Source organism: Pelodiscus sinensis, chromosome 2 (genome assembly GCF_052426305.1).
Source record: "Pelodiscus sinensis isolate ZL-2025 chromosome 2, ASM5242630v1, whole genome shotgun sequence".
Taxonomy (NCBI): domain Eukaryota; kingdom Metazoa; phylum Chordata; order Testudines; family Trionychidae; genus Pelodiscus; species Pelodiscus sinensis.
Window position 1 is genome coordinate 40,947,848 of NC_143053.1, and position 72,089 is coordinate 41,019,936.

Genomic DNA, 72,089 nt, shown 5'->3' on the forward strand with positions numbered 1-72,089 from the left:
ACATCATGCTGGTCAGTCCTGTTAACTAAAGAACTGTGACAGTTTACAAAAGACAGCCCCACGCGTCCTCATTTCAGCAATGCTGATTGGAGGCCACACAGGCATGATGGGGGACGTTGCAGCTATGAGAGAAATAGTTGCACTCTTAATATTGCATAAAGCAAGGCACCTCCAGACACAACTTGGGATGCCAGGAGCAATCTGGGGTTCAGATCTTACTCTTAAACAGTGAACTACATTGACAAAGAATGGACCAATCTCCTCAGTCACTTGCCAGCACACTTTCTAGATGCTTCTCCCAGTCAGCCTGCATCACATTCCTCCTATTTAGCTTAACCTCTTGTCAGCCCACTCTCACCAAACTCCCTACCTCAGGCAGGCCATGAGAAAACAAAAGGTGCCACATCAACAAGGTGCAACAAAAGTGAGATATTGTTTGCTAGGTCATCCCCTTATTGCTGGCATCACAGATTTAAACCATGTTGCTGTCTTCTCTGGCAGCCTTGCATACACATTAAACAGAAGGGCTTCACGATAGAGAAACCTGCAGAACCCTAGAACACAGAGCTCTCACATGACAAATAATTGCCTGGCACTGCAGGATACCTCTGTGACTGAAGATGAAAATGTGACATCTTTCCAGCTGGCAAGCTCGTTGCAGGAGTCTGGAGATACTGCCAAAACTGTCACATTTTCATCTTCTCAACAGCATTGCCCCAAAAGATCGGGATCATACTAACGATAGCCAAGACAGGGTGATAGGTGGGGATATGCTCAACATCAAGAGATAGGTTCTGAGTGAGGGCCTAACAACTACTCATTTGCACCATCTTTTGCACTGCTCATTTGCACCATTTTTATTCATGTCTCACGCTAGTCTTACAGAAGGCTTTAAACTCCTTCTGTCCACAAGATGGCGCTATAAGCCCACCTGCCTAAGCCTCCAGCTGTGCTGCAGTGCCAAGCAGAAATGTAGCCTGACAGGTGTTACATAATAAAATAAAAAAGTAATACGATATCCAGGTGCAAAGCACTTTGCACCTCCTTTTGAACTTAGCGCTCTAGTAATAAAATGAACCCAGGGTTCATTTATTTCTGCCCAGAGATCTCATGATGAATAAATATTCTGACATCAACCTGGGCCAGAGTTTAAAATGTCAGCAGCTCCAGGCTCTGGTGGTAAAGCAGAGAGCAGAAGACCTAGTGGCAATAAAGCACAAGAACTTTAAATGAGCAGACTAGCAGATTTTAGTTGGACATTTACTATCAGGCACCGCACACTCTGGCTCTAAATAAAGAGCTGTGCAGTACAGCCCTGTTTTGTCAGTGAAAAAAACAGGCTGAGATGCCACTGTGGGACCTCCAGGAAAAGTTGTCTCCAAGAGTTTCCCAGCTTCCAGCACAATAAGGCCAGTGAGTGTTGGCTGACTGGCAGGTAGGGGCAAAGGGTGATTCCTTTCTGGAGGTGCACAGAGGAAGCCTGCATGCAGCAGATCCAATACAAGAAGAGAAGGAGGCTTTCACCCCTCACCACTTAATCCTAGAATCAAGAGGAAGGCAATGTTTGGGCCTAAATAAAAACCTGTGCTCCTACCATGTGTCACAAGTATTCCACACATTCTGGACTAGTGCCTGCTGTGTAAGGCCAGGTTTACACTAAATGGGAAGGTCGAATTAAGATACACAAAACAAAGCTGGAGTCCACATACCTTAATTCAAGTTTCCCTGCCAACCTCTCAGCAGGAGGCTGATGGGAACAAACACTCTCATTAGCTACCCTTACTCCTTGCAGGAGTAGGAGTACGGGCTGCCAACAGGGATGCCTTCTGAGTTGATTTAGTAAGCCTTTACTAGACCTGCTAAATCAAACACCAGAAGATCTATCACAGCAGCATTGATATTCTCCCTAGTGAAGACCTGCCCTAAGTAAAAAATACAAATTGGGGTCCAGAGCCTCCCTAGTGGAATTGACGGAACTCCACTGAAGTCAATGAAGCTTTACTGATTTACACCAGTAGAGGATCTGATTCCCTACTTTTAAAAGAATGTATTTCCCCAGAATGGTTCATTTATTTCATAGATATTTTTTCTCTAAGATCCTGCTGTTTGATTTTGCAAATGCTTTGACTAAGGCACAAAAAGGCTAAATGATTTGCCTGCTGTCACACTGTGACTTAGTACTAGCTTGGAATAAAAGAAAAATCTCTCCCAGTTCCTAGTCCTTTGCATTCACGTCTAGATCACACTGCCTTCATTCAGGCCTCTGGTTTTAGTCCCACTGTTAACTGATTTTATTATGGTGTATATTTCTCCTCCTAGGTTTTCTTTTTGGATAATTCTATTTTGTGCTGAGGTTTTCTGAATTCTAACCAATGGCTCATTCCATGGCACTGGTAGTATATTTGGCACATTGTTCACCAACAACTCAAGTTTTTTCCATAAAAGATTAAAATTACAACAAGCTTGTTGCTCATGTTTCTCCATTTGCCTGCTTGGAAACACACCAACTTCCAAAGGTGCAGAACATTGGTCCACTTCAGTTAAGCTCCCAAAAGCCAAGTCCTGACTCTATTTCTCAGTAGTTTGGCCAATGCTCCTCTCTCTGGCTGGGTTCAGGCCTGTATTCCGACTCCAGCTGATAGTGAGAGGGGTCTGTCTAGCCTGAAGATACCCCTCTTCCAAGGCAAATGAGGTAGGAAGAAGGGCTCTCACTTTCTAACCACCATCTGCTAGGCTGTGTCTACATTGGCATGATTTTGCACAAAAGCACCCGCTTTTATGCAAAAACATGCTGCCTGTCTACACTGGCGGGGAGTTCTTGTGCAAGAACACTGATGTTCTAATGTGTGAAATCAGTGCTTCTTGCACAAGAACTATGATGCTCCCGCTCAGGAAAAAGCCCTCTTGTGCAACTGTTCTTGCGCAAGAGGCCAGTGTAAACAGGCAACATGAATTTTTTGCGCAAGAAAGCCCAATGGCTAAAATGGCCATCAGAGCTTTCTTGCACAAGAGAGCGTCTACACTGGCACGGATGCTTTTACGCAAAACCACATCTCTTGAGCAAAAGCACATGCCAGTATAGACGCTCTCTTGCGCAAAAACTTTAACGCAAAAACTCTTGCGTTAAAAGTATTTGTGCAAAATCTTGCCAATGTAGACGTTCTTGCTAATGTTTATGTTGGACTCTGACTGGGCCCATCATCTCTGTGTCTCTCTAAAGTAGCTTCCATACAGTTTTCTTGGGAGACACAAAAAGGCCAAGATAGCCTGCCTCATGGATTGGTGGTGGGGGAAATCAGATGAATTAACATCTTTACCTGCTTCTGAACCTTGCAAGTCACCCTCACAAAGCATCTCAGTAGCTACTTCCCACCTGTTACCATGTTATCTTTATCATCCTCAGGATGACTGGGGCAGATACTGAATTCTCCAGGTGAGACTCAGAGACTTCCATGACTCTCAGAACTCAGGCCTAATGGTTTATCCAGAACCTTTTTTCTGAAAATTGGCCTGGAAATCTTGTGAAGACAGATTGTTTTGTCACACTTCCAGTTTATACATGGGCTGAGTATACAGCAAGACTAGCCTTTCTAGATGTACCTGAGCAGTTTTCCTTCAGGTTTAATCTGGAATAAGTAAATGTAATAATAATCAACGAAATATTAAATTAATTTAAAAAAATGTTGAAAATGTTTCCAGGAAAGTTTTGAACAAAGGTTCAAATTGGTTCTTATTTGAACAGGGCTAGGAAATAACAAGTGGCAACAAAATGAGGCAGAAGATTAGTTTGGAGCTCACGCAGGCAAACCTATAGATGTTAAAGAATGGGTTATATTCTGGTACTTGAGTACTACGTTATTCCACACGCGCTCCCCTTCATTTCAGAGGATGAAATGCACCTGGAAAACAGGGGGTGCTGAACACTCAGTCACCGCATGACCCTGGACCCTTCTGCCATGCCCAGACCTCTTCCCCCTTTCCTCTCATTTCTTTGTTTTCTATCACCTTTTCCCTGGAAATGGGGGTTGCCAAATACTCGGTCACCAAATTGCAAGCTCAAGCCCCAGCCTGTCCCTTACCATGCCTGCCACCAAACTGAGTCCAGCTGTTCCCCTAAGATCTCTGTGATGTACCTGCTGCATAGTGGGCACTTAAAAGCATAACTGTGGACATGCATATAACACATCCCTGTTGCCTTTAGACAGACCTTCCTTTATGCTGAGAGATTAGGTTTTACGCTTAACAATTTATCTCCTGTAAAGTCTGCCCTTTGCTTTTTGTTAAGTGAGTGCATCAGTGAGCATGCAGAAAATAGCTTCTCTAGCTGGGAACTCATGTTCATGGAGCAAATGCAATTCGCCCATCTGGACAGAGGACAATTAAGTGAGTGGAGAATATGCTGCTGGGAGACATGCAAGCAAAGCCTGAGGACAGGAGAGCATGCAGGGAACTCGAAGTAAAGAACCAGGAGAGAGTCTTGGCCAGTGTTTCTTAAACTTTTTAAGACCAAGGAACACCAAACAATTTTTTTTATCAGGAACACCAAGGTTTTTTTGTTGAGGAAAAAAAAAGTTCCGGGGGAAAGTTATTGAGCAAACATAAAGGTTGCCTGACCCTTTAAGTGTAGCCATTTTGAACTCTGTTGTGCTCCGTGACACACCTCCAACTGCCTCGTGGCACACCAGTGTGCCCTGGAACACAGTTTAAGAAACACTGGTTTTGGTAGTCATGGTGATGACCCACATGGCAGCATTCCAGGACAGCCATATGCTCAGGCACCCCCTCCAGCCCCTGCACCCCAACATTCCCTCCTCACCAAATTCCATAGCCTCCTCTCCCATGAGCCCTAGAACACGGAGGGGGAGGGGAGTCAACAGGAATCTCACACTCAACCCCCAGGAATGCATCCTAGAGCAAAAGGCTGTTCTTCTCATACCTGTGATTGCTCCCCAAGGGGATAATATGCTACTTTCATTTCTCTCATCCCCCCCCCCACCCCAAAGCTCCCACCGTGAACTCCTTTTCTGTCCCTACTTCCCTGTGTTCCCTAAATAAAAATGCCTGATTTCAGAATAGCAGTCTTTTTATTGCTTGTGTTGAGGGGGAGCGGGAGTTTACAGTCATCTCATTAAGAGCAACATGCATGACTATCATATCGCTGTCTGGCCATTTATAAAGCTGTTTTTCAAAGCCTTTCTGATTTCCAGTGCTTCTCACCGTGATATCCTTATTGCCCTGGAGTCTAGTTGCTGATAATTACTGGCTAGGGGCTGTGCCTCAGCCCCCTACCCTGGCATAAAACTTTCCTCCTTATTTTCACAGACACAGCAGGGTGCCACAACAATGGGAATGTTGCTTTTGCTGAGATCTAACCTAGTCAATAGACTGTGAAACCTTCTCTTTAAATATCCAAAAGCACATTTTACTACCATTCTGTGCTTGCACAGCTTGTAATTGAACTGTTCTTTACTGTGGTTCAGGCTGCCTGTGTACAGCTTCATGAGCCATGGACAGGGGCGGCCCGTGAGCCTAGGTGAACTAGGCAGTTGCCTACAGTGTTGCTGGCCTGGGCGCCTGATGATGACATCACCACGGGGCGCCGGGGTGCCCCATGATGATGTCACGGCCATTGACGGCCATGCGGGGAGGGGAGGGGGCAGCTGCCGCAGCCGGCCTCAGGCCACTCCTGGCCATGGAAGAAAGGGTTAGGCTGAGTCTCCAAGGGTCACAATTGGCCCTTCCCAGTTTTGGGAAGAAAGTTCCAGCTTGCACCTTTCTGAAGAGACAGGAGTTCCTAATGATGCATGTATCATGAACCTTTCCCGATCATCCCAGCTTGATGTTATGATCCACCAGCACCTGCAGTACCATCAAGAGGTACCCCATTGTGTGGTTTATGTACTCTTTGGCAAAGTGGTCAAGTGATGTACATTCCGTCTATCCTTCATAGTAGAAGGGTATTGATTCCCTTGGCTACTTGGATTACAACAGTCCCCACTGTAGATTTCCCCACTTCAAATTGATTCCCAACTGATCGGTTGCTGTCTGGTGTTGCAAACTTTCACAGGGCTACTGCCACTTCCTTTTCAACTATCAGAGCAGGTCTCATTCTGGTATTGCTGTGCTTCAGAATGGGGGATAGCAATTTGTAAACTTCCATGAAAGTGGCTTTATGCATGCAGAATTTCAGCATCCACTGCTGATCATTCCATAGCTGAATAACTATACAGTCCCACTAGCCTGTGCTAGTCTCACAGCACCAGAACCAACGTTCCACTGTGTCAAGAGGATTGAATGCTGGCAACATTTGCCAGCCACTCAGCTCAAGTATTTTGCAGATGAGTATGTTCATGGCCTCCCAAAATTCTTCCTTGTGCTGGTGGACTCTGGGTACATTCCGGATATACTCCAGCATAAGGTGCACAGTGGTTAATATAGTGATAGAAATGTAGCCGTGTTAGTCTGGGGTAGTTGAAGCAAAATGCAGGACAATGTAGCACTTTAAAGACTAACAAGATGGTTTATTAGATGATGAGCTTTCGTGGGCCAGACCCACTTCGGGTCTGGCCCACGAAAGCTCATCATCTAATAAACCATCTTGTTAGTCTTTAAAGTGCTACATTGTCCTGCATAGTGGTTAATATGATTGCCATAGTACTTTGCTGCTGAACAGGTTTCATGCTGGGTTCCACACTTACCCTGCTATGATATCTACATATATAACCAGGGGGAAAAGGGTGTGAAAAGACTGCTGTTGCTTTCATGCAGGGGGAGAGGGAGGAGATGAGTGCATTATGGGATGCTGATGACATATACCCAGAACCACCTGCTGCACAGATTTGGTCCCAGTGTGTTAGAATATGTTAGAATGCAAAAGGGCAGCAGGAACTGTGAGATAGCTACCCACAGTGCATCACTCTCAAAGTCAATGGTAGCCACCCTACTGGGGATGAACTATGTCAAACTACGTCAAATTCTTGCACACAATGGGGACACACACCTTCGACTTTACAAAATCAGGTGCTAGAAAATAGATCTTAATAAATCTACTCGGGTACGTCTACACTACAGCGCTAGTTCGAACTAACTTAGTTCGAATTAGTTAATTCGAACTAAGCTAATTCGAACTAACGCGTCTAGAACTAAAAACTAGTTTGAATTAGCGTTTTGCTAATTCGAACTAGCAAGTCCACATTGAGTGGACTCTGAACAGGGCTTAAGGATGGCCGGAAGCAGTGCCGGCAGGGCATAAAAGGAGGACTTAGAGCATGGAGATGCTGTCTCAGGCTAGCCGAGGGCTGTGCTTAAAGGGTCCCGACCCCCACCCCAGACACACAGTTCTAAGGGGTGCCCTGCTTGCAAAGAAGTTCTGGCTTGGAGTGCCCGGAGTACCCACACTGGGCACATCACACCACTCGGCCATCAGCCCGGCTGCACTTGCCGCAGGCTGCCATCTGGGGAGAGGGGTCAATTGGGGGGCTGCAGGAGAGCTTCCACCCCCAGAAGCCCGCAGAGCCAGCCCAGTCGTCCCCATCGGGGGCTCGTACCCCATTCCTCCCTCACCTCCTTCCACTTACCCTTCCCTAGCCCCCCTTCTTATTGATGTACAAAATAAAGATAACGTTTCTTCCAACATTGACTCTGTCTTTATTGAAAAAAACTGGGGGAGACTGGGAAAAGGAGGTGGGAGAGGGGAAGAGAAAGGCTGGGAGAAGGGAGGGCAACTAACATGATCAGGGGTTGGGAACAGGTCCCAGATGAAGAAAGGCTACAGAGACTGGGACTGTTCAGCTTAGAAAAGAGGAGACGGAGAGGGGACAGGATAGAGGTCTCTAAAAGCAGGGGTTGGGTGGAGAGGGTGCATTCAGAAAAGTTCTTCCTGAGTTCCCATAAAGAAGGACTAGAGGACACCAAAGGAAAGGAATGGGTATCAGGCTTCAAACTAGTAAGAGAAAGTTGTTCTTGACAAAGCAAATAGTTAACCTGCGGAACTCCTTGCTGCAGGAGGCTGTGAAGGCTACAATTAGAACAGAGTTTAAAGGGAAGTGAGATCAAGTCATGGAGGTTGGGTCCATGGAGTGGTATTAGCCAGGGGGTAGGAGTGGTGTCCCTGCCCAAAGTTTGTGGAAGGCTGGAGAGGGATGGCACGAGACAAATGGCTTGGTCACTGTCTTCGGTCCATCCCCTCCAGGGTCCCTAGGGTTGGCCGCTGTCGGCAGACAGGCTACTGGGCTAGATGGACCTTTGGTCTGACCCAGTACGGCCATTGTAAGCTCAGGGTCGGGGGTCTCAGTGGACCCCCTTGATTTTCATGCACACCTGCTCCTGGGTGGCCAGGCTGGCAGCTATCCTGCCCTAGCCGGCCACTTTCCTGTGCCTAGTGCAGAGATCGTGGACGAGGTCCACGATGTCCGCACTAGCCCAGGAAGGTGCCCGCCTCTTGCGGTCCAGGGCAAGCTCCCGGGAGCCGCCAGCCTGATCCCGGCAAGAGGGGGTGGGCTGGGGGGCATCGGGTGGGTGGCTCTGTGCCGTGCCAGGTGCAGGGTCTGCTAGCTGGGTGCTGGCAGGCTTGCACCTGGCACGGGCACCGTAGCCAGCCCGTGCCCCTTTAAGGGGTCCGGGGCCGGGAGGGGGGCATAGAGTTTCCCTGGTGTTGGCCAGAGTGGCCACCAGGGAAACCTGGGGAGGGCTAGCCTCCCACTAGTTCGAACTAAAGAGCTACACAGCCCTTAGTTCGAACTAGCTAGTTCGAACTAGGCGTTAGTCCTCGTAAAATGAGGTTTACCTAGTTCGAACTAAGCGCTCCGTTAGTTCTAATTAAGTTCGAACTAACGGAGCGCTAGTGTAGCACCTAGGAAAGTTAGTTCGAACTAACGTCCGTTAGTTCGAACTAACTTTGTAGTGTAGACATACCCCTCTATTTTTCAGTATAGAACAGTCCGTAGAGGAAAATGAAGTACATTTTCTTTTTTCTTTTTCCTTCAAGGAAATAAAAATTTAACAAAAAGGAAATATGGAAAATCCCCTCTGATTGCATCTTGCTGGTATAGTGAGACAATGTAGAGATCTCCAGTTGTCATGACTACTTCATGTAGTTTAATATGCGGTCATATTATTTTCAATTCAGTTTTCTTTCCAACAATTAGTTAATAACATACCTTGCAGACAGCTTTTTCTTATGCCTTGTCTGCACTTACTGAAGGATTAATGCTCCAGTGATCAGTCTTCTGGGATTCAATTTAGTGGGTCTACTAAAGACCCACTAAATCTAATCCTGAGGGTACCCCCATTGACTGCAGTACTCCCTGAAGTCTCCAGGAGTAAGAAAAGTCAGCAGAATGTTGACCTACTGCTGTTGAGCCGTCCCAGAAAATCGATGCAAGATATGTCAACTCCAGCTATGTAATTCACGTTGCCGGAGTTGTGTGTCTTGCATCAATTTTCTCTGCCAGTGTAGCATCACCTGGTCTTAGAGAAAGACTGTTCTTTTAAAAAGAGAAGCTTGTACAGCTTTATAGATGAACAGTTTAACATATGGATAAGCCATTGCCTATGTGATCCATTGGTATGTGAGAGAGTTAGTCTACAACCATCATTCCCATTAATATTAGTGAGAGTTACACTTGTGTATTTCCCACATTTGAAGAGGAAACAGTAGCTAAAGAAAGCCACTCATTTCTGATAACCACATTGTAACATTGCAGTAAAAGACCTTCTGTAAAACGCACTGAAGACTGCCATTGACCTTGATTGGCTTTGAATTCAGGCCTCAAATGTCTAGACTTCTCTGCGCTTCTGAAATCCAGAGGCAAGCCAAGGGGTTTCACATTTATTTTCTATTCAATTCACAACAAATAATGGAGTTTATCAGCATTGCTATCTTAAAATTGGTCTTCATAATGATTCTTTTAATGCTAAATGTATTTATGAAAGTCAAGCGGCTTTAACAAAGAAACTTTTGGAACAATAATAAACACGAATGGCATTTTTCTTTTAGTCATCCTCTGTATTTGCACATTTACCTAATCTGTGTTTGTATGTGGAAGCAGGGATGTACATAAGAGAGTGTTATATGCATGCACTCATAGATAGGCATCTGTGAAAATGCAGATTTCACATGGGCAAGTGAGTCTCTCTTTTGTATTAAGACAGTTAATGTTGAAATACATTTCAGAAAGAGAGCAAAATAGAGAGTGCGTGCCTTAGAAATTATTTTGGGGTGTTAGTGTAGTCATGCAGTTTCTATGAAAAATAATGGTGTTACTTTGCTAATTATAAAGCAATGAATGTTAATTTAAGTTAAACTGATCTGGTTGTGTAAAAGAGAGCTGGTAAACATTTTAGTCAGCTCGCACATTTCTCAGACAGTGTTTAAGGAAACATTAGTCTGTTACCATACTTACAGAAGTAAGCTGTATACTCACTATGGCAGTATTTACAGTAATGAATCCATGTAATGTGAAGCCTCTAATGAGACCATTTTACTTTCTGCTTAAACATCTACAACATAGCAAAATAACCCAATTAGCTTCAGAACAAAAAAGGATTTCTTGAAAAACACATCCTGAATCAGGATTTGTTATTTAACACTTTTACTCAATAATCTACCTACCTACCTATCACAGAATGAGATATGGGGCAAGGAGAAGAGGTTTGGTTTTGCAGAACCAGATCCAGTAACACTTTGGAGCATAGGTAAAGGAGAAGAAAGAAAATGATGGAATTTTATTCATGATCTACATTCCATGCCCTCTCTTCTGGTGGCTTCTCCCCTTAAACCTTTCTCACTTTTTCCATGGGCTGCCACTCCTCTCATTTCCTTGTTTTCTATCCCCCTTTCCATGTAGCTCACTTTGAGAGATCTGGGGGAACTAGAAGTACATTATGAAATTCTGAAAAAATTAGCTGGGGAAAATCAAAGGAAAACTTCCCAGATATGTTCTGGCTCTAATTCTATACTTTCAAATCTCCCTCAAGAAAAAAACAGATTTGATTCAGCTAACATAATCTCTTTCAAAGGAGTTAGCAATGTCTTCTGTTAAACTGTCATCGTTAGTCTTCATGGGTAACAACCCCCAGAGATGGATGCTGCAGTTCATAACTCTCCAAGCTATTGTTTCAAGCTGCCTTCTGACACACTGTGATGAATAACTACTAATAACAGTAAGTAATACTGTTAACGATGGAGACAGCACTGTATGTGTTCAGATGTGGAAGATTCCTTTGCAACCATAAGGACTTTTGTCTTTAAAAAAAAAGTTGAGATTGTGTGTGAACTGATGAAGCCAGGGAAATGTCGGAATGGCATTCCAGCCTGTGCTTATCCACTGGGCCTGAGGCCAACCTTGCTGCATCTGTGATCACTTTTATACGGTGGGCCAAGCTGGCACCTGCAGAGCCTGCAAGATAGGAAGCAGTAAGGTAGCTTAAAGGGCAAGCACAGGAACATTGGGTATGTAAACCTCATTTCACGAGGCATACAACAAAGGCTTCCGTTGTCAACCGTGGAGCATCCAGACTGCCCCACTGTGCCGCCAAACAGCTGATGGGCACAGCACGGTGGCCATTTTGATGTAAACAAAGCAGAGATTATTTAAATCACCACTTCATTTTCCTATGTCTGGTAAACTCATCTACATGGCTCCATCAACGGAGCCATCTAGTCTAGACATACCCATTGAATGGCTACGTCTACACTGGCATGATTTTCCGGAAATGCTTTTAACGGAAAAGTTTTCCGTTAAAAGCATTTTTGGAAAAGCACATCTAGATACGCAGGATGCATTTTTCACCTGGGCTGGGAAAAATCGGCAAACATAGAATTGCCAGATTTCTACTGAATCAATAGTCTGCAGTCACTTAAACAAAAAACAGTAACCCAAAAGTAGCCCAATATATTTATTACCACATTGGTCTATACCTTTAAAAAGAACCACTAACAAGAGTATAATTAAATGATGAATGTTAGCAGCACAAATCGATAGCAAACAAATTTTGTCAGCCAAAGGTTGGCTTGGGTTTATTTATGTGCACTGAATGGTTTATGCAAATAGTTATGAATAAATACAAAGAATTGGAAGGAGGTTCCTAGTGTGTTGCTCTAAGAATCTGAGAATATAAAAAGATCAGCTCCAAGATGAAGGTACTCAAGTTTGTGAGACTCTGCCAGCCTCAGAAATATTAGAGTAAGTAAATAGGAGCTAAGAGAAAAGTTGGAATAGAAGGACATACAGTACAGCAGACACACAGTTATAAAATGGCTGGCTGCTTAGGGCAGCATTTGTTTGTATGTACATGTGTAAGCAGCTCTTTAAAAGGTGTTCTGGGAAAAAGTCCTAGAATTAAAAATTGCATTTATCACCAGCTGAAGAATTAACATTTGTGTACAACAGTCTGTATGAGCCCCACCTGGTAACCTAACTCAAAGCCTATTGTAGTCAAAGGAAAGACTCTCTCAGACCAGTGGGACTAAATAGAGGAATAGATGACTATCCTGACGCGTTGCCATTCCGCCCAAAATCAGAGAGCTGAAAAAAATGGGGAAGTTGTAAGTGTAATTTAAGTAATGCTTGTGGTGTGACACTTCATGTCAGTTTCCTGACAGCAGGGAAAGATCCCAGGCATGGAGGGCGGGTAATGTAGGGAAGGAAAGGCATTGCCTTCCCAAAACTGTCTACACTGCCCAGCCACCCAGGAGGGGCTGGGGCTGCATAGCTCTCTGGCAGCCAGAGAAGGCCGGGTAGTGTTGCATGGCAGCCTAATTCCCCAGCGGCCGGGGAAGGCTGGGGATGCACCACGCAGCAGCCCAGCAGCTGGGGAAAGCTGGGGCCATGCCACATGGCAGCCTAGTGGCCAGAGAAGGCTAGGTCCATGCTGTGAATCAGCCCGGTGGTGGGGGGCCACAGCACACGGCAACCCTGGGGTTGGGCGAAGCTTGGCTGGAGGGGGAGGTTGTTGAAGGGGCATCATCTGGGGAAGGGGTATGGCTTCAGATAGAAGGGGCAGGTCTTTGGCTCACCTCCCCCAGCTGGGCCTTCACCCGCTGCTCATGGTGGTCATTCTTTAGCTTTGCTGCTCTTCCAGTGAAGCACTAGAACATCCAAAGCTGAGCTAACTTGAATGTGCCTGGGGCCACAGCTCCCTCCCCTGCCTGAGCAGCCCTGCAGCTACTAGAATCACAAGGGGCTTGTTCCTCCCAGCCTTTGCAAGCAGCACAGACAGCTGCTGGTTGGCTGGTGAGGGGAGAAGCGTGAGCCAAGGGAGGTGACTAGTCACCTTTGTGATTTGCGTTTGCTGCTGCAGTTCTGTTCTTGCCAAGATGGAACCAGTGTCTCAGGGGGTATGTCTAACTGCAAAGTAAATTCGAAATAACAGCTGTTATTTCAAATTAACTTTAATAGCGTCTATACATGCAAACTGCTATTTCGAATTTAATTCAAAATAGCGGAGCCCTTATTTCGAATTTGGTAAACCTCATTCTATGAGGAGTAACGCCAAATTCAAAATAGCTATTTCAAATTAAGTGCCTTGTAGACACTTAATTCAAAATAGGGGGCCTCCAGCCCTTCCCAGGGAGCCCTGGTGGCCATTCTGGGCACAACCAGGAACACTTACTCTCCTCTCCCCTACCCCCGGAGCCATTAAAGGGGTAGACCCTGGCCACAGTGCCTGTGCCAGCTCCAAGCCTGCCAGCCCAGAGACAGCAGTGGCCACCAGGGTCCCTGACCCAGTGGCCCCAAAACATGAGCCAGCAAGCCACTGGCAGCCAGCCCTCCACCGCTCCCCAGGAGCAGTCTGCCAGCTCCCAGGAGCCTGACAGGGGCTGGAGAAGGCAGGCGCCTTCCTGGTCCAGGGTGGAGATCATGGACCTTATTCTGGTTTGGGGGGATGCCCCCAACGTCCATGATCTCCGCACTAGATGGAGGAATGCGTCCATCTATGGCAGGATAGCTGCCAGCCTGGCCACCAAAGGCCACATGTGAATCCAGGAGCAGGTTTGCATGAAAGTCAAGTTGGTCTGGCATGACCCCCAACTGTGAGCCCTGAGCTTCCCCTCCCCTTTCTTCCCCTTGCTTCCCCCTTCCAGCTCCCTCCTCCCAGGTTTCCCCCTCCCCTCTTCCACCCTCTCTCTTCCCCCCTCCCACCTCCTTTTCCCAGTCTCACCAGAGGTTCATTCCCCCTCTCCAGTTTTGTTCAATAAACCCAGTTTCTATTTTTGAACATACGTGTCTTTTATTTGACATCAGGAAGGGGGGCTAGGGAGGGGTAATTAGAAGGACATGAGGGAGGAATGGGGCATGAGCTCCCGGTGGGGAGGACTGGGGAAGCTTTGAGGGCTCCTCAAGGTGGACTCTCTCCCTCAGGGCCTCCTGGATCCTGACAGCCCCCTGATGAACCCCCCAGATGGCAGCCTGCAGCAAGTGCAGCCAGGCTGATGGCAACGACCCCACGAGGCGCACAGGCATGCCCAGGGGCAGCTCTGGTTCCATGTGGCCAAGTGCTATGTTGTCCCGAGTGCATGATTGTGTCCAAGCCCCCCGATTACCCTCCCCCCCAGATGGCAGCCTGCGGCAAGTGTAGCCGGGCTGATGGCCGAGTGTTGTGATGTGCCGAGTGTGGGCACTCGGGGCACTCCAAGACAGGACTGCTTTGCTGTCCCTCATCGAGGTAGACAAGCAAGTGGGGAACCCTGAGAACTGTCTGTCCGGGGTGGGGGTAGGGTCCCTTTAAACACAGAGCTCAGTTAGCTTCAGGCAGGAGCCCCACACACTAAGTCCTAACCTGATGCCCTGCCGGCATTGGTTCTGGCCAGCCTTAACTTCGGTTCAGGGTCCACTCAGTGTGGACACGCTATTTCGAAATAGGTTTTGTGTATAGCACTGTAGTGTAGACATACCAGGAGCTTTTATTCTAACCCAGCTGCTCATGATTTCACCCAGGAGCCAAGCAGCAGTTTGCATTGATTGGGTCTTCTGTTATGCTTGATGAGCCTGCATTCCTTTCACTCCAGTGATGGGGTTGAGGTGGCTGAGGAGAGGAGTAAACAAAGAAAGCTGCCTGCATTACTGTCACTCCTAGCTACAGGGTAGGCAGGATACAGTGTCCAGCTGTGATAGGAAACTTTGGGGGAAGGGCTTCAGCCCCCCTTTTTCCTCTCCTAAATGTCATCCTTGATCAAGGAGGCCAACAGAGAGATCTTGAAATCATTGTGGATAGTTCTCTGAAAACACCCATGCAGTGTGCAGTGGCAGTCAAAAAAGCAAACAGAATGTTAGGAATAATTAAAAAAGGGATAGAGAATAAGACAGAGAATATTTTATTGCCTCTATATAAAACCTTGGTATGCCAACATCTTGAAAACTGTGTCCAGATGTGATGGCCTCATCTGAAAAAAGATATATTGGCATTGGAAAAGGTTCAGAAAAAGGCAACAAAAATGATTAGGGATTTGGAAGGGGTCCCATATGAAGAGTTTAAAAAGACTGGGACTTTCAATCTTAGAAAAGAGGAGACTAAGGGAGGATATGATAGAGGTCTATAAAATCATGACGGGTGCGGAGAAAGTGAATAAGTAAAAGTTATTTACTTGTTCCCATAACATAAGAACTAGGGGTATGTTTACACTACCCCGCTAGTTCGAACTAGCGGTGGTAATGTAGTCATCCGCAGTTGCAAATGAAGCCCAGGATTTGAATTTCCTGGGCTTCATTTGCATGAAGCCGGCCGGCGCCATTTTTAAATGCCGGCTAGTTCGGACTCCGTGCCGCGCGGCTACACGCAGCACGGACTAGCTAGTTCGGATTAGGCTTCTAATCCGAACTAGCTGTACACCTCATTCCACGAGGCATACAGCTGGTTCGGATTAGAAGCCTAATCCGAACTAGCTAGTCCGTGCTGCGTGTAGCCGCGCGGCACGGAGTCCGAACTAGCTGGCATTTAAAAATGGCGCCGGCCGGCTTCATGCAAATGAAGCCCGGGAAATTCAAATCCCGGGCTTCATTTGCAACTGCGTATGACTACATTACCCCCGCTAGTTCGAACTAGCGGGGTAGTGTAGACATACCCTAGGAGAAGTCCTATGGCACCTTATAGACTAACAGATGTATTGGAGCATAAGCTTTCATGGGTAAAGACCCACTTCGTCACATGCATCCAATGAAGTGGGTCTTTGCCCATGAAAGCTTATGCTCCAATAAATCTGTTAGTCTATAAGGTGCCACAGGACTCCTCGTTGTTCTTGCAGATTCAGACTAACACGGCCACCCGTCTGATATAAGAACTAGGGGTCACCAAATGAAATGAATAGATAGCAGGTTTAAAACAAACAAAAGGAAATGCTTCTTCCCACAGCGCACAGTCATCCTGTGGAACTCCTTGCCAGCGAATGTTGTGAATGCCAGGACTTTAATAGGGCTCAAGAAAGAACTAGATAAATTCATGGAGGTTACGTACATCAATGGCTATTAGCCAGGATAGATAGGAATGGTGTCCTTAGCCTGTGTTTGTCAGAGGCTAGGAATGAATGACAGGGGTGAGATCGCTTGATGATTATCTGGTCTGTTCATCCCCTCTGGGGGCACCTAGCATTGGCTGCTGTCAGAGCTGAAACTAAGCTTTTCTGTGCTTGGGGCAAGCTACTGAACTGTGCCCTTCCCACCCCCAAAAAATTATACAATTCTTAATTTTTTGTATTAATGTTATTCATTACACATGTTGTTAATTGCACATATATTGAGACTGCAAATAGATGATAGTAAAGATATAAATGAAATAATATTTTAACTTTCTAATTTTTAATTTTGCACCCCTAAATGTACTGCGCCTGGGGCAAGTGCCCCACTTGTCCTACTCTTGTTACGGCTTTGGCCACTGTCAGAAGACAGGTCACTGGGCTAGATAGACCTTTGGTCTGATTCAGCATGGCCATTGTGATGTACTTATGTTCCCCAGCCACTGCTGCTCCTGCAGTAGCAGCAGTGGTGGCAGGGAGCCCCAGGTCCTTTAGAATCACCAGGCCCTGGGGCAACTATCCCCATTACCCCCCCCCCAATCTCTTCATTGGTGGGCCTGGCCCAAATAAATCTGTTAGTCTTTTAGACTAACATGGTTACCTGTCTGAGACTCAAAATAAAGACCATACTTTGTGAGCATGTTTTGCCTGCTAGTATTACGAGTTGTCTAGACTACAATAAAAGGAAACTCTAGTATAGAGAAAGCTTGTTGTATTATAACATGGGTTAGCGGGCTTAGGTGAAACTTAGAGTTCACATTGACAAGCCCAAACATGTTACCGCAGAACTTCCCTTGTCTTAAACATGTTAGTTTAACCTTTTCCCCTTTATATCCTGGTCTGGACAAGCACTAAAATTACTATAAGTGGAAGATATTAGAGGAAAATTAGCATTTTTCTTTATAGTTTCAATTGGCACCCTCCAGACATAAGGGAGTCCTGCATAAACTGGAGCTCCCTTCAGGCCACATCCCACATCTTCTTTGGCAGGGGTTGGTGATAGTCATGGAACTTTTGGCATGGAAGGGTGGCAATGTGGTGACTAACCAGTCTAGCCCACATCCGGAAAGTTGATAACATGTCGGGGAAGGCCTGAACTAATTGTAGAGTTAATGGAGTCACTGGCCAATGGTCCTAGCTCTGGTTCTGGGAGATACAGGTAATCAGCAGCCCTTCCTGAGTTTTCCACTCCTTCAGGAGGGTCATACAATAAGTCTAGACTTTCGTGCTTCTTCCCACTGGATGTATCTCATAATCCACTGGCCTTGCTCATCAGGTCACCTCAAAAGGGCATTGCCATTTAGCAAGCAGCTTGGACTTAGCTGAAGGTAGCCAGTGCAGAATATTATTGCTAACTTCAAGAGTGCACAGCCTAATCCGGTGTTTCTTAAACTGTGTTTCGCCGCACACTGGTGTGCTGCGAGACAGTTGGAGGTGTGCCACGGAAAACAACAGAATTCAAAATGGCCACCCTTAAAGGGGCAGGAGACCTTTTTTTTTTTAACTTCCCCTCCGACTCTTTCTCCCCCCCCCCCCCCCCCGGTACCTTTTTTTCTTTTTTTTAACTCAACAAAATATCCTTGGTGTTCCTCATAAGAAAAAATTATTGTTTGGTGTTCCTCGGTCTTAAAAAGTTTAAGAAACACTGGCCTAATCCCTCAGTATTGGCAGGATTGGGTGTGTTGCGCTTGCAGTAGATTTGTCTGAGGCACACTCCCAAATCCAGGAGTGGCATCTGGAAGCCCCGAGCCCCTTTGAATCACCAGGCCCTGGTTCAGTTTCCTCTTTTGCCCCCCACCAGTTAGTGGGCCTATAACTACCCACCCCATCCTAGGAAAGGACACTATAGGTATCCTATGACACAAAGCTATATATCATGATACAAGGCCACCCTATGACACAAGGCAATATGTCATTCTCCATGTTGGATTTGGCAGCAGGATGCACGTTATTAAAAACAATAGAATCTGTCTGCATTAGCAATATAGCTGAACAAATTATCAAGCACAGTAAAAGTGGTAGCTTAGTTTATATAGCTGGAGTTCTGAAACACAAATACAGATTATGACAGGTTAATGGGAAATGTGACATTCCCTATTCATGTAAATAAACACTGAATTTGAGAACCTCTGTTTCCCCAAAGCACTAGTAAATAAAACTATAACAGAGACCTCATGCAAAGTAACCATATGCTTATAATTATCCAAACATTGTAGATCCCCTGTGCAAAATTTCACATCTTTACTGCTTCTATTTTAATGTTTACAAAGTTGGTAGTAATTTTTCAAAAACAAATCTGATTCTAAACAGGAAAGTCACTTTTCTATGTAATTTTAATTTTCGGTGCCAAATAGAGCAAAATTAAAAGCATTCCAGTATTATAAACATCTTCCCTTTCTCATACTCAATGTGCCACACTGATGTCAGTATTTTGGATGCGTGAAGACTGCAGGACTGGTTTCACACTTAATGCCACATATTCAGTTTCTAACCACGAGCAAGGTCTAGTATGGTTCTAATCTGGGACAGGGACAAAAAATGTTGAGTGCTGACAGAAAAGCTTTGTTGCCACTGATTCATGGTAACATAAACACTGAAAAAAAGCAGCAGTGACAAACAGGATTAGTTCTGTTCTTGGCCTGTCTTCTGAAATGAGCAACAAACAAAAACATAAACAAAAAGAAATGAAAAATATGAGACTGTTTGGTATTGTGCAAATGCCCCTAGAGATGAGGTAACACTTGATCATCCTTGAAGTGAGATTCAGAACACTATGAGATCATACAGTGGGAGAAATGTAAATTAATTACAGTATGGTTAAAAAAGGAAACAGCAATGCTCCTGGTGGTCCAAAATCAGATGAACTGAACATCTGAAAGCAGATTCAGTTTTTCCTAAAGCAATTCTATTTAGCTGGTTCAGTCTGAGTACTTAAGCCTTCTGCTAATGCGCCAGGCATAGATTTGCCCATTTAAAATTCTTGGTCCAGATACACGAGCTCCAGAGGTGTACAATAACAATCCAGAGCCTGAACAGCCTGAAACAAATATACTGAGAAGTGATATATAGTTTGCAATATTTTAAAAAATAAATTTGACTAATGTGTATGTATCAAGCCTATAGTTGCTGGAATTGGGGTGCTAGTTTAAAATGGTTTCCCTCATATACAGGAATAACAGAATGCTCCAATGTTGCCGGGCCCTTCAGGATATGGCTTTGGGGATGGGGGAAGGGTGAAGGAGGTTGGGGACCAGAAGTCTGTTCTCCTCTCCCCCAACTGCCCTCCCTCCCTTGCTCCAGCCTGGGGCCTATTCTCCCCCCAAGCCAGGCCACCCTCCAGCCCACCTGAGGCCTGTTCTTCCTCGAACCCATGCCAGGCCACCCTCCCAGCCTGCCTCGGGCCTGTTCTCCCCCTGCCCCAATAGGCCATCCCACAGTCTACTGGGGGCCTGTTCTTTTCCACCCCACTCAGGGCCTTCTTTTCCCCATCCACCCCCATCAGGCCATCAACTCCAGCCTGCCCAGGGCCTCATCTTCCCCTTCCCCAAAGCTCCCCCTCCAAGTCCCCCAGGGGCCTGTTCCCTCCCAGGGGTGGGAGGGGAGAAAAGGATTTGGGGTAGGTGCTACTTACTGGTGTGCAGGCAGGCAAGATGGCAGAGCCCCAGCCTTGCTGGGCCAATCCCTTGGTGGTACGGCTGCCCCCAGTAGACACTCTGCAGGTTAGCTCTCTGTGGGCTTGTTGCCCCAATGGCCACTCTAAGTATCTCATCCCTCTGAACAGCAACTCCCTTCCAAGCACCCCATTGCATGTTATGGAAAACAGTTATTTTCCTGGGGCTTCCCATTGTCCTGGCACAACCCAAATCCTGACCTTGCTTTACATAAGGAGAAGAGGAAACTACATACTGAACTTGGTGACCTTAGCTCTTACTATTTAGTTTTTGACCAAATGGACTCTGGGGCTGTGTCTAGACTACATGCCTCTGTCGTCAGAGGCATGTAGATTAGACACATAGGCAAAGTCAAATGAAGCCGCGATTTAAATGATCGCGGCTTCATTTAAATTTACATGGCTGCCACGCTGAGCCGACAAACAGCTGATCAGCTGTTTGTCCGCTCAGCGCGCTAGTCTGGACGCTCCCCTGCCGACATCAAAGCCTTTGTCGGCAGCCCCGTTATTCCTCATGGGATGAGGTTTACCGGGGCTGCCGACAAAGGGATTTGATGTCGGCAGGGGAGCGTCCAGACTAGCGCGCTGAGCGGACAAACAGCTGATTAGCTGTTTGTCGGCTCAGCGCGGCAGCCATGTAAATTTAAATGAAGCCGCGATCATTTAAATCGCGGCTTCATTTGACTTCGCCAAACAAACAAATCTACATGGCTCCGTCGACGGAGCCATGTAGTTTAGATGTACCCACAGACAGAAAGACAGACACACATTAATACATATAAACAGATTTGCAGTCTGCAACAGGTCCTAGTACTTCCCACTATACAAACTGTTCAGCACCTCAATCAAGCCACATTATGGACAGGGGAGCTTGACACACCATCACTTAGGATATTGCAGCAGGAAGCACAACCCATCCTAAGCTCCCCTAGGCAACAGCCAAATGCAGGGCTGTCTCTAGGGCAGTGTGCGGCCCAGGACATAGCAGCCAGGTTTCTTCTACTGGAATGCTCCCCCACAGGACTGCCCAGGCCACTCCCTGACTCCACCCTCTCCCCCAATGTCCTGCTCAGGCCCGCCTCTTTCCACACCAACCCCACTTCTTCCTGTCCTGCCTGGCTCTTCCCCTTTCTCCCATGAGCATACTTCACTCCCGCTCCTTTCCCCTCCCCCTCAGCACATCTTGATGCCACAAAGCATCTGATCCTTGCCAGGTGGTGGGAGCAAAGGGGAGGAGCTGATCAACAGGGCCACCAACAGGCAGAAGGCATTGGGGGAATGAAGAGGGGAGATTCTGGTGGGGGTGGCTTTCAGTCACTGCTCTAGCACCGAACTGTAGGGCTCCCAAAGGGCAGAGCCCAGGGCAGTTGCCTCGATTTGCTGTAACCTAGGGATGGCTTTGGCCAAATGCCTTCAGGAACAATTTGCCAGATAGCAAGGGAGACATTAGTCCATCTCCTTGGAAGAAAAGCTGGATTTCGGTAACTGAGAGAATCTTATGAGTGAAAATAAACCTCTGAAACATGAACATTCATCACAGTTCTATGGCCTAAGAACTACTACATGCCTTAGGAATTTAAGTCCCATATTCAAAAATGAACTTTAGGCACTTAGTCCCATGGGAGTTAGGCACCTAAATACCTTTGAGGATCTGGATATCAATGGACCATAGGATTTCCTGAAAAGCAACAGATCCAGGGCTGGCCTTACCATGAGGTGAACTGAGGCAGCCGCCTCAGGTACCAGACTGTGTGTGGGGGGGGGAGCACCAGAGTAGGACCCAGAGTGTAGAAAATTGTGTCTGCTGCTGGTGCATATGTATTCTCTCTGCTCTAGATCCACAGAGATGGTGGAATGCTGTGCTGGAGAAAAGAGAACACAAGAGACATAACAGGCAGGTGAAGGGTCATGGGGGCGTCATTTGAGCTCCCCGCCTCAGGTGCCAAAATGTTGTGGGCCAGCCCTGAATGGACGATAGGTTGCTAACTGGCAATGGAACTTGAGGTGCTTAGTAACTTAAAAGCTTTAGAAAACTTTGCCCTGAATACTTTGCCAGTAAAATCCCCACCCAATGCTTTCCAGATTTGAATAAATCCTACTAGTACTCTCTGTGATGAAGAGAAATTAATATTTTGTGAATTCATACTAATAGAGGATCATATTTAGATGGTAAGTCCAAGCCACTTGGCCATGGCTGCACTGCTAGGTTTTGCACACTAACTCACTCAAAGCTAATGTCTATACGTCTATTCAGGCTAACAACTATGCCTCTATACTGCAGAGAAGACATACTCTTTGAGACTACAATGAAACCCTGTACTAGGCCATAGATGCTGAACTCGGAGTTCTGGGGATACTACTGCACACCCTGATTTGAAGTAGTTTCCATCATACACAGCAGTGGTTTCCAACCTTTTTGATACTGGAGACCAGCAAACCCATTCACAAACTTTTGGCAGACTGGCAACATTTTATTTGCATATTTTCTTAATCATTATACAAATTATGAATATGTAAATAGAACATTACTGGTCCACCAAAGCCCAGCCCAAAGTTCCAAGTATCAGCCTAAAAACAGTCACCTCATAAGAATGTATGAGAATTAATTAATATACATGAAGTACTTGAGATTCCTGGCTTCAGAACTTTTCAACAAGAAAACCCCGGCAAGCTCAGTATCCTGCTTGCAAGAGGCTGTTGCCAAATGCTTGTAGGAAGGTGAAAGGCCCCATACTGGGCATAATGAGCAACTATACAATGGGCCACGTGGAGAAAAGTCTCTCCTGTACTGCTGGGACACTTACTCTCCTAGGGTATGTCTACACTGCATCCCTAGTTCGAACTAGGGATGCAAATGGAGACAATCGAAGTAGTTAATGAAGCGGGAATTTAAATATCCCGCGCTTCATTAACATGATCTTGTGGCACGCTAGTTCGAATCACAGCTGATTACTTAAGTCTGCAACTCCCCTCTGCCCCTGAACAAGGGCTGGAGAGCTGAGAACTGTTACAAAAATGCCAAAAAAATGCTACTTACTTCACTGCTGATCAAAGGCTGTAACAGAGGAAAAGTACAACCTCCCTATACAGATGTGTACAGCACACTCGGAGCCACATCTCACTTGGGCACAAGTACACAGCACTTGGGAGAATAACCCCATTTATCTCTCCAGCCCCTCTATCTTGTGGAGCCACCAAGCAGGCCAGAAGGAAGAGAGGTCTGAGGCCACGGGTCTGTCCCAGCCTCCCCCAGAAAAGCTAAGTGCAGCAGGGCTCAGTGGTGTAATCACGCCCCACCCCAAGGCAGGCTCAGGCTTAGGTGACCCAGCAATGTGCATATTATCCTAACAGGTCTGCACGAAGCAGTGTCTCATTTGGATGCCCGAGGGGACACAGCCTGGCAGTGCCGAGGTGTTTCCTATTTGACTCTCCCTTCAGCAGAAGGTGCCGCCGCTTACCTCTCCCTCCGCCCTGCTCTCATGCTCAGGACCCAGACGATGGGTGCCCCTCAATCCGGCCAGCAGGGACACCGCCCTTATTCACTTACCAGGCAAAGGCTACCTGCGCTGCGGCTGTTCCCAGCCCTCCCCGCTCTGAGGGGTCGCCGCGGGCTCTGCGTCTCCCTAGTCTAGCTCTGGGTCCACCAGTCCCAGCGCTGCCCCTTTCTCTCGTGCCCGGCTGCTGGGGGCGGGGCCTGCGGCTTCCTCGCCCGCATAGCCACGCCCCGGGTGGCAGCGGCCCCGCCCCCGGAGGGGGTCACCCACGCCGCGCTCCCCCGTCGCCGCTGCAAGGGGCGTGGCTCTGGGAGGGAGGGAGGCGGGCCCGAGCCCGGGGCTGGTACAGTCCCCGCTCCGCACTGGCCGCTCGCACTCAGCACCCAAGGCCGCGGAAGCTCGGGCTGCGGGCGCCGCCGCTGCTGCTGCGCTCCGCCCTCGCTCTGTCCGCCGCCGGCCGGGGCTTTCGCTGCGCCCTGCTCCGGGGAGCCGCTCGCTATGAACGCAGCGCGGGCCCTGCTCTCCGCCGTGTTCCTCATCAGCTTCCTGTGGGATTTACCCGGGTTCCAGCTGGCGTCCATCGGCTCCTCCAGCCAGGCCATGAGCAGCCGCCGAGAGGCGAAGGTGGCCAGGTCCCCCCGAGGCATCCCCGCCCCGGCGCAGCAGCGAGCGGAGCCCCACGAGTACATGCTGTCTCTGTACAGGACCTACTCCCTAGCGGAGAGACTGGGGATCAATGCCAGCTTGTTTCAGTCCTCGAAATCCGCCAATACCATCACTAGTTTTGTAGACAGGGGACGAGGTAAGTTCAAAGAGCTCATCCCTCGGCCCGGGTGTGCGGGGGTGTGCATGGGAGCCCGCTCCTCGAGCCCAAAGCCCGAGTAAGCCCAGCTCGTTCCCAATGTAGCCACGCGTGGCAGAGCTTTTCTTGCCGGGCTGCATTTGCTCCACAGCCGGTCTCCGGAGGAGAATCTTTGATTTGGATTTTTCTGTAAAAAGCGAAAGATCGGGAAGTCGGATCTTATTACTAACTAGTGGATTTTTTTAAAAAGCAAAAAGGGTAGCCGCTCCATCCGGATTGCAGTGACCGTGGGTTTACATGAGCGAGCCGTGCACGATCGCTCCTGAATTTGCAAGGGATATTATTTTTTTTAAAGATGCACCCGCTCTTGAGCGTAAACGTAGCCTTAAAAAAACGGCTCCTCTTTTTATGTCCTTCTTGCAAAAGAAAGGATCGCTCTTATCGCTTCAGCTGGAAGGCAAATAGAAAGTTCAAACCGACTGCGGGCAAACATTTACTGCCTACAGCGGCTCTAATTTATCAGGGTTGCTTTTATCAAGATTGCCTGGAACGAGACCAGCTCCGTTTGCAATCACTCAGAGTAGGAAGCTGCGTTTAATTGGGCTCTTCTAAAGAAGTGCCGGCTAGTTCGTGGAAGCTGCACTTTACATCCAGGGAAGTCTTGTAGCAGAGCTTTCGCTGATAGGCGCAAAACTCATAGCGGGGAGGGTTGAAAGTTGCTTTGATTTGCTCCTTCTCTTTGGGCCCGATCCCGCTTCCATTAAAGCCCCTGGGTTAACTCTCGGCGACCTCATGGATTCCGGTGGCTGCAGGATCTGCACTCCCTCGCTCTTTTGCGTTGTGTTGTGCATGAGCATCAGCTCTTCTCCCTCATCCACTGCAACAGGTTAATCTTAGCGATCCATGCGAGCGGGCGGAGACCGCCTTGTTCTTGAGTACCCCATGAGACCAGGAGGGAAGACCAGTCTTAAGACCGTCTCACATTGAAAGGTAGTTGAACTGCCTCTCCCAGAGTTTGACAGCCCTTGCAGTGGTCCCGGGGAAGTTGAGGTTCCTTTGGGACTGGGCTGTTACCTTGGCTTGTGAGCCATTAGTGTCAGAGGACTTACCTGGTTCTTAAAGAGGGCTGTAAATTCTCTTCCCCCCTCCCCCGCGCTCCCTACAACCTGAACTGCACCTCTGGGTAGAGCAAGCTGCTATTTCAGCCGGGTCCGTTCGCTCCTGAGCGCCCCGGACAGCTCATTAATTAACTGCCTATCTTTGACTAGTCTTTGGATAAAAGTCAGCTTTGAAGCGCCGCGTGGCTCTTTTGCAGACACACGAGCTGGTAGTTAGTGCCCAGCTTCAATCCAAAATAAAGAGCAGCCGAGACTTGTTTGCCCCCTACCCTCTTGTCTGTTCTGTGGAGCGACAGCCTCGTCCCGAGTGCCAGCGCCTGCCTGCCTTCGCACGCTGCTCTCGGACCACGACTCCGGCAGGTCCCGAGGTAATAGGCGGGCGCGTTCCAGTCTCGTTCTTTTCAGGTGGCCAAGGAAGAAAAGCTCGGGAGGGCTAAAAGCAAATGTGTTTTCAAACTCCGCATCCCCCCGTGTCTACTCCGTTTGATGTGGCCCCGATGGGGTTAATTTTAAAAGCGTCGCTCGTTCGCAGTCATCTGCTCGCTCAGGAGTCGCTTTTAGGACGGCGATGCTGGGGACGAGCCGTGAACAGTTTTTAGACGCGAAGTAAAATATGCCCGTAAAGGCGAAGTGCTTTTTGTTGCTTGCTTGTGTTGTAACGGCTCCTTCTGTGTGAGGGGAAAATACCCTCAGGTCAGGGGTAGTGTCTAGGAATACATGAAAAGAAAAGGAAAAGCTTCGTTTTCCGGTTGTGTGTATTTGTTTAAAGTTATTTTCTGAAATGAGATTTCCCTCTCTGCCCTAACAAACAATTCCCCTGCTCGGCTCCCCGCAGACTTGCGTGCAGAGGAAAAGTAGCGCTAGTAGTGCAAGCCGCATAAAACCACCTTCAAGATCATCTGATTCTTGATCACTAGAGGAAAGACAGTTAATTTAACAAATTTAGCTCGTCTCGCTGCATGGCGGGGTCTGCTCTGGGGGAAGTGATTTGCGAACAGAAGTCCCGGTTTGATGAAGAAAAAGAGGCTTTCCCCCATTGATTTTGATTTGATGTGTCACAGGCTTTGACCTTGTGCTGGACCTTCTATGGGTTGCTTAGCATCAAGCCGCTGATTGGAGTATTTCAACTCAGTGATCTAATTGAGTGTTCATGTCATAACATATCAAATATTGTCTAGTCTTCCATAATGAAGTGGCTCAGCCAATGGCACATCACCAAAAACTTCAAGAGAACTTCCGTTCCTCTGAAGTGGTAGCTTTTTTACTGCCCACCTCCCTGTGGGCTCCTCGCCCAGTTAATTGCCGAGCTGGAGTTGTATTGCTGCTGAACAGTTCCTGCTCAGAAACGTTTCTGTCAATTCATTTGCAGACAATATAGCCCCCCAATTGACCCAATTAGATAGGCTGCTATTTACCTAACTGGGCATTCTGGAGGAGACAGTGGTAGTCATACCTTGTCTGCCCACATGACCCTGTTAATTGCAGGGGTTCGTAGATAACCATTGGGGCGGAGTATAAAGAGGGCAAAGAATCCTTTGGCCACATAAAGACATTCAGTTCCCAAACCTGTTCCCCGGGTGGGCAGAATTTCTAGAGGAGTGAACCGGAGTAAGAGAGATCTTCTTATTGGATGATCTGCAATTACTTTTTTTAAAAGGGTTTTCTTGGATTAACGCATGGGATTGCAGCCAAAGATCCGTCCAGTATACACCCAAAATCGAGCGAAGGTATTGTCTCAGTAACAAGTTAAGAAGGCGAGCGCGGTTAACTCCAAATATTTTCTTCCCCTTCGTGTTGTTGTTGTTTTCTTTCCCCTACAGTAATGAGATCACTTTCGGGATAGTCTGACAGGGGAAGGAAGCCGCACTATACTGCATTATTTTAAAGCGTTAAAATAATTCTGGAAGGGAGGGAATAGGTTGTGAACCCCTCCTCCCCCATTTTGCCACCCCACCCCGCTTGTTACGGTCTCCAGATCAGACAGGACCTCGCTGAATGTAGGAAAATTACTGTTGGCACATGAAGTAACTCATTAAAACGCAGATGGTGCTCGCTGGCCTCAGGACCCCCAGCATTGGAGCTCCACAGTAAAGCAGGACAATTAAGAACCGCAAGGACACAGGAGGCAGGAGAGGAGGGAGCTGCGAAAGAGAGAAATCAGCAAGGAAATTGGCAAAGAAGAAGAAATGCAGAATAGGTCAGACACAAAGGCAGTGTCAGGGCGAGCTGCTTTCCAAAGAATAAGGCGGGTTGGCTCTTAGGTTAATGTCAGATTTCCCTTTTGGATGCAAAGTTACCAGGTCGGTTCCAAATAAGAGGCAATCCTAATTAAACGGAAGGGTGGTGGTGGGGGTGGGGGGGTCTATGCAGCAAAACACAGTAAGATCTGCAAATGACTGATGAATTTGAACGTGATATAGATCGTCTCATTTCCTCAGCGCGTCTTACACTTGCAGGCTAAAAAGTCTCAGAGGGGTAGCCCTGTTAGTCTGTAACTTTCAAAACAAAGAGTAGCCCTGTGGCCCCTTAGAGGCTAGGTCTGGTGAAGTGGGTCTTCCCCAGGGAAGCTCATGATACTTGCAGGACAGTTCATGAAGACGTTTACAGGAATCTGATTGTTATTTTTGTTGTTGTTGTTTCCATTTGATGGGGGAGGGGGAAGAGGACGTCCTCGTACAAAATCTGAACATGTCCCGGCTGTTCCTGTGGCAGGAGACCAGGAATGCAAAGCCCACTTGAAGTTCATTTTGTGCAGCATGTTTATGCAAAACAGCGGGTTTCTGGGTGGACCTAGAGCCGCGGTGCGGCGTGATCAGTGCAGAGCCTTTGCCCAGGCAGTGTTGTCGTTGGCAAAAGGCAAATGAAATATAAGCAGGGAAGTATTTTAATGGGGAAGGAGGGAATTCACAACTGTTAATTATTTGGTGACCTTGTATTCGATTTGTTTGAGCCCCTTGTAAAAACCCTAATGCAGACCAGACGGCCCAAGTGAGGGAGCCTGCAGAAGGTTCCAATCTGCGCTTTATATCCCTGGTAAGAGGCAGGAGCCTTGGAAAGAGCAGAGGGGCTGGCGGCGGCGGTGGCGGCGAGTTTGCAGTGCCCTGCCGAACTGGGCTGGGGGACATCTTGTCTCTTTGTTAAGCACCAGGAGCAAGAAGGTCGCGACAGAGATCCTGCCACTGAGCACGAGCGAGAGAAAGGGGGCGAAGGGCTGGGTTTTTCTGTTCCTGGGCTTGGGCTGGGGGCAGCCACAATTCCTTGTGGCACATTTTCTTTGGCTGGTGTGTTTCTCCTCTGTCGGCCCTGGGAGCGGAGCTGGGAGCTGTTGGGACGGTAGCTGGGAGGAAGCAAGTGGGAGGATACAGAAAAATGTATAAAACAGTCGTAAAGCAGATTGCCACACGACGCTCCCTGGTTTTTGTGTTTGTTTTTTTAAAATGAAACACCGATCTCTTGCGGCAAAGACCCAGCTCTGTCTGCAAAGATCACTCTGGATACTGGGTAGGAGCATTTATGTAGGAAAAGCAAAACAATCAACCTGCGTTCGGATCTATAAATCCTCCATTAGTCTCTCATTTCCTAGGGAACAACAAACAAAACCGTTTACCACCTCATTGCGTAGATCTTAGTCGCTACCTCATAAAAAGGCACGGGTCCATCTTAAGTGCTACGCAGAGTCCCTTTAAAGTCCCATGCAGAGTGCAGTAAATCAGCCCGTGCACCCTGAAAGCGAAGGAGTCCACATAACTAAAGCAATTCCGAACGCTTGTTTTGAACCCGATCTCCCAATCTTTCCTCCAGAAAAGTTCCCTTGTTTCCTACGGGACGGATTTGGCGGGGGTCAGAACTGTAGGATCGAGCTCTTTTCAAATGTGTCATTACTCTTTCGAAAGCTCTCATCTTGTGGTGCAAAACGAGGGGCACAGCTATATGCCACAGGACCCTGCCGTGAAATATGAACCGATCAAGGAAATCAGAACGAATTCTGCCCATCCGCACGCCTGCCTGCCGCTTAGACAGTTTACACGTCCAAGGACCCATTGGAATTCCGAGGTGGATAAAGTTTCCCAATGCTGCGCTCAAACTAGACTCGAAATGCAACGGATTTGTTTGTCACTGGCGAAATAAGAGCCAAAGAACCCGCAGCGGAGGGGGTTGGCAGGAGACGGTAATGAGGCGAGCTGCCGCGCCGCTTTCATTACTCTCTTAATCCGAGAGACAGCGACAGAGAGAGAGAGATGAAATGCTTGTCTCTTCGCATGCCCTGCTGTGGCGTTTTGCAATAGGTTTAGGAGCTTTAGTCGGCTTCCACAAGAGGGAAATCCGATTGTTCTCTGTTCACATGACTAAAAGATGGTCTCCAAGCCATAGGGGACATGGTATGCTAACTGGTATGCTAAAGAATGGGCAGATATTTTAGCTCCCGGTGCTGAAATGAATGCTGGTCTTTACCCCCACCTACATTTCTCTCCCGAAACTCGTCCTAAATCTAGCTTCAGAAATAATCCAAGATCGATAAAGCAAATCATTTTGGAACTGGAATACTTTAGAATCTGGGGATTATTATTACTATTCCTTATTTTATTAATTAATTACATATTATTATAGAAATGAACGTTTAGGAGACGAAAATAATTAAAACTAACAAGCTTTATAGTTAACTTGCTATAAAATAGCGAAGCCATTTCACTATTCCATGTCTCCTACTCTATGAAGCACTGAGGGCGATTTCAACTTTGATAAAAGTCTGGATAGAAGGGTACTGAAAATCCTTTGGATTTTTCTTGCATAAGGACTGTATGATCCAGTCCAGTTTTGACACGTCTGTGACTTTAAATTTGTGCTTAGGTCTGTTTTGTCACGTTGTTGACGTTTGTTCATGGGATTAAAGAAAGGAGAGAGCGAGCAGCAAGGAAGAGGATGCTGGCTATAAACCCAGAACAGAGTTTGCTGGCTATAAACCCAGTGCCGTTGCAGAGGGAGGTGGCTAAAATGTAAGATTTAGTATCCAATATTTTCAGGCACAGACTCAGTAAAGAAAATGGCCAAGAAAATAAATGCACGCCAGCTATGGACATTTTGACTGTAAAATATGCGCTAAATACTGCCCCCGCGTTTGTTCAGTTTTTGGTAGGATTAGGAACTAATTTTAGGAAGGTGTGGTCTTGCCCAGTTTTTTGAGAATGAGCGAATGAAACATTTACATCTAAGCACACAGGCTAGTAAAAAGCCAGTGCAAGACGCTCAGAGATGCGGAATTTAAAGTGGAGAAGTGCCGCGGCTAGAAAGCCAGCCTCTTTATAGTCCAGCCTACCTCACGCTACGAAAGAAATACCTGTCAGGGTTATTACTGTGCACACAACGTGTACCCAGCCTGTCACCATTACTGAGGCTATGTGTTAACTTTCAGATGATTGTTGAACGAGACTCTTTAAATGGTCTTTACACGGCAAATGTGCTTTTGCGTTGAGTTTAAATCTGGCTTGAAAGAGAATTCTTCGCGAATGCGGTTTTGGTATAATTTGCAGTGATGTAAAGTTAAGATTTAAGCCCTAATGAATTGGCTGGGAGCCCAGTACCTGATCTGCCATGAAAAGGGAAACTTTGTGTAGCCTTCATTAATCCCAGCCTCTCCTCGGAGTTCAGGTCTGCCTGCTACAAAGTGAAGCGGGGAAGCAGGAGTCGTTTAACCCCGGGAGTTAAAAGGAAACATCCCAGCCAAATAATTAATTTAACCCTAGAGATGGTAAAACCACCGTAACCACAAAGAGAAGGAAATGTACATAACACGAGGGCTCCCACGAGGGAGCGCTTCCAGTTTGCGTTTCTCCCACAGACTCTTCTATTAAGGCAGTGACGTGAAGGTGTCCTGCGCAAAAGTGTGCGAGGCAAAACCCGCTGAGCACATTCATTTCCCCGGACACATTTGAAAGAGAGGGTCTGCCTTCGGCTCTTTCTTTTCCCCACTAGTGCCACATGCTTAAATTCCAGATAGATGCCTCCCGCAGCCCCCAAACATTTTAGCTTTACTTAAACTAACAACGGGAATTCGAAATAAAGATAAAGCCATGAATTATGTGTATGGAAATGTAAATCCCGAAGAGCAAGGTACCTGGAAGCTGACTTTTCCGTTTAGTATTTTCTGTAATGTAATGTTTCCAACAGCCACTTGTGCGCTTGGAAAAACATTTGTGGAGTTCTGGACATATTAAAATAATCGGAGGGGAGAGGGGTTGCAAATATTGACAGTGTTTGACGACACAGATTTCACCCAACCCACTTCCTTGATTTCAAGGAATAAGCAAAGCCCATAAACATTGGAGGAGCCTGCCACAACGGGCGAGCCCAGAGCAAAGGAGTGTTTTCACGGTTGCTGTGTTCCTTGCAAGGTAGAACGGAAAACAAATTGACTGAAGCGTCTAAAAAAGGATCCATCTTTCTCAGATTTCTAGACATTTTATAGGTTCCCCCACCCACTCTTCCCTGGCTCCTCTGCGTCTCCCGCCCTCTTGACTGTATGCTCTGCGAGCGAGCATGCCAATATGGGTTAGGATTATGTCTTCATCTGTAATTATTAGGTTACCAGAGTGAACAAACTGCGTTTATCTGATCGGAATGGAAACTGCTTACTTGAAATAACCAGCATCCTTTGGTGGAGTCACTAGAACTGGCAATGGTACCAATTGAGGAAAGGTTTTGACTGAACAATTTCTGGAACACAAGTAGCAGCACGGTGTGGCCCTCTTTTGAAATCTTCTTACCCCACCTGTACACTTCCTCTCCAGGGGGGGGCCTGTCCAATGTGGCGCGAAGCCTGTTCAGACTCCAATTTATTTCGAGGAGCAAAAGATCTGTTCTTGTTTGAAACCCTCACCTCCGAGATCGTTCAGGCCATGGCTGGAAGAGTTGAATTATCTCATTAACCGCAGGAAAGCGCTGAAAATAACCACGGAATCAACACCAATTGTTCGGACAATTTACAACCTTCCAGTTGCGGTTTGCAACCCTGGAAACTCCCATGGGATTTCGCATTTTCCTCCCCAGCGCTGCCTAGTGTATATAACTGCCATTTGAACATACACTTGACGTTTGCCCCTGGACGGCATACATCTCCAGGAGACATGCCGGAGCCACGAAGTGTCCAGACCTCCTGATCCAAATCCGAAACACTTTGCTTTCACGTGCCCTCAGGTGAGGAAACGCCCCCCCCCCCCCTTCAAACTTCTGTCAGGAGATTGACGCAACTGGCTTTGGGGAGCTCCGTTGGAAAACGTGCCTGCAGCCCCCTGCTCAAAGCTGAACCCTGCCCCCAGAAAGGGCTTGGCTCTATGGAGCAGGTGCCTGTTTCTCCCAGCGGGGTGGGCCCCCTCTGTTCGTCTCCTCCTGGTCACAGGTACCGGGAAAAGGGGCGGAGGGGGAATATCTCGATCTCAGGGCCAGATTCTCTGCATGCCACGAGCCGGCACTGACAAGCCGTGAGCAGGAACCGGGGAGTTAGGCTTAAGATCTAGGGGATCTGATGGGACTCTGAGCACCGGCAAACCTTGGATCGCAGGGCAATGGGGGCTCCAGGGTGGAGAAATCTGGTACCAAACAGATCCAGTCACCTGGTCCCACCGGGCTGGGCTCCTGACACACGTGGGCTTCAGCTAAACTCCCCTTCCTGCCCCCCCCCCCGAGAAAAAGTGGATGCGTATCTCCTTTGAGATCAAAGCCAAGACCCCTCCAACAGGGCTAGATAAACCCAGCTTCCTCCTCTCGTCGAAGGCCTGGGGCGGGGCCTGGTCGCCTCTTCAGTAAGGGCTGGGACGGTTTGGGCATGTGCCTTGGGCTGGCAGACGGGCACGGCGAAGAAGGCCTGCAAGCCCCTCGGAATCCAGCAGCAGACCTGGGTAGCACTGCGATCACAGGATAATACAGGGAGCGCCTTCTTTCCTAGCCCTGCCTGGGATGCTGCTTAGCTTACAGAGCGCAGGGCCAGCGGCCAACCTATCCCTCTGGGAGGAGAGAGCTATTCAAAAGTTCAAGACACCCCATCCCACCCCCGTCTGAATGCAGGTTTACAAAACCATTGCCTAGCAGAAACAGGACGGAATAACGCGGCCGCCTGTCCTGAGCTAGCTCTTCTCGCCTTAAGTTCTAGACAGCCCCTTACTAAGCAGATCGAAGGCTCAGCTGTGTGTTCAAACTGCACTGGTTGTAGCACTGGCTCTGGCTACAGCGCGACTGTAGTGCTCGGGACAGTGAAAGTGAAATGCGAGGAAGCAGGCAGGACCTTGTCTGAAACATCCACATTCTTGCTGCTGGAATGTGCGTCTTCTCCTGAAACTCACACCGCACTCACACCCGTGCCCGGCACACACAGGGGAGGCTACAGTTGTGAAACTGACACACTGTCCTGGCTAGGTGAGTCTTGCCTCAGCGCTTCACTTTGTTGAATTATTCACCCCATCCTGTTGTCTTTGTGCACCCAGGCACCCCTCTTTCCTACTGAAGTCGACAGAGATTTGGGTGTATGGGAAACGGGGGGATGGTTCAGGCCCAGTTTGGAAAACAATAGAGAGACAAAGGAAAACATAAAGAACTACGGCTCCGGTCCCAACTTGTTTCTGAAGAAGGGTCTTGCAAAAGCTGGGCACAAAGAACGTATTTTACCTTGCTCCAGCTGTAAGGCTGATAAAACACGTGTACACAGTGCTGCGATAGGCCAAACCCGGCTCACTTCCCTCAGTGGAGGGATGCCAACAGCGCTTTAAAGCTGCCACAAGGAATCTAGGCAGCACTTGCCATATTTCATTTTTATCTTCCACAGATTGTTTTAACAGCTGTTGTTGTCACCTTGTTGGTGTAGGCTCTGTGACAGTTAATAACTGTGCAATTCCCACTGAATCAGGTTTGTATCTCAGGCTGGGATACAAACTAGTTAACCCTAAGTTGCTGCTGCTCCTCAGAAGGAACAACAATAGTTCCAGTGAATGAGTCATTAGGGAACAAGATATCCTTTCCTCGGTTGAACTATGTTACAGGAGTGCAAGGTGGGTACTTGGGAGAAATCACAGGCCTCATTCCAAATTCCCTGGTGCTCTTCTTGATGAACTGGGACCACCCGCTTGCGATCTATCAGCAGTGTATTTCCATTTAAAAAGGCGCCGCGTTTATTTCCATTGAAATCAAAGGAGGATTTGTCTCCGCTTTCAGTGGCAGCAGGACAGAATCCAAGTGCTTTACTCAGGATTAATCCATCTTTATACAGTCATTTTGTCAAGTACTTTGGTAAAGTATACCACGTAATTTTTTTCAACGAATTAACTCCTTCACTGATGATTTAGTGATCTTTTCTCTTTGTCACCCACGGAAATGTAGGGCTGATTTCCAGGACCGAACTGTGTTCATCAATGACTCACACATATTCCCGAGGAAAGAAAACAGATTGTGGCCTGCCCTCCCTGGAAATATAACCGTGCCCTGGCCAAAGGTGGAAAACTCCCCTAGAGGGTTGGAAACCCGGTTACAGTGTAATTCACCGGAGCCACCCAGGTGGGCGTCGACCTGGGTCCCTAAGCGCGTCCCATGGCTCTGTTGGGAAAAGGGGGTGCGCAGGGTTGGGTAGAGGGGGACGTTACGAAAGAGCCGGGATCTCTCGAGGAATATTGCCCGGGATTATGGTTTCCGGTTACGCAATGCCAGTCGGTGTCTCACAGCACCGATTGGCTGCGTTTTGGGGAGAAAAGGCAGCCAGCGCAGAGTGACTTTGGTGTACCTGCATGCTAATTCGTATTGCTTTTTATATCGATTTGGCAAGTCTGGAGATTTTGGCTTCCCTAAATCATCCGGCTGTTCTCCCTCCCCCACTCGGACCCCCGCCCCTGCAGACTTTTCAGCTGGACCTTAGGTTGTGAAAGCCACGGATTGGAAATAGCTCTGATCTCTGCAATCAACAAATTTGACCGGGGTTGTATATTTCTTTAGGCTCCATTTCCACCTTTGGTGCAAGCTGAGCTTGGAAACGCTGCGAGGGAGGGGCTGCTGAGCGCTGGCTCCAGTGACACTTTTACTATTGAAATCTACACAAACTTTACTAGCTTCTGGGGAGACCCAGGGGCTTTGGGCATTTTTGTATTTGCTGGGCTGTAAACCTTTTATTGGAAAGCAGCTCGGGGGAATCTGGTTTGCGTGTCGTGCTGTGCTTCGTACACATGTGTCAGAAAAGAAGTCCAGGGGTTCTCTTTCGGAGCGGAGTAAAATACCCCCCTCCCTGCCCGCGGACCGCAGCGCAAGGGGCAGCCGAGCCGCAGGGGCGAGGGACAGTCCGAGTGGAGCTGCCTGTCAGAAGCCTGCCTCGGGAGCCAGCTTGCAAGCGGAGCGAGCTGACCCTGCCACTAGAAAAGGCCCCCATAGAAGCTCTTAGGCCAGTGGGATCCCAGCTGGGTGCGAGAAGCCCGCGGCAAGGGGCAGAGAGAGTTTCCCCCTTCTAGCTGCTCCGCTGCAAGAGGGGAAAGTGTTAGCCGAGGGAGGGGGAGGTTTCGGGGCCGGGCCGCCGGAGGGGTCAGATCTACCTGGGTAACCCAGCCCCCCCCCCCCACCCCCATGTGCCGGGGCGGCGGGAAAGTGTCCGGAGCGGAGCTGACTGTCACTGCGCTTTCTCTTGCAGACGCTGGCGCGCCCACGCCCGTGCGCAGGCAGAGGTATTTGTTTGATGTCTCGACGCTCTCGGACAAAGAAGAGCTGGTGGGAGCGGAGCTGCGGCTCTTCCGCAAAGCCCCGGGCGAGCCCTTCTCCCCGCCCCCGCCGGGCCTGGCCTCCGTGCAGCTCTTCCCCTGCCTGTCCGCCCGGCTGCTGGCCTCCCGGAGCCTGGACCTGCGCGGGGCGCCGCGGCCCGGCTGGGAAGTGTTCGACGTGTGGCCTGGGCTGCAGCAGCAGTGGCCCGGGGAGCAGCTGTGCCTGGAGCTGCGGGCCCCGGCGGGCCGCCTGTTGGACCTGCGCAGCCTGGGCTTCGGGCGCGGGGGCCGCGCGCCGCAGGAGAAGGCGCTGCTGGTGCTGTTCACCAGGTCCCGGCGGAAGAGCCTGTTCGCCGAGCTGCGGCAGGAGCCGGGCTGGGCGCAGCACCGCCAGCCGCAGCAGCTCCAGGCGCGGCGGCGGAGGCGCACCGCCTTCAGCAGCCGCCACGGCAAGCGGCACGGCAAGAAGTCGCGGCTGCGCTGCAGCAAGAAGCCGCTGCACGTGAACTTCAAGGAGCTGGGCTGGGACGACTGGATCATCGCGCCGCTGGAGTACGAGGCCCACCACTGCGAGGGGGTGTGCGACTTCCCGCTGCGCTCCCACCTGGAGCCCACCAACCACGCCATCATCCAGACCCTCATGAACTCCATGGACCCCGGCGCCACCCCGCCCAGCTGCTGCGTGCCCACCAAGCTCACCCCCATCAGCATCCTCTACATCGACGCGGGCAACAACGTGGTGTACAAGCAGTACGAAGACATGGTGGTGGAGTCCTGCGGCTGCAGGTAGCAGGCGCCTCGCCGCTCCCCCGCCGGGAGCGAGCCGTGAACTCAAAGGGCAGGAGGGGGCTGGTGGAGTCGGAGATCCCCCCCCGTGGGACGGGAGGGAAAGGGGGGCCGCTCCCGGGGGAGGCATTGGCCGACCTGATCTGCATCCTTGAGAGGGCTGAAAGGGTGTTAGCTGCCTTCGCCCAGCCAGCGCCGGGGGCGGCTGCTCAGTCTGCAGGAAAAAACCTGCCACTGGGGAGCCCACCGTCCAGATCCTGCTTTGCGCGCCGGGAGACTCAAGCCCGCCCTTCCTTCAGAGTGCTGGGGGGAAGTGGAGGCACGAGAGTGGGAGGGGAAGAAGGGGACACTCTTTTGCAAAAGCGTCCTTCCAACTGGACGGGAACCTGCGCCTCACGTTGTGGGCCTCAAGTCTGGAGAGAGCAGGGGCATTTTGCTGCACGTCTTTTCTGTCGATTGCTCTCCCCAGTATGTATACAAGATGCTGCGATAGGCACCTGTTCACACTGAGCTCATTTAAGATTAAGGGAAAGCAAGAGGCAAGATTTTTCTCCTGGGCTGGCATGCGGAGAGTCGTGGAGCTAGCAAGCAGAAGAGGCAAAAACAAAACAAAACAGTCCCCAATAAAGTTTTGATTCCAAGGACTTTTCCCTTACAATTATCCGATGCTCTATACCTCCTTTAAGGGCGAAGGAAATTTACCAAGTACAAAACCAATCAGAACCAGAGAGCAGAATGACTCCTGCTTCTGAAGTTTCCCTAAAAAGGGTGATTTCGTTTCTGCCCTCTCTCTTTCACATTCCTGCAAAATTACCAGCCAGCAATAGCCTAGGGCCCCCTCCCCTCCAAAAAAAAATCCAGATTCTAATTACCAGTTGGGTTATATTTTAAGACTTAGTAATGAAAAACTGTGAAAAGAGCAAAGTGTTAGAAAAAACACAAACAGGAGTGATTTGGAATGGAAGCGCCTTTTAATTTCAAGAAAAAGCATGTAACTATTCAATTAACACATTCCACAGGTAGCTGTATCAACCCACAACAGTATTATATGGAAATATGGTGCTGGAAATAGCATTTGTAAAGATTTTTGTTTCCTTCCCACCTTTAGTCTGAAACATGGCTTTACCTAAGGAAAATGCACTTCTTAGCATGCCTAAATCATTTTATTTTTAACTAGTACATTTATAAATTTAGACTCCCCCTCATGGAATTGTAGTACTGTTAGCTTATCTGGTTTCACAAAGCTTCAAACTGGTGAAAAAAGATGAGAGTAATAATAATAATAATAATTAATAATATAAAATGCTAATAATAATAATTAATAAAAGGACTCGACCAGAAGCAATAATTTAAAATGCACATTTGCTTTGGATGCACTGTTGTTCATATTAAAGCTGTAAATATTTGTTTATTTAAACAGACTGAGAAGTGCAAAATGGAGGCGAACAACATGCATTTCTTTTTTAAATGTACAAAACATTATATGCACTCAAAATGTTATTTCTAATATTTTTAAAAATTTATATTTGAGTTGTACAGAATTAAGCATTAATCAGATTTTTCATTCTTCCTTAAAGATATCATTTCCTTAAAATATTATTACAAGATTTAAATTCTGTGTTAATAATGAAGAATTTTTTTACTGGCTACCTCACTATAATGCAAGTATTTACAACTCTAAATTTATCTGAGGTAAATTAATATTCAGAACATTTTTACCATACACTTTTACTGGATGATACTACAGCTATTACTGTATCATTAAACTTGTTTTTCAAAAAGACAACTTGCTTTTATATGTTCTATTATTTGGTTAAGTAATATCAAATTCCTCTCAATTAAACATTGGCTGCAATTCTAAAACGATGACAAATATAATATTCAAAGCCATTCTTCCTACTTGAAACCCTCTGTATTCTCATAAAGATAATTAGTTTTACCTTTAATATACATTGATGGTATAAGTATGACAGAAATGACATTGTGGATTTTATATAATTTTAATGTAACTGGAAGAAGAATGCATTAAAGATTCAGACGAACATTTGTAAATATCATCTGTATTGGACATATTTCTATACACTGTATTATGATGAGAAGCATAAGTACTGGATGTTTTATAAATGATATTTATTTTTGATGCAATGGGTAAAATATTTATTAAATTTCTTCCTGGTTATCTCTTAGATAATGAAGATTCACTGAGTAACTGTTTTGATAAGAGAAGAATCCTGATCTCTTATCACATGGTGTTCAGAAAACAGCAGTATCACACTGTGTATTTACTCTGATTCCTTTAATAGGAAACTTAAATCTATTGTGCACAAGAGTTAAAGAACTTCTCCCCGTGTAGAAACTTTGAAATATGTTTACAGACAAGGTTCTTTTCACTGAAGGAGGCATTTCTACCTGTTCCCAGGATCTACTCAACAGATTTTACTCAGGCAAACTTTCATTCATTAGGAAACTTTCTTGAATAAAAGATTGCAGGATTGGGCCCATAGTTTTTGACACCAGTAGGATAGGAGTTCAATAGAAGAGTCCTGCTGTAATATGCTTGAATCTCAAGATAACAATAATTTTTAATATTTAAACATGATTCATGCTTACTGCTAATATTAGATTAAGAAATACAATTTTTAATTTGAAACTTTATTTTCAAAATACAGTTCACTCTGTGAATAGGGCACGAAGTGTTCCTTCCCTTGTGAATGTTGATCGCTGCTCTGAGCTAAATTGAGAGGTTTTTTTTTAGAGTGTTTTACTATGTATCAGGCTTCCACTGTAAGCTTGAGGGAAGGCAAAACATGTATCTTAAATGTGTGCAACAGTGTCTGTACCCAAACACGAGCAAGGAATAAGATACTATGAACTGGAAATCATTGTATGCAAACCTGAAATTCAACAAAAAGAGCACATTCCAGACGTTTTTAAATTATGAGATTTCTCTTTCAATTGTTATTGTCTAATGAGAAAACACAATAGCAGATGTACAGACAGTTATTGTTCCAACTAAAATATACAGTGTACTTTTCAATCCTAATCATCTTAATCCCTTTATTATAAAAAGGATTTTGCTTATAGTATTACCCCTTATCTCGTATATTTAGGTGCAATTGTATTGTAAACAGTCATGCTACATTTATTGAAATCTCAGAAGTGACATTGTGGAGGTTGGTTAGAAGTAATAGAGAAATTATTTAAGACCTTATCACCCTGTCCAACCCTCCCCACACTCTCACCCAAGCAAACAACTTTTTAATTCTTTTTATGAATCTGTTTTGACATTGTTTGTATGACATGTTCTGGGCACATTTTTTTGGCAAGTCCTCTATTGCCAACCATAGCATTTCTGCTTATTTCCTTTTAAATTCTGCAGTGCCCCTTATCTTTGGTGCAAAAATACTTGAGAGATTGGTGGATTTTTGTTCTTTCCCATTCTCCTCTTTCTAAAAAAATGTATTAACCTGTGAGCTGAGCAGAGATTGTTGATGGATGTTTTCTGGGCTCTTTCATACAAATCCTGAAAGCTCTTAGTACAGAGCAAATGAACCCTAATGTAATAGTTGAATGGAAGTACATCTCTGAAGGTTGCCAAAGGACTGTAACATTTCTTTCCCATATTCAGCTCCCCATGTTCAACAGCCTAGTCAGAGGGAGGCAACAATTTCCTTGTTACATTTCTGTCCAGAAGAGGGAGCAGGGTCTGTTAGGCTGTGGAAACAGATACCAGCAAATGTGAGACAACTTTTCAAACACTAATTGTATACTAGCAGTGTACAAATGAAATCCCTTTCATTCTTAGGTATGGAACAGAGCATTTAAACATGAAATATTTGTATAATAAAAGTGTACAAAGACTTAAACACATGGATGGTCACACTCTTAAACCTTACAAAACACTTTTTTTGCCTTACAAGGGATGGTTCTCATTTTAGATCCTATTTTATCTCGCTCCCACACAGATCTGCTGGGTATTCATTTTTATTATTGGAGGCGGTTTACATCAGAAAAGCTGAATCAAAATATCAAGCCTGTAGACAACAGCCCCAATTTTTCTCTTCCTTATGTTTATAGCAATTAGGTATGGACCTATTGAAAGTAATGGAATAGCTGGGTTTTTACATTACTGTAACTGAGATCAGAAGTGGGCCAAAAGCTATTTAGACTATCAAATTAATACTGGTAATGTGCAATGCCATGTTATTTATTTTATTTTATTTTATTTTATTTTATTTTATTTTATTTTATGTCCCTCATTTTGTATCTTAAAACCCTATTTGAGGCCTCAAGACTTTGAGCAGTTTGATTGACCTGAATTTATACTTGGGAGTTAATGGTACAGAACTTAGGCAACAAAAAGCAAATTTCAATAAAGTCTAATTTATGTTACTGCACCTCAGCCTTGGTAGTGTAGTATATGAATAAAAAGATAAGCATGTTGGCTGAAATATACTCATTTATTGTAGGAGTCTTTCATTAATATTGTACTTCTACATATCTGTAGTCTCTATTTCTTTACCATGTAAAAGCAATTATAAATCTGAATACATTCCTACTATTCTTTTACTACAAGGGAGGAGATTTGGCACCACACCTCCCACCACCTGCTTCTGTCCTTGGTCTTTCTGTGGGATGAGAGAGGGAAAGGCTGGTCTGCACTTTTCCCTGATCCATGTGATAGATTCATGTAAAACATGTCATTCTTTTGGCATACAAAATTGTTAGGTGACCAGACAATAAGAGTGAAAAATGTGGACGCTGTTTTTTCAGGGGTGGGAGTATAGTGTCCTGCATAAGACAAAGTCTCTAAAATCAGGATGGTTGTGATAGGGGACATCTGGTCACCCTACATTTTGCGTGAGTGTTGGAAATAGTTCTCACAAGTATTTTAACTCGCACAAGGAAAACACATCCCCTGGAACCTGAACAGTTTAGGAGCTTTTATCCAGCTCAGTTTCTTAGTCAGATCTTCTAAAAGTTGTTTCCACACATTTACTAGGCTAGCTACAGACTCCATGACCTCGGCCTCTGAGAAGATCATGAGGAGTATTTTCACTCTGCAAAGCTAGTCTCTAAGCATTTAATTTAGAATCCACCATTTTTAGTCATGAGGAATTTCAGTATGTTTGGTCTTATAGAGAAAGTACTAAAACGAAAGATGGGATAGGAATGATTGTGGTTTAGGTCCTGGCTGGGAACACAGGAGATTTGGTTTCTGTACTCAGCTCTGGTTTAACTTTCCAGCTTTCTGTAACCTTGGCCAAATCACACAGGATCACATTTAAAGTTCTTAAGGCACCTAAAGGTACAGATAGACACTCAGTGAGACTGATTTCAATGGTAGCTTAGTGCCAAGGTCTTTGACAATCTCATAGGTGCCTCATTGCATCATTAGGTCCCAAAGACCTTAAACTCTGTGGCTACGTCTACACTGGCACCCTTTTCTGGAAATGCTTAAAACGGAACAGTTTTCCGTTATAAGTATTTCCGGAAAAAGCGTGTCTACATTGGCAGGATGCTTTTCTGGAAAAGCATTTTTTCCGGAAAAGCGTCCGTGGCCAATGTAGACGCGCTTTTCCGGAAAAAAGCCTCGATCGTCATTTTCTCAATCGGGGCTTTTTTGCGGAAAAGACTACTGTGCTGTCTACACTGGCCCTTTTCCAGAACAGTTTTTCCGGAAAAGGACTTTTGCCCGAACGGGAGCAGCATAGTTTTTTCCGGAAAAACACTGACAATTTTACAGTAAATCGTCATTGCTTTTCCGGAAAAGCAAGCAGCCAGTGTAGACAGCTGGCAAGTTATTCTGGAAAAGCGGCTGCTTTTCCGGAATAAGTGGCCCAGTGTAGATACAGCCTGTGTGTCAGATCCCCATCTATAAAATGGGGGCAAGAGTGCTTCTTTTCATCTATTAAGCTTTTCAGGGCACGGACTCTTTGTACAGACAATAGAGCCTTGATTTTTGATGGGGTTTCTCAGTCCCAGACAATAGTATGCTAGTCCGATGACTTTTAATGAAGGCTCCAGACTTTGATCCTTGCTGACATTAATATCAAGTGTCTAAGGAGTTACGAAACTAGGAATTCAAGCCAGACTGTGAATATGCTATGTAGGTTACTGTTTGTTTAAAGCAGTTGATTCTACAAGTATGTTACATAATTCATATTTTTCTGTGTGCATATTTTTTGGTATGAATTATTATAAATTAATTGTTTTAGTTGTTTCATTTATTGTATTGTGGAAGTGCTCATATTCTTCTGGTGAAATTGGGGCCCTATTATGAGAGTCAATGTATAAACACATAGGAAAACATCATCTCTGCTTATAAATTGTAGCCTAGATCCTGCAAACTCTATGGCTAAATCTACACTGCAGGCTTTTTGCACAAGAACAGCTGTTCTTGCACAAAAACTTGCAGAGCATCTACACTGCACACGCGTTCCTGCGCAAGTAAATTTACAGCAAAGCATCGGAAAACCGGGCTTCTTCTGGAAGAGTTATTCCTCTCCCCATGAGGAATAAGCCCTCTTGCACAAGAGCTCTTCCACAAGAAGGCAGTGTAGACAGGCAATATGAATTTCTCGCGCAAGAAACCCCTATGGCTAAAATGGCCATCAGCGCTTTCTTGCGCAAGAGAACATCCACACTGCCATGGACGCTTTTGCGCAAAAGCACATGGCAGTGTGGATGCACTCTTGTGGAAGACCTTTTGCACAAGAACTCTTGAACAAAACAGTTCTTGAGCAAGAAGCCTGCAGTGTAGATGTAGCCAAAGTGAATCATTTCACAGGGTTGTCTCCCTTGGAACAACTGAATTGAATTTGTGTTGTTTATTAATGAACTCATCCACATATCCATTTGTTTTATTACCAGATCAGCTCCAGTATCAGTATGCCATGGTCACTCAAATGTAACAGCCTCTATTTTATTTTAGGCTATGGCTACACTGCAATTTTTTGTGGAAGAGAATATGCAAATCATGCTCTCATTTGCATATCTTCTTCTGATTCTTTTTGTGGAAGAGGTTTTGCCAATAACAAGTCCCATGTAGATGGGGCCATTTGTTGGGGGAAAAAAACCCCTTTTTCACAAGATCCCTTATTTCTCAAAAATCGAGGTTTACAGGATCTTGCGAAAAAGGGTGTTTTCCGACAAACGGCCCTGTCTACATGGGGATTTTTATTGGGAAAACCTCTTCTGCAAAAAGAATCAGAAGAAGATATGCAAATGCAAGCACAATTTGCTTATCCTCTTCCACAAAAAAATGGCAGTGTAGCCGTAGCTTTCATGTAAAGCAAGTTAACATTGTCAGCAAGAACTGCAATTGGAATTCTTTAACATGTCTTCCTATAACATCTTGGCAATATCTAGCACAAAGAAGATTCAAAATTATTTTCATTAATAAGGGCAAACATTTTATTAAACCTGCTAAGTACTATTCAGTCATTGTTTATTTTCATTCTTTTTGATCAGGGTCTCCCACCCTTCTTAACTGAGATGTACCTGAACTCTGCCAAAGTGTGTGGTCTGTTGCAAAACAATGAAAGCAAAGTTATCATTGACATAACAGGCTGTAGAGCTGTGTAACATAAAGCAGATAGGCAAATCTGGCTGCAGCATTTTGAAAGGGAGGGAGAAAAGACAGAGGAGGTATTTAGCATTCAGGGCCTTGGGAAGTATATCTGACTTTTGATTTGACTTCCAATGCTTGCTAATGAGAACTGAGTTTCCTTGGAAAAGGTTAATGCCACTAGGAGATAAAGCAGGTGTGGTCACTATGTAGAGTTGCTCTGAACATTTTGAAAAAGTGGACATTTTAATGAAAAATAACAAAAAAGTCTGCAGGTTTTTTTAATGGAATCCCTTCCCTTCCACTCCTCATTAGCCTGTCCTAATTGTTAGGCCTATTGGTTAGTCACTGGTTGCAGAGGTCTGTCTTCTTTTCCATTAAGTTTAATAATTGCTGAAGCATTTGTCCTTCTAGTATTGATCAAGTGTTTCAGTGTCTTCTCATTAACAGGCTTCTTCCATACTTAGAAGAGATACAATACCAGAAACAAACCTGCACAATGTGATTTTTTACAGTTTGTATCTGTTCATACATCCTTCTCTTTGTCCACATCTCATCACTGTCAGGATATTAATCTGAATTTGAGCATGGAAATCTGCTTTGTTTATGTATCCTGATGTCAACTTGAGCTTTTATTTGTCATTAATTACAAACCTCTTGGACTGTATCACATCAAGTCTTCCCATGGTACTGTAAGCACATCAATTCCTACCCATTTTACATAGAAATCTCTTGTTTTGTGTGCAGCTGTACAAAAATTCACTTTCAAAGTTCATTGTTTGGTGCAGTGTCAAGTTCTGACTAGATGATGTGAGGTAATGAATCAGGATATAGTATGACGAAAAGACCAAAATTCAAAGGGAACCACATTTCTCCATCTGGATACCTGCCATCAATTTGGAAAGTCAAGTGTCTGGTCTGAATTCTGGTAGATTTCTAGTCTAGGGAGAAGATATTAGAGGCAGGTAATTTCTGGTGTTTAGAATTAGTTAATAATTATACATAGCTCACTGTTTTCACAGGACTGTTAAGAATTAAGCACCCCTTCGGCATCAACTGTAGGACACGACAAGCCTTCACTGTTAACACTGTACCCTAAAACACGTCTTCACAGATCAGATGGTGCAAATACAAGTGTGCTGAGCTATACCATGTGCACTAAGCTAACGCACAGGCTTAGGGCTGGTATTCACAGCTCTTGTATCTGCTACTGAAACAGAAAAGAAGAGCTTATTGCTGAAGGGCTAGATTCTGCCTGTAGGCATAGTCCTCTATTGTGGGCAGCATGGACGCCCCCAGTGAAGCATGATGTCTCCCAAAACTCCTGAAGACGTGCGGGAGGACATAAACTGCTGCACCCATTTGACCTGGTCAGCATATACTTCCCCCGCTCTGTGGCTCTGCTGGCTGGCCTGCCTAGGGGAAGAGCACAGATGCATGCTCCACCTGCTCCCCAGCCTTTGTGGGATGCTGTGCTATCTGTGGTGAGCACTTGGGTAGCTGCCCTGTGCTGTTCTGAGTGCAGGAGCTGCAAGCTTGGCTGACTCTTAGGCAGGCTGTCAGATGTGGGAGGGTGCTTACTGCCTTCCCTGCACTAAATACCTGTAAGAGCCCCATATAAACAAAAGGGATATCTCAAAAAGAAAGTAGCTTCCTTTAGATACATGCTGTTATGTGTCTTAGGCTGTATTAATGATCATACTGAGTTTTATGCCACTCAGGTGGGCTATGCATGAGATTTCTTCTATGGATTAAATTTCCAAATACCTAGTAATCCCCACATGAGTAACTACCTTCTTCTGACTGTTTTGAGATAATGAAAAGTCTCAGAGGAGTAGCCATGTTAGTCTGTATCTGCAAAAACAACAAGGAGCCCTGTGGCACCTTCAGGCATGTCTAGACTAGGGAGTTATTTTGAAATAACTCCTCTTATTTCAAAATAACAAGGCGAGCTTCCACACTACCAAGCCTGTTATTTCAAAATAAGGGGCTTGTTATTTCAAAATCATAACTCCTGCTTGTGAAGAGGAATAACCTTATTTCAAAATAGTTATTTGGGGAGTTATTATTTTGAAATTAATAACCTGGTAGTGTAGATATAGCTTTGGAGACTAACAGATTTATTAGGGCATAAGCTTTACTGGGTAAAACCTACTTCATCAGATGAATTGGAGTGGAAGTTACAGAAACAAGAGTGTATATATAAGGAAGAAGTTGGGTCCATTTATCCTTTGATGTAGAGACTGTCCGGTTCGGCCAATATACATGGCAGAGGGGCATTGCTGGCACACGATGGCATATATCACATTAGTGGATGTGCAAGTGGATGAGCTTCTGACGGTGTGGCTTATGCAGTTAGGTCCTGTGATGGAGTTACCCAAAACCCATCCCTGCAACAAATCCCATTGCCAACTTTGTCACGTAGCAATACAAGAAATGCTAACTTCCACTCAAATTCATCTGATAAAGTGTATTTTTCCCAGGAAAGCTTATGCCCTAATAAATCTGGTAGTCTCTAAGGGTGTGTCTAGACTACATGCCTCCTTCGACGGAGGCATGTAGATTAGCCAGATCGGAAGAGGGAAATGAAGCCGCGATTAAAATAATCGCGGCTTCATTTAAATTTAAATGGCTGCCCCGATCTGCCGATCAGCTGTTTGTCGGCAGATCGGGGGAGTCTGGACGCGATGCCCCGACAAAGAAGCCTTTCTTCATCGACACAGGTAAGCCTCGTGAAACCAGGTTTACCTGTGTCGATGAAGAAAGGCTTCTTTGTCGGGGCATCGCGTCCAGACTCCCCCGATCTGCCGACAAACAGCTGATCGGCAGATCGGGGCAGCCATTTAAATTTAAATGAAGCCGCGATTATTTTAATCGCGGCTTCATTTCCCTCTTCCGATCTGGCTAATCTACATGCCTCCGTCGAAGGAGGCATGTAGTCTAGACACACCCTCAGATTCTACAGGGCTCCTCATTATTTTTGAAATAATGAAACACTGGAAAGGTGCTAATGTAATGGGATCCATGTCTTTCCATGGTCATACCTTCACTTGCTTCATGGCTTGCTATTTGTGCTCCTGAATTCCAGGTTGCATCACTATAGCCAAAAGGCATCTGCTAAAATTATCTTCCTCACCCATTGCTCAGACCACATCAGTTTCACTTTTTATTTGCTCCCCTTGCTGTTGCTTACATATTAATACTAAACTTCTCTTACTGGCCATCAAAGTTCCAGACAGTTCCTGTCCTGCCTACATCTTGTGTATTGTTTCTTACTGCGTTCTTCTTTGCTCTGACAATGACATCAGCCATCTCAACCTTTTTATTTCCTCTCCCCCTCACACCTCCTTTGTGCTTTTCTCCATACTTGCCTCATGCATAGATTGACCTTTCATTCCCCAAGTGTCAGCCCTCAAATCTCTCCTCATTCAAATCCCTACCAAAAATTCATTTTGTTCAAGAGGCTGGCCGACATTAGCTCAGACCAGTCAGATTCCTCCCCCACTGCATCACACTGGGAAAATGATGGGGATGATAAAAAAAATTGTAACATGACATGTTAAACAGATTTGTTTTCCCAACGCATTTTGTCCATTCAGTGTCTGTGTGTTTAGGTAGAACTGGTGAAAATTTCTTACGATGCATTTTTCTTTCATTGAAAAAATGTGGTTTTGATGAGAGCAAAGTTTTGTGGAAAAAGTGACATTGTTGAAATTGTTCTCTTTTGACAAAACTTGAATGAAAAAGGCCAGAGTTTATTGGGGACATTTTTATGCAACATGACGAGACAAAAATCCCACTGTCTGTCATGTTGGGTACGTCTACACAGAAGCGTCCGTTATTCCAAAATAACAATGTGAGCGTCCACACAGCTAGCCTGTTATTTCGAAATAATTTCAAAATAATGGGTGGCTTATTTCAGTGTTTGTAAACCTCATTCCACGAGGAATAAGACCTCTTCTGAAATAGCTATTTTGGAATAGGAGTAATGTGAACGCTCCACTGCTGCTATTTCAAAATAGCTCTTCCCCCAAGCCATTCAAAGTAATTACTCCCCAGTGCTTCCTGGGGCTCTAAATCAAGGCAGCGCATCCACACCAAAGGAGCCTGTCTGGACTAATTTTCTGTAGTGTAGACATGCTATTTCAAAATAAGCTATTTCGAAGTATTTCTTCTGGAATAGCTTATTTTGAAATAATCATGCAGTGTAGACGTAGCCTTTCTTCACTCTTCCTTTCCCATGTTTCTTACCGTGGACAAAATAAAAAAGTTTGAAACATCTGAAATGATTTTTTCAAAACAAACTGAGTTTTTTCATTTTGTTTTGAAAAACATTTAATTTAAAAAAAAACTAAAATTGTGTATTTTTTTCAATGAATGGAAACTGTTAGGGTTTTTTTTAATTAAAAATTATTTTAACTAACTCCATGGTTTGGTCTGATCCACTACCAGCACAGTGGGTAGACCTATTGAGGTCAGTGTTGCAGAAAGCGAATTTCAAAGTTGCGTGGATCCACTCAGGTGGAAACAATTGCAGGATTGAGGGCCTATAAACTCTTCAGGGCAAACACGCATGGGTTGTGCATATCAATTAATAAATAATATACCAATGCATTGGATACTCCACATATTCAAAGAGGCAGTAGAAAACAGAGGTTGGAGAAATATGTTTGTGCTGTGTTGTTTGTGTGTGTGAGGGGGGGAGAGGCAGAATCAGATGGCTCTATACTGTGAGCTTTCTGAAGAAACTGTTGGTATTTCTCTGATATCCTGCAATGTATCTCACTGTAAACACTATCATAACAGTCATGAATATTTATAAAGGGTCTTTCATACTGTAGTAAACTATTAGAACATTTACACAAAGAGAGACATTGTTTAATGGGTAGTGGAGTGAATAATGCAACACATTTTGTCTGACTTGTCATTCGAAATTTGTAATGAATTCATTGTAACCATGTTCCTGCTCCCTTTGTGTTTGCTAGCTGTGAATATTGCGATGTTTGAGTCCTACAGGCACAGACATGGATGTGCAGAAAGCTAATGCCAAAGTTGCATGTGTAAATATTAACGGGAGCCACATTTTAAATTTACTACATGCAGGTGTCTGTGCTAAAAGTGATTTCGCTTCCAACTAATCAAGGAAAAGAAACAATAGCGAATGACGTATCTGATCAATCGCAGCTCAGCAACAGAGATTCAACTGCAAATATTTGTCATCAAGCCAAACGTTTATAAAAAAGACATTGGTGAAATAAAGCTAAGTAAATCTGAGGGGACTGTGATTGCTTAAAGATGTTCAGTAATCAGAAAAAGAGGTGAAATTTATCTGTTACATTTGTTGTGCATTATCTGTTCAGCTTTAGGGCCAGGTTCACTTCTGCGCCTCAGCTCCATTTAGCACAGGAGAAGGGGTTGAGAGTGGGATCATTAGGGTGCTGGTTACAGCTCCTTGAATCTGCTCTGGTTCTGGCCCTGATAAGTCGGTGGAGTGCAGGCTTAGCATGGCAGAGCTTGGGCCATGCCTCTTTCCCTATCCCTCTCCACAGGCCCCTGCTCTTTTCTGACATGCCCCTCCACTGAGTAGATGCCACCAGTAGTATTCCCTGCTGACCATTTGCTTTTGAAGCCACAATCTCATTCCTTCATATTGCCTCTGTGGCATAAAGAGCTGTGCTTCCTCTGCTAATCTGTCCTTTACCTTACCCTACAAGTGTGAGTCCAGGGCCAGGAGCAAGAATTCCTGGGTTTTAATCTTTACTGTGACAGTGACTCGCTCTCTGGTTTAGGACAAGTCAGCCATCACCTCTGCCTTGGTTTCACCCTCTGTAAAGCAGCTGACTTTCCTGAAAGAGCTATTGATGACCATGTAATATCCTCTGAAGATGAAAAATACTAAGTACCATGCTGCTGTTCCTTCCGTATGCAAAAAGGGAATCAGGCCTATCAGTTTAATGACTAAATGACTTCTATTTCAGAGTAAAGGAAACAGCCACAAGACAGAACAAAAGTAAGGCCTCAGTAGAGAGCATAGTGTGCATATCCACTCTAATGCAATACAAAGCAATAATGAACAAAATAGCTATTGAATGCTGCACAAAAGAGGGGAGCTGTTCTTACATGCAGTACACAGGATACCAAAACCAGCAGTCTCATAGCAAACTACACCCAAGCCCAACCAAGACTTTTAAAAGTGACTAGTGATTTTGGATGCCTCAGTTTTTGGGTGCTTAACTTCAGACACAATAAAGAGACCTGATTTTTAAAAGGCGACAGCTCAGAACTTGCTGAAAATCAGGGTACATAAAGGGGTCCTCAGGTGGGTTCTCAAAATCCCCTTTGAAATCTTTAGCCATCATAGGATTTGTGTTTTGAGTAGGATGTTTCAAAATGGCACCTTTTTGGGATAAACAGGAGGCAGCGCATAGTATTCATAAAGGTGAAATTCAGTCTTGGGCGGAGAGCCTGCACACTAGGCATATGCATAACTAAGTACCTAGTTAAAAGACAGGAAACAATGGACAGGAATAAATGGTCCGTTTTCAGAATAGAGAGAAGTAAATAGCAGGGTCCCCCAAGGATCTATGCTGGGACCAGTGCTATTCAACATATTCATAAATGATGTGGGAAAGAAGGTAAACAATGAGGTTCTCAAAATTTGCAGATTATGTAAAGTTACTAAAGATAGTCACATCCCAAGCTGACTATAAGAATTACAGTGGATCTTGCTAAACTTGGGAACTGGGAGACAAAATGGCAGATGAAATTCAGGGCTAATAAGTACAATGTAATGCACATTGAAAAAAACAAATCCCAACTATGCATACAAATGGATGATTACCACTCAAGAAAGAGACCTTGCAGTCATTGTGGATAGATCTCTGAAAATATCTGCTCAATGTATAGTGGCAATCAAAAAAGCAAACAGATCTGTTAAATAGGGATAGATAATAAAACCAAAAAAATCCATTATATAAAACCATGTTATGCACCCATCTTGAATACTGCAGGAATTTCTGTTTACTATTTCACAGAAAAGACACATTAGAATTAGAAAAGGTACAGAAAATGGGGGGAGGGAGAGACGGAGAAAATGAAACAGCTTCTGCAGTAGGAGAGATTTAAAAAGACTGTGAATGTTCATGTAGAAAAGAGATGATTAAGGGGGAATATGACAGAATTCTTTAAAATATTAATGATTTGGAGAAAGTGAATAGATCAATGCTATGTACTCCACAAAGCACAGGAACTTAGGAATCACTGGAGGAAATGAATAGGCAGCAGGTTTAAAACATAAAAAGGAAGTCTTCTTCACACAATGCACAATCAATCTGTGGAACTATTGCTGGGGATAATGTGAAGATCAAAAGTATAAGTGGGCTCACAAATGAACCAGATGAATTCATGGAGGATAGAGCTCTATTAGCCAAGATGGCCAAGGAAACTAGCCCATGCTCTGGGTGTCCCTAAACTTCATACTGGCAGAAAGTGAGATTCGATGACAAGAGATGGATCACTTGATAATTGCCCTGTTCTGTACATTCCCTGTAAGGGTATGTCTACACTGCAGATTTTTTTTTGGAAAAACATTCATTTTTCCAAAAAACGTCACTTACGTTAACACTGCAATCACATTTTTTTCTAAAGAAAATCGAAAGAACAGAGAGGTTTTTCCGACACTGGTAAACCTCTTTCTGTGAGGAAGAAGCCTTTTTTCTGAAAGAGCTCTTTTGGAAAAAGGTGTGTGTGAGTGGGGAAGAGGGAGTTCTTTCGGAAGAAGAGGAAAGAGGAAAAAGCACAGATGCCCTGGTGGCCAGTCCATCCATAGTAATCACAGCTTACATGCGAGCTAGCATCCATTCAGTTCACTTTTTTCCATGCACTTTTGCTGTGTAGACACTCTCTTTCGGAAGAAGTTTTTTCAGAAGATCTCTTCCAGAAAAGCTTCTTCCGAAAGAAGCCTGCAGTCTTGACATAGCCTGAAGCATCTGGCACTGGCTGCTGTCAGCAGACAAGCAACTGGAGTAGATGGACCATTCAATCAGAAGCTTTCTGGGATGTGCCATGCTGTGGCGGAGCATGGAGGAACATTTGCAGGGTTACTCTCAGAGCTGACAGCAGGAGCCCTGGATGTCAGCAGCTGATAGTTGGGACTCTCACTATCAGACCTGGGTGGCTGTCCATTGGAGCTCCCATTGGCAGCCTCTTGCTGGCACCCTTCTGGCTGACCAAATTGTAGTGGAAACCCCAATCATTTCCATAGCAAGAAGTACCTTTCCTGCTTTCAGGTGTAGTGTATGGCACCCTGTCCTCTCAACAGGCTGTTGTGCAGAGCTTATTTCACTGGTGAGTTTGGTATTTTTTCATATCATAATGCGGTGAAAAATGGATGGGGGATACTTACTGCCAAAAGATGGCAGTGGTCTGAGATGAAAGGCATGGGCTGAAATGGCTTAAGTAAATACAGAGAAGAAATCTGTGAAAACAAGAAAATCTGAGGAAACATAATTGGATTTTGGTTTCACTTCCATTGCAGTTAACGGAGGAATTAGGCCTCAGTGTGTAGTGTGTGCAGTACAATTGGCAAACAATAGCCTGAAGCCAGCAACATTCAGATACATTTAAAAACAAAACATGGAGATCTGGCAGAAAAGAACAGAAATGTTTGAATGAAAGAGATAAGAAATTAAACAAAAAACCATAATGACCCACTCCTCTACCTTTCCACTCTTCCTCTCTCTTCCTCCATCCAACCACACACACTAGCCTGTCTTTCTGATATCTCCTCCGGGATGGCTTGCCATCACTTTAAACTTAATATAGCCTGAATTGAATCTCTAGGGTTCAATTCTCAGCTTCCTTAAGGCTACATTGTGCCATTCTAATGATGCAAAGCAGCATTTGCAGCACTGTTGTAGCTGTGTTGGTTCTAGGAGATTAGAGAGACAAGACGGGTGAGGTAATATCTTATTGAAGTGACTTCTGTTGGTGAAAGAGACAAGCTTTTGAGTGACAAAAGACACCCCATCACCCATGGTGAACACTTTTCACAGAACAATCATGCCATAGCTGACCTCTCAGTCCTCATCCTCAGAGGAAATCTGCACATCACCTTCAAAAGATGAGTCTGGGAACTTAAATTCATAACTCTTCTAGATACTTGGTGCTAATAAAGGCACTTCCCTTATATTACAATAATCTGAAACCCACTGTCCTATGGCTGCAAAGGTGTTAATGGGCCACTTCACTTTGAATGGTCTCTTACAAGTACTTACACTAAGCAATCTGTTCCACCTTGTATTTATCTGGGACACTCTGGGTACATTAGGCTTTGGCTACACCAACACTGTTGTTGGCAAAACTTTTGTCATTCGGGGTGTGGGAAAAACAAACCCCTGACTGAAGTAAGTTTCACCCACAAAAGCGCCGGGGTGGACAGCACTAGGTCAATGGGAGCACTCTCACCGAGATAGCTACTGCTGCTTCTTGGGGATGATTTAATTATGTCAGCAGAAGAACGTTCTTTGGCCAACATGGAGTGGCTACAAAGGAGAGTGTAGAGCGGTGTAACGGCAGTGGTACAACTGTGCAGCTGTATGGTCCATAGAGGAGACAGAGCTCTACACAGGGATAAGAGCCCCATGGCAGGGCTTCAGCTGGCCTGGGTCAGCTGCCAGAGGCTTGGGCTGTGGGGCTAAAAACTGCACTGTAGATATTTGGACTTGGGCTGGAGCCCAAACTCTGAGGATCTCCACGCTCCAGCTCAAGGCCAACTATCTACCCAGCAGTTTTTCACCCCTGGAGCCTAAGCCCCCCCAAGTCCCAGTCAGCTGATCAAAGCCAGCTGCAGGTATTTTATCCCCCCCAGACGTACTCTTTGGGTATCTTTCCAAGACCTAAGGAAATGCTCTGTGTAGCGTGAAAGCTGACAGAAGTTGGCCCAATCGAAGCTATTACCTCACCTATGTTGTCATCATTCCAATATTCACTTTGGCCTCCCAAGGTGGAAGGACACGGGCAGGGGGGCTAAGAGCTTCTGTGTAGAGAGCCCAGGGCAAGGTGGGAGGGCCCAGCTTTATGCCCCTGGAAGGGGCAGGGCCTCGGGCAAAAGGAGCGGGGCTGGAGCCATCAGCCCTCAGCACCACCCGGAGCATGGCTCATCCCCCCGCAGCCCTCAGAGCTGTCCCAGAGCACCCAGCAAGGCACGCCGCTGGTGATTTAAAGGGCCCCAGCCTCCAGTTGCTGCTGCTGCTGCAGTAGCAGCGACCAGGAGTCCCAGGCCCGGCCCTCCTGTTGCTGGGACTGGACATGGGGCTCCAAAAACTATGTTAGATAGGCAACTGTCAGGGCTCAAAAATGAGGCAAAATCAAGGTGCTACTGAATCTTATGTTTATTTAGTTTAGTATAACTGCTTTAGATGAAAAATTGCACCAGCTCCTCAGATGTTATAAATTGGCATCATTTCATTGCTTTCTGATTTACAGCAGCTGAGGATCTGGCTCAGACTGTCTGTTTTTTGATGTAGCTATAATCAAAGCCATCAGCACATCTCTGTAAAGCTTTCATCGATATGGATCCTACATAAAAGTAACAAATAGAAAATGAGGAATTTAGTATGAAATTAATGAATGCAAACTTTCTAATTAGACTTGGCTTTCACATAGCGCATGTCCTCGTCATAGTGCTCTGGACCTTTAACTAATTCTCACAACACCTCTGTGAGGTAGTGAAAAACTTGAATTTCGGTTTTTACAGATGGGGAAACAGGCAGAGGGCCAGAACTTAGGGCCTGGTCTACACTGAGTTAAGTCAAAGTCAGGAAGCCTATGTAGCTCTAACTATGGAAATGTCTAGATTTAATATTCACTGCCGCTGACATAACTGACCTACTAAGCCAACATAATAATGCTAAATCAACGAATGGTGTTGAGTCATGCTCTGTGTAGTTAGGTTGATGCAATGTCAATGTAGACACTACACTGATTATGTCAACTGTTTCTGGCTTTCAGGAACTGTCCCAGAATGCTCCACACTGATTGTACAATTGATACAAGCGTTCCTGGTGAGGACACACACCGTCAACACAAGGAGCAAAGCATAGACAGGCACAAGCAATCTAATTACTCTGACAGCTGTATGACAACATAAGTTAGGTCAACTTAATTTTGTACACAGGGACACTCAGGAAAATTAAGCCAAATTAACTAAAGGTGTTAATTTAAAATGGATTTGTTAAACTGCATTAAACCCATGTCTGGGATGTTCTTATTCAGGATTAAAGTTACTTTGGTTAGAATTAACTTAATTCACTTTGAATTAAGGCCACTTTAATTCTGAATAAGCATGTCAGACAGTGATTTAATGCACTTTAACTAATCCACTTTAAAAGTTAATTGGGATTAACTTTCCTGAGTGTCTCCATGTAGACATGTCCTAAGGCCTCATATACACTTTGACCAAGTCTACACTACAGACCTATATTGGTATAACTACATCTCTCAGGGGTGTGAAAAATCCACACCTACACAACACAGTTATATTGACTTACTTGTGTGTATTGACTTTTTTCCAACAAAAACTTGTAGTCTAGCCATACCCTCAGAGGTAGATTATCTGTGCTGACTGGAGAAGCACTCCCATTCATGTATGATTGTCTTCACTTAAGAGCTACAGCAGTGCAGCTGCACCAATGCAGCATTGTAAGGCTATGTCTACACAGTAGTGTTGTTGGTATTCCAAAATAACGCAGTGGGCATCTACATAGCAAGCCCATTATTTCAAAATAAATTCAAAATAACATGTTTCTTACTCCAGCTCTTGTAATCTCATTGTATGAGGAGTAAGAGAAGAGGGGGAAGAGTGCTCTCAGACAGCGCGAAAAGTCAAAATAAGCTAGTTCAACTTGAGCTACATAATTAGAGTAGCTCAAGTTGTATAACTTATTTTGAATTTAGTCCTGCTATGTAGACATGCCCTAGAAAAGTTTTACTGGCATAGATATCCTGGTAAAACTAGACTAGAAAACTATCCCACTATGAACACAACTTGTACCAGAACAGATTACACCAGCTCCCTGGGAGACATGAACTATATTGGCAAAACCACTTTTATACTGGTATAAGTCATCTTCACTATGATTTATAGTAGCACAACGATGTTCGTAACAAAATCACACTTGACACAGCTATGGCAGTATAAGCTTCAAGGACAATAAGGCCATTGTGGAGAAGCTAAATGAATTATTTTTATTGATTGTCACTGTGCAGAGGATATGGGGGAGATCACCACATGCAAGCTATTCTTTTTAGGTAACAAAGCTGAGTAACTGTCTCAGATGGAGATGTCAGTGCAGGAGGTTTTGGAACAAATTGATAAATTAAAAAATAAAAAATTATCAGTACCAGATGGTATTCACTCAAGAGATATGAAGGAACTAAAATATGACACTGAAGAACTATATTTTGCAACCTATCATTTAAATCGGCTTCTATGCCAAATGGCTGGAGCATAAATAATGTGACCCCAATTTTTAAAAAGGGCTCCAGAAGTGATCCTAGCAGTTATAGGCTGGTAAACCTGATTTCAGTATTAGGAAATTGGTTGAAACTATTGTAAAGAACAAAATGTCAGACATATAGAATATACTTTGTTCAGGAAGTGTCAACATGGTTTTTATGAAGGGAAATCATGCCTCACCAATCTATTACAATTCTTTGAGGAGGTCAATAAGCATGTGGACTAGGGGGTTTCAGTGAATGTAGTGTACTCAGATTTTCAGAAAGCCCTTCTCAAGGTGCTTCACCAAAGGCTCTTCAGGAAAGTAAGCTGTTATGGGATAGGAGGATATATCTTCTCATGGATCGGTAACTTGTTTAAAGACAGAAAATAAAGGGTAGGAATAAATGTTCAGTTTTCAGAATGGAGAGAGGTTAATAGTGGTGTTCCCCAAGGGTCTATATTAGGAACAGTACTATTCAACATACAGCCGGTCCCCGAGTTGCGAACGGTCGACTTATGACCATTCGCATTTACGACCAAAGCTGTGGAGAAGTAAGAGAAGAGGGGGAAGAGTGCTTTCAGACAGCGCAAAAAGTCGAAATAAGTCGAAATGGACCCTGAGTTATGAACGTGATCTGCGCTTATGAGCAGCGTGGTCACGTGTAACTGTACGGGGTCCGACTTACGAACAAACCGAATTACGACCAATTGCTTGGTCCATAACCGGTTCGTAAGTCAGGGAGAGGCTGTATTAATAAATTATCTGGAAAAAGGGTTAAACAGTGAGGTAGAAAAATTTGCAGATGAACGAAATTACTTAAGATAGTTAAGTTCAAAATAAACTGTGAAGAGCTATCAAGAGATCTCACAAAACTGAGTGATTGGGCAACAAAATGGTAGAGTAAATTCAGTGTTGATAAACAAAAAGTCATGCACCTCAGGAAACATAATCCACACTATACATTATAAAATTAGCTGTTACCACTCAAGAAAGATCTTGGAGTCATTGTGGATGGTTCTCTGGAAACATCCACTCAATGTGCATCAGCAGTTCCAAAAGTGAACAGAATGTTGGGAATCATCAAGAAAGGGATAGATAATAAGAGAGAAAATATCATATTGCCTTTATATACATCTACTAGAAGACTTACTTGGTGTTGCTCAGGTCCTTCAGGGTGGGGATGAGTGCAGAAATCAGGGTTGGGGATGAGGAGGGGCTGAGGGCGGGGGAGGGGAGGAGGGTGCAGGAGTCAGGACAAGAGGGTTGGGACTTAAAGGAGGGGATAGCCACTCACTTCTCCCTAGGGCCAGTCCAGGGCAGTGAAGGCTATGCACACCTTCCACTGTCATCTCTCTGGGGCTGGCCTGCAGATGTAGGGGAGGGTCTATGCAGGCCATGCACTGACACTTCCCAGGGCTAGCTGTAGGAGAGGTGGGGACCACTCAGGCTCCCTACTGGCACTCCCTGGGGCTGGCCAGGGTCAGAGGAGCTGCTACCCACCAGCTTCTTCCTGGGGACGGCACAGGACTGTGGGGGCTGCGTGGGGGCTGGCAGCTGTTTCCTGGGGCAGGCCAGAGTGGTGGGATCCATGCTGCCAGCCAATGGCTGCTCACTGGAGCTCTTGCTGCCTCATGGTTATGGGTGAGTATAACTGCCCCATCTATCAAACCTCTCCCTTTCCATTGGCTACAAAACAATTGAATTCCATGCACATCTACTTATCCAGCATAACGACACCCTGATCTTGTTTTAAGTTATGATAAGAGGAAGCTGCATACCAAAGTTGGCTCTTGCTGTTTGAGAGGAGTTCTTAAACAAACAGACTCACTGACTGATGGACAGACAGAAAGACAGACACAATCACAGACACACATTTCTAAAATATATAGTAAGATGATATGTCCACATCTGGAGTGCTATGTGTAGATGTGGCTGCCCCATATAAAAAAAGATATATTGAATTAGAAAAGGTTCAAAAAAGAGTAACAACAGTTATTACAGGTATGCAACACTTTCTGTATGAGGAGAAATTAATGCGTACGTCTAGACGACAGGCTTTTGTCAACAGAAATTTTGTCGACAGACTAGACTACATCCAGTTCTGTCAACAAAGCAAGCTGCTTTGTCGACATGACAGTGTAGACGCAAAGGACAGTGTAGATGCAATAACACCTTCTGTCGACAGAACTCTGTCGACAAAAGGCGTTTTCCTCATGGAATGAGGTTTACAGCCGTCGACAAAACTGCAGAGTTTAAAACAAACAAAAGGAAGTTTTTCTTCTCACAATGCACAGTCAACCTGTGGAACTCATTGTCAAAGGATGATAAGGACGGTTCAAAAAAGAACTAGATACATTCATAGAGGATGAATCAATCAATGGCTATTAACCAGCATAGGCAGGGATGGTGTCCCTAGTCTCTGTTTGTCAGAAGCTGGGAATGGACAACAAGGGATGGATTACTTGATGATTACCCGTTCTGTTCATTCCTTCTGGGGCACCTGAGTCCACTGTCAGAAGACAGGATACAGGGCTAGCTGGACCTTTGGTCTGACCCAGTATGGCTGTTCTTATGATCGTATGTAGTGTTCTTAAATATAGACCAGAGCTAAGAATCTAAGAATTCTCCCTGTAATTATTGTTTCAGACAATATATCTAGTGCTGACGTAAGGCTCACCACTCTGTAATTCCCAGGATTATTCTTTTTCAAGTTAGGTACCACATTTGCTACCTTCCGGTGTCTGTATATTGTATAGTAGCTGATTCTAATGAGACGCTGCACATTTCTCTTACCAGCGACACCATTTCATTTTGTTATTTAGTTCCAGCATGGACTCTTTGGACACCTCTGTTTCTGATGGTGACAAAGTTTTATGATGTGAAAAGCATACATCTTGGGTTGGTATCTTTTCAGCATTTAGAGTGGCAAATAGAAATTGTTTAACTTCTCTTAAATGACATTCTCCTCCTTAATTGCTCCCCTTATGCCATCGAAGTTTAGAGAATCCACTTGTTTGCAGGCTTCCTGCTTCAGATAAACTTAACAAATTGCGTGTTTCTATGTCTTTGGCTAGTCACTTTTCAAAATGGTCCTTAACCCTCCTAATTTCCATTAGACATGTTACTTGCAGTAACTTATCTTCCTTTTGACTGCCTTCCCTACGATTGGATTTCTAATTTCTGAAGGATATTTGCTTTATTTGAACAAACTCTTGGACCTTGCCATGAACTACCTGATTTTTTTTGCCTTCCTATTTTCTCTTGTGTTTAGAGGCACACATTCTTTCTGTAGTTCTATTAAGCGTGCTTAGGTAGCCTCTATGCTGACTCAAAGGGTTTTAATTTCCTCTTTTTTGACCTTTGGGTCTTTTTCACCAATTTAAACTATAAACTAACACCAGGGGAGTATTTTTCCTAGAAAATCCCAAAGGAGGGCACTGGTGGTGCCACAGTGCTTCTGCCATCTATTGCCTCTTTAGGGTCTAGGCAACTGGCTGGCACAGGGAGGAATAATTTACAAGTTCTGAGTATAGACAAGGTTATCTGGCCCATTATCACTAATGAGACTTCATTCTGGAGCATTTATATTACTGAACGCTTGACACTCGAGGGGTGTGATTGTTCATTTATTCTACATTTGCCTTTCTAGATCATTTCCCAGGCAAAACAATGTAAGCAAACTGCTCTGACCCTCACAGAACAAATCTTTGGGTTAATCTTTTATTTCCATCAACCTTCCACTTTTGCTTTGACAGCCAGGAAAAGGTGCCAAATTCAGCAGAATAATTACAAGTTATTATTCAGCGTGGCTAACCCTCCTGCCTTCTGAACAGATTTCTTCTCTCCTTTAGCTATCACCAGTGACTTGATCCAATAAAAGTATCAAACCTCATACATCATGCTTGGTAAGACTTAGTAAAATACAACTCACTGGTTCCTCCTGGTACTAAAGAGCTTTTTTATCAGTGAAACACAAGTTTCCTTACCCACCTCCAAGCTATTCCTCTTTGGGATAGAACCACACTGGAGTTTTACCTCATGACAGAAGTTGAATGCTTCCTGCTTTAATGTTTATTTAGTAAAACATTTTACATTCCTGGAGAGATACCAGTCTGCCATTAATGGATTCCTGGCTCAGTGCCAGCAGCTAATAGTTTTATTGGTTCTCACAACATAGCTATGTGATTTGGGTAACTATGTAGAGCTGCTTCTTTTTTTTTAAGCCAAAAAAGTGCACGAAGGGCTAGATTCAGGAAGCCACTAGGCATCTCAATTGCACACGGGAAGGGCAAAGAAAAAAAATCTTTGTTCCCAGTCCTCAAGGCAGCTGGAAAGTTGCTCAGAGGAGACTAGTCAAGCCCATTTCACCCAGCCCAGAGCAGGGGGCAGAAAGCATGAGATACCTGTGGCGTTTGGTCAGCCCCTTGTTACATAAAGTGCAGTGGTGGCACCTCTCTTTTGACAGGTGAAGCACAAATCACAAAATTGTCATTGCCCCCCTGCTCCAATGTCTCATTCAATAGCTAGGAAAAGCTGACCTTATTGATAGCAAAGAAGCTGCAGGTGGACCTGGAAGCTGGCATACTGGGCATAGGTGGAGCATGAGGTGGTTCCAGGGCTCTATGGCAGTCCCTTGTGCATAAGGAAGGGACCCACCTCATGAGGGGTCATGGAGATGCAGGTTGCAGGGCATATGCCCCAAACCCATCCCCCACACCTCTTCCTCCCACGGCCTGGGCTTAGCTTCTACAATCCTGCCATAGTCTCACCAAATGGTAGTTATCACAGCAACACCCTTATAAAGAGACTCCTGGGTGTGGTAAATTGCCATGGCATCAAGGCAGCTTCTTGAGGCACTAGTCTCTGTACCAAAATTTCAGCCTCGTGCAGCACTACACTCTTTGAACTTTCTAACATCATGCTTCACTACTGGGGTGAGTAAATTATGCCATTTAAATCCAATCACAATTTGTCCTGAGGTCTGCATGCATGTGTCAGTTACACCAAAGAGAATATGGAAAACACATTTTGTAGCATTTGGGAATTCCTGGCTAGGCTGAGCCTCTCTTGCCTGAGCTATGTGCCACCACTGGCAAGATACCCCCCACAAAACTCAGTCCTATGTTACATGGAGGTGACCTACTAGGCCCACAGCATATCCTCCCAGGAGAACATCTAGACTGTGGTGCTATTTTGGGATACTATATGTATCCCAAAATAGCTATTCAGCACCTTTGAACCAGCTCACTATTTCGAAATAGATTTTGAAATAATAGGCTCACTATTCTGACATCCCTATAACCCTCGTTCCATGAGGGTTAAGGAACGTTTTGGAATAGCGGTTTATTTTGAAATTAGATCGAAATAAGATATGCAATTTGCATAGTTCAAATTGCGTACCTTATTTCAACCTACGGGTGCAGTGTAGATGCACCCTAATTGAATTACATTTACTCTGGTGCCAAGCAAATCACTGTAGGCACAGAAATGGGTGCTGAATTTGAAAACATTGTTGTACCTTTAAACTGTCTATCTGTGTAGCTCAATCTCATTTTCCTATGGCAATTCAGATGGAAACATTCATTTTGTTACAACTTTCTTGACATTCATACTTCGGTGAATTTTTCAAGAGGAAAGGCAATGTCCTAATTATTTTTAAATAGGGTTTACTTTTGTCTTTCGGCTGGAGAAATCAGACTGTTGTATATGTGCATATGCATTTCAATTGTATGACGTAGCTGGAGAAAAATGAGTGCTTTGGCGCTACAGGTCAAGTTTATTTAACACTGCAATGCTTTAAAACAGAAGGATGCCATTTCAATTAAATGTCTGCAAATAGCAGAATGTTTTGCAAGGTACTTGTTTAAAAAACTTTTCAGAACAACTCTTGAAAATCAAACAAATCTTGTATAAAATACACTAGCAATAAAATAGTGTGTGTGAAAAAATGAAACTTCATACAGTACTTAGTAGAAGTGTGGGAAATATCCTTTTCAAGACTGGTTTGTTATAGCACATAATTACAGAAGTCAGCAGTATGAGCCCCAATTTGAAATATGAATGTCTTGTATCTGTCTTGTATAGCACACACAGACAATGAAAAGAAAGAAAAGACCAAACCAAAATGTTTCTGGTGCAACCATTTGCAACTGCTTCTCTTTCAGTTCTGGTAGCTTTTCCTATGATCTCCATTCCCATTTGCTAACCATAGCTGGGACTGGCTGATACTCTTAGTAGGAATTTATGTGACAGGTTTAAATGGACCAATTACACATACAAAGGACACAGTTTTAGTTGTGGCAAGGTACTTTAACTTTGACATCTTTGAATTTGAAACTTAGTATCACGGCCCTTCCTTATTGTTGTCAACCCAACTTGAAAATGTTGCTAAAATTGCTGGGATTTTTGTCCCAGCAAATTCAGACTTGAAATCAATCATCACTGGTGCTGGAACAATTTTTAGAGTAGGGGTGCTAAGCTGCACCCCTTCTTATCCATGTCCATTTCCTTCACCACTTCACACTAAGGCCGCAACTGGGGGTGGCTGTGGGGTGAGTGGCCAGGGCCTGGGGCTGGCAGTGGAGCCCCTAGGGCTGGCAATGGAGCCCCCAGGACTGGCAGCCAGGATGCCAGGTGGCAACAGGGCCGGTGGCTAGTATACTGGGTAGCAGCAAGCCTGGCAGCCAGGAACCTAGGGCTGGCAGCAGACCCTCTGGGCATGAAGCTGGCAGCTGGGGCCACAGTGTGGGGCCAGCAGTGGAGATGCTGGGCACACCCCTAGCACTCCTACTTACTGTGCCTTTGTAAGGCATACGTTTTTAATAGTTCAGACAATTTACCAGCAATCATGGTGGCGTTTCCATCACTGGCAATTTTAAAACCAAGACTTGATGTTTTTCTAAAAGACATACTGTGCTTCACACAGGATTTATCTTGGGAGAGGCCTATGGCATATGCTGTGTAGAAGGTCAGACTAGATTATCAGAGCGGTCCTCCTGGCTTTACAATATTTAAATCTATGAATATAAGAACTGCAAAATCCTCTGTGGCCTCAGTTAGAGCTATATGGAGCCCACGGTTTATACTAGGGGTAGGCAATAATTTTTGATGGGGGTCTCTCCAAGATTTTGAAAAGTGATAGAGAGCTACACGCTTCCATGATATTAATCGAGGAGGTGTGGGGTCTGGGATGGAGGTTAGGTGCAGAAGGGAGTTTGGGGTAAGGGACTGGGGTGCAGGAGGAAGTGTGGGGTCTGGGAGGGAGTATGGATGAAGGAGGGGGTTATGACCTGGGGCACTGGACTGGGGTGCAGGGTTTGGATTGTGACCTAGGGCAGGAGGAGATTGTGATCTGGGGCAGGGGATTGGGGTGCCAGATCTGGGAGGGGATATGGGTGCGGGGGGTGGGGAAGCAGAGGGTTTGAATATGTGGAGAAGGAGGGTAGAGGGTTGGGGAAGGGGGGGACTGGGATGCCAGAGGCAAGCTCTGGCCAGGAGACTTACCTGGATGACTCCTGGTCAGCAGCCCAGCACATTTCTCAGGCAGGCAGCCTGCCCCACCCCACACAGGCTGCAGGACCATGTAAGTGTGGGTATGTTTACACTACCCCGCTAGTTCGAACTAGCGGGGTAATGTATGCATACCGAACTTGCTAATGAAGCCCGGGATTTGAATTTCCCGGGCTTCATTAGCATAAAGCCGGCGCCGCCATTTTTAAAAGCCGGCTAGTGCGAACCCCGTGCCGCGCGGCTACACGCGGCACGGGCTAGATAGTTCGAACTACGTAGAACGAGGAGTACAGATAGTTCGGAATGGCTACGTAGTTCGAACTATCTAGCCCGTGCCGCGTGTAGCCGCGCGGCACGGGGTTCGCACTAGCCGGCTTTTAAAAATGGCGGCGCGGCTTTATGCTAATGAAGCCCGGGAAATTCAAATCCCGGGCTTCATTAGCAAGTTCGGTATGCATACATTACCCCGCTAGTTCGAACTAGCGGGGTAGTGTAGACATACCCTGTGTGAATAACTAAGAGCCAGAGGGGAGAGTGGTGTGGTGCTTCATGTGCTGCCTGTCTTTCAAACAGGCAGCTCCCATTGGCTAGTTTCTGTCTAGAAACCAGCCAATGGGATTGTGCTGGGGGTCGGGAGCCACACCTGAAGCCTGCCCCACTTCCCTCCGGGCTCACAGTTTTGAAAGAGAAATGGCCCAGCAGCTGCTTTTCGGAGAGGTGTGTGGGTGGGACAAGGCAAGCAGGGAGCCTGCCTGGGGCTCCCTGTTGTGTCATGGGCTGGATCTGGTGGCTTGGCAGGCTGGATTTAGCCCTCAGGCTGGATTTTACCCAGGCCTGGTTTATACTCTGCTACCTAATTCTGATCTCATTTACATCAGGATTCCAAAGTAACTTTGAGTTCAATTGTGTTACTCTAGTCTAGGTTTATCTGATGTAACTGGGGCAAAAATTTGGCCCTGGGCTTCTCTATAGGTTCCCCATTTGTGCAGCTAATCCTGTCTTACTCTTGCTATTGATTTCTGAGCTGCTCTGTCTCAACTACTGTTCATGTCAAAGCTGAGAAAGCTTGAGAGTTTGTTAAAACCAGTATCTGTTCCTCACAATGGCAAAACCACAAGTGGCTGGGGATCCTCCACATGATCATGCATATTCTGATTTCCCAAAGGCTAGAAATTAATGGCCAGTAAATGAATAGAGAACAAATAAAAGGAAATATTACTTCACACAGCATGTAGTCAAACAGTGGAATTCACTACAACAGGAGGTCTCTGAATCAAATACCATGGCTGGATTTGAAAAATGGCCGAGTAATTATATGACAATTAATCACATTTGGAGTTATGCAAGTTAACATTGAGGTAATCAGATCTCTTGCTTCAGGGTATATGCTGATTCTCTGCAGAGATCCAGAAAGAATTTCCCCCTTGCCATTGCCCAAGTGGCAAAATCTATTCTGTTTCCCCACCATTTTCTGCTGAAGCAAAATGTCACTGTTGGAGGCAGGATGAGGGCACTCAGGAATTAATGGTCTGAATAGGTATGTCTGCCTCAAAAGCATAGATTCCCTACTCCTCAAAAATTTGGAACAGGTAAGCTCTAAATTCCAAGATCTACCCTTATGCTTGGGCCCAGTTATTATTATTATTAATGATTATTAATTCATATTATTAATTGAATGTTTTCATTGCACTGATAACATTCAACTAAAATATTAATTAATAATACAGGCAGTCCCCGGGTTACGTACAAGATAGGGACTGTAGGTTTGTTCTTAAGTTGAATCTGTATGTAAGTCAGAACTGGCGTCCAGATTCAGCCGCTGCTGAAACTGACCGCCAGTTCTGACTTACATACAGATTCAACTTAAGAACCCCAAGCTTCCCCAAGTCAGCTGCTGCTGAAACTGATCAGCCGCTGATTCCAGGAAGCCTGGGGCAGAGCAACTCTGCCTCGGGCTTCCTGTAGTCAGCGCTGGTCAGTTTCAGCAGCGGCTGACTTGGGGACGCCTGGGGCAGAGCAGCTGGGGTGCTGCTGGGTTGCTCCAGTAGCGTCGATGCGGCGCTACTGGACCAACCCAGCAGCACACCAGCAGCTCTGCCCCAGGCGTCCTGATTCAGCCACTGCTGAAACTGACCAGCAGCGGCTGAATCAGGACCTGGGGCAGAGCAGCTGGGGTGCTGCCGGGTTGGTCCAGTAGTGCCCAGAGCGGCGCTGCAGGACCAATCGGCAGCGCCCCAGCTGCTCTGCCCCAGGGTCCAAAACAAAAGCTTGGTCTGCTGGGGGGGGCACACTAGCTGCGCCCTCCCTCCCCCAGCAGACCAGGGACACGGAAGCAGAGCCGCAGTAGCGGCGGGTTCCCGCGCTTCTGAGGCTTTGCTCTGGCAAAGCCTCAGAAGCGCGGGAACCCGCCCGGTGCCCCTTGTCTGCTGGAGACCGTCTCCAGCAGACCAGGGGCACCGGAGCAGCTTACGAACGGGGCTTTCTCGCCCCGGAGCTCGCAGGTAGCAATCCGCCACCTCGACCTCGGGGGCGAGAAAGCCCCATTCGTAAGTGCGGATCCGACATAAGTCGGATCCGCGTAAGTCGGGGACTGCCTGTACTTGTTATTGAGAGACAGAGAAAGAGAGAGAGAGAACCATAATCCTTGCCCTGTGATGTTTACAACATACCTCAGGCACATAAGCTAAATTCAAAAGTCAAGATTTAAAACAATTAATTTTCAGGTGTTAAGTTCCTGCCCAAAGACTATATATAGGGATCCAGACAAATGACTTTTCAAATCTTCTGAGCACTCAGCAGCTCCTGACGTCTCTGAGGTGTCTCCATACGGAGTCAGAAATCTAACTTCATTTTTTTGGTCCTTGAACTGAACTCAGAGGGTATGTCTACACTACAAAGTTAATTCGAACTAACAGATGTTAGTTCGAATTAATTTTGATAGGCGCTACACATGAAAACCGCTAGTTCGAACTTAATTCGAACTAGCGGTGCGCTTAATTCGAACTAGGTAAACCTCATTCTACGAGGACTAACTCCTAGTTTGAATTAACTAGTTCGAATTAAGGGTTGTGTAGCCACTTAATTTGAACTAGTGGGAGGCTAGCCCTCCCCAGCTTTCCCTGGTGGCCACTCTGGGCACCACCAGGGAAACTCTTCTGCCCCCCTCCCGGCCCCAGAGCCCTTAAAGGGACATGGGCTGGCTACGGTGCCCATGCCAGGTGCAAGCCTGCCAGCACCCAGCCAGCAGACCCTGCACCTGGCATGGCTTGAGCCAGCCACCCGCTGTCTCTTCCCAGGACCAGGCTGGCGGCTCCCAGGAACCTGCCCAGGTCCACAAGAGGCGGGCGCCCACCTGGTCTAGTGCGGAGATCGTGGACCTCATCCACGACCTCCGCATTAGGCACAGGAAAGTGGCCTTCTAGGGCAGGAGAGCTGCCAGCCTGGCCACCCAGGAGCAGGTTGGCATGAAAATCAAGGCGGTCCACTGAGACCCCCGACCCTGAGCCCTGAGCTTAGAATGGCCGTACTGGGTCAGACCAAAGATCCATCTAGCCCAGTAGCCTGTCTGTCAACAGCGGCCAACACTAGGTACCCTGGAGGGGATGGACCGAAGACAATGACCAAGCCATTTTTCTCGTGCCATCTATCTCCAGCCTTCCACAAACAGAGGCCAGGGACACCATTTCTACCCCCTGGCTAATGCCACTCCATGGACCCAACCTCCATGACTTTATCTCACTTCTCTTTAAACTCTGTTCTAGTTCTAGCCTTCACAGCCTCCTGCAGCAAGGAGTTCCACAGGTTGACTATTTGCTTTGTGAAGAAGAACTTTCTGTTATTAGTTTGAAGCCTGCTACCCATTCATTTCCTTTGGTGTCCTTTAGTCCTTCTATTATGGGAACTAATGAAGAACTTTTCTTTATGTACCCTCTCCACAGCACTCGTGCTTTTATAGACCTCTATCATATCCCCCCTCAGTCTCCTCTTTTCTAAGCTGAAAAGTCCCAGTCTCTTTAGCCTCTCTCCATATGGGACCTGTTCCAAACCCCTGATCATTTTAGTTGCCCTCCCCTCTCTCACCCTCTCTCTTCCCCTCTCCCACCTCCTTTTCCCAGTCTCCCTGAGTTTTCTTCAATAAAGAGAGTTTCTATTTTTGAACACACGTGTCCTTCATTTTGTACATCAGGAAGGGGGGCTAGGGAGGGGTAAGTGGAAGGAGGTGAGGGAGGAATGGGGTACGAGCCCCCGATGGGGAGGACTGGGCTGGCTCTGCGGGCTTCTCGGGGTGGAAGCTCTCCTGAAGCCCCTCGATTGACCTCCCCCTCTGGATGGCAGCCTGCGGCACGTGCAGCCGAGCTGATGGCCGAGTGCTGTGATGTGCCGAGTGTGGGCACTCAGGGCACTCCAAGCTAGGACTGCTTTGCAAGCGGGGAACCCCTGAGAACTGTCTGTCCGGGGTGGGGGTCGGGTCCCTTTAAGCACAGCCCTCGACTAGCCTGAGACAGCAGCTCCACACTCTAAGTCCTAATCTGATGCCCTGCCGGCACTGCTTCCGGCCATCCTTAACCTCAGTTCAGGGTCCACTCAGTGTGGACATGCTAGTTTGAATTAGCAAAACGCTAATTCGAACTAGTTTTTAAGTCTAGATGTGCTTATTCGAATTAGCTTAGTTCGAATTAACTAATTCGAACTAAGTTAGTTCGAATTAGTGCTGTAGTGTAGACATACCCAGAATGACAGAGAGAGAAGGTGTGTGTGTGTGGTTTTTTTTTAAAACATCACCTATGATAAGGAGGAATTCTCATGGGCAGTTGGAAACTGTGTTCCATGGAGATATTTGAATGAAGACAAGGAGGTTGAACATTACACAAGGAACAGATGTATTAACTACAGTCTGCTGGGATTCCCTCCAAGACCTTTTTTGGTTGGCTTATCCAGAACACCTTGTCCAGTTCTGCAAGAACACTTCCTCCCATTCTTGGGAATCCAAAAAACTCAGTTTGACTCCAGCTCATTACTCAGTCTACTTTATACTTCTTGCATATTAAGACTGCTTTGCAGATTGCGTATGGACCAATCGGTTTGCAGACTGAGTTAGGTTCAGTTCAGGATGTTCCTGCATACTTTATTGACTATAAACATGCCCACAATACTTTAATTAGGTTCTGTCTCTCTTATTTCTTATAAACATATTCATAGTCATTAGTTGGTTCAGCAATTACTTGTTTGGTCTTGTCCAGCAGTTACTTGTCCAGGCTTGTCTTCTCTTAACTTGGGCCTGCTCATGTCAACTAAGCTACATCCCACTTCCTTTTGTTTTCTTTTCTTTTAGCATTTATTTTATTTGCATAATATTTCTCTCTCTGGCCTGGCTTTTAAATCTTTATTATCCAGGAACTCATTCCCATGAGGACAATAGTTATTATTTGAACTCCCATTAAGACGAAACTTAAAGTAGGCATGGGGCGGGGGGTGCGTGGGTGGGGGGGAGAGTGGCGGGCAGGATAAGCTCATCTCATATATGGGTATTTCCAGAGCCTGTCTGGTATTGTTCTTAATTTGCTGTTGCTTGGGCACCAATTGCTCTTTGTTTCTCTTTCCTAAATTGAATTCATCTTGGTCTTCTATACTTCCACCCCCTCTGTTGCCACAGACCGCTGTCTGTAGTGGCAGTTCATGGTCTTCTGGAGCTTTTGGTCTACATTCTCTGGTCTGCTTAATCTGGGTCTAGGGCAAGAATGGAGTTTGTGTGTGGTTATGGTGCTTTGCAGCTCCCTGAATTCTGAGACCCACCTACATCAGCTTGCTACACTAACTTCCCTCCATCTGCAAGGGATGTGTCTGAGGAGATCAAGGGTGGCTTATCTATCCATGGCTCTCCATTGTAGCATGTTTCCCAGGAAAATGCACGGGGGTGCTGGCAGCCAGCACAACTAGGAGACCAGCCTATAACTGAACAGGATGAGATGCATATGGCTGCAAAGATGGCATCTAAAGAACCTTTTGACCCCTACTCACCTGATCTTGAGCAACATATTCAACTGGACCAAAGAATCCAGCTGCCAGATAAATGTAACTTCATGATAATCATTTCTAAGTAGGAGTATTTATAAAAAGAACCTCCCCCCCTTCAGGCATGTTATCAGTAAAAATAACCATGATGTCTGTATTCCTGTCCCGGTGGAATCATTGATCATATGCATCACATTAATCAGTTAACGCTTGGGAGGAGGAGTGTTGGTTGATTGGAGTCTTCAGCATTACAGTCTCTCTGGGTTCACTTGTAAAGAGATCTCATCCACATCATCTTCCTCCTCTTGACTTGCCAGAAGTTGTGTCTGACCCTGAAGGAAATGTGATTCATTTTGTGTTACAGAATGTCCATTCCTCTGGGCAGCGATTAAAAGGCTTTTGATGTGGATCACCATGTAAGGACGAAGGCTGAATGATGTCATCAGTTTCCCTTCTTTCCTCTGATGGACTTGTTCAGTGTTGCCAATGTCAACATGAAATGGTGATGCTTGACGTTTGTGATCAGCTTGCTGAATTGTTTAATTTTATAGGAACAGCCAGTATTATATCTTACAGCTGAGGTGCAAAATTTGCTTAATGAGTGTTTAAATTAGTTAAAAGGCAACTTTTGGGGGGAGCAATATTTTCCATTTTAGAAAAAAGGCAACTTTTTGACAAAAAGCTTTCCATAGTTTTTTTGACTAATGCTAATCATTTTATTTATTATTATGTGTTTGGGGGTGTCTGTACTTTTTATTTGGTATTAGTTTGATGCAATTAATTTAAGCAATACATTTATTAACTCAAATCTTTGGTTTGTTCAAGCAACGATATGTACAGCTTGAGTTACATCTTGCTAGAGGCCTACACACTATCAGGAATGGAGTGTCATAAAAAAACACATTCAAGCATCATCATTATAATTCAGTGGCCATTATTAGTATTATAATTATTGTTATTATTGTAAATTGTTAAAAAGTGATCTTTAGTTAGTGACAAAAAAATCAAATTGGGTAATTCAATGTCAGAGGTAAAGCCTATCTAATTGGATCACTATTAAGATGGAGGACTTACTGGTAAATTTAAGTTAAAAAAGGAAGACAATCAAATGTTCAATGTTCTGCCTGTGTAGTTGCTAGTGTTCAGTGAATGTAATTGCCAGCAGATAGAAACAAGAGTCTTCTTTCTGAGCCAACTCCTGGCGTTGGAGCCTGTAACTCTTGTTGAACCAAGGGGCAGTTCTGGGTGCTCAGCCTCTTTTCCAGATGCATGCCTCTGGAACGTGTGATTCAAAGTATGGCATTAGCAAGAACAGGGTAGGGTAGTATGGGTTTGCAATGCTTTTCATTCTGCAGCAAGGTCCAATCCCAGTAACTCAGCTAGGACTGGAAAATTCCATG

At 45.5% G+C, this 72,089-nt stretch overlaps 1 protein-coding gene across 1 annotated transcript; it reads left to right on the plus strand.

Moving 5' to 3' along the window:
- The first annotated feature begins 23,957 nt into the window (after window positions 1–23,957).
- GDF6 (growth differentiation factor 6) lies at window positions 23,958–43,998 on the plus strand. Its single transcript, XM_075920343.2, has 2 exons — window positions 23,958–24,476; window positions 36,246–43,998. The coding sequence occupies exons 1-2, from the start codon at window positions 24,173–24,175 to the stop codon at window positions 37,100–37,102; spliced, it is 1,161 nt and encodes a 386-aa protein (XP_075776458.2). The 5' UTR covers window positions 23,958–24,172; the 3' UTR covers window positions 37,103–43,998.
- The last annotated feature ends 28,091 nt before the right edge of the window (window positions 43,999–72,089 follow it).

What these genes read in the sequence shown, in the direction of transcription:
- GDF6 (XM_075920343.2), top strand. Translation starts at nt 24,173, where the DNA reads ATGAACGCAGCGCGGGCCCTGCTCTCCGCCGTGTTCCTCATCAGCTTC. An exon ending in TTTTGTAGACAGGGGACGAG is followed by an intron (nt 24,477 to 36,245) that starts GTAAGTTCAAAG and finishes TTTCTCTTGCAG; the next exon opens with ACGCTGGCGCGCCCACGCCC.